Genomic DNA, 72,089 nt, shown 5'->3' with positions numbered 1-72,089 from the left:
ATTATTATTATTGTTTTTTAGCAGATGCCCTTACCCAGGGCGACTTACAGTTGTATACAAAAAATACATCAAGAATTACAGTACCATTAAGAACAAGATACAAAATACAATGATTTCAGTCCTAATAAGAGCAAATACAAAACACAGTACGATTTGATATCTGGGCAGTTCAAGAGCAGATAACAGTGTTGATAGTTACATCAGGTTTAGATACGAGTGCAAGTGAAATACAAAATACTACAGATTGGGTTAAGTGCAGGATTAAAAAGAGTAAAATAAGGAGCAAATAAGTGCATTAAAGACAGAGTGCTATATTGTCCAGAAGGGAAGAGTTGAGTTTTACAAGTGTTGTCTGCCGTAGCGGATCGCCGAGGGATTCAACTCACGCTTCATTAGAAGACCGTAACTATATTGTTGAACACATTATTGGTAGAATATTTAAGTGTTTTGTAAGTTGTAATAGTGTTACATCAGTACACATGTAATGTTAATGGAACTCCCTAGAAAAGTCCATACACCCCTAACTTGTATGAGGCTGCTTCACCACCTGCACCAGTAGGTAGCACAAACTCTAATGTCATGGCTAATGTAACTCCTAGTCACAGTATAGGCAGGGTTTTTGATGGATCATACTTGAATAAGAAAAGTTACAGTACACCAGAGCAAGGCCATGAGATCATGGATAGGTTGCTAGGTAAAGAAAAAGACCATGTGAGAATAGGGATCATAACAACCCACTAGTTGTTATTATTATTTATTTTTTAGCAGACACCCTTATCCAGGGCAACTTACAATTGTTACAAGATATCACATTATTTTTTACATACAATTACCCATTTATACAGTTGGGTTTTTACTGGAGCAATCTAGGTAAAGTACCTTGCTAAAGGGTACAGCAGCAATGTCCCCCACCGGGGATTGAACCCACGACCCTCTGGTCAAGAGTCCAGAGCCCTAACCACTACTCCACACTGCTGCCCTTTTATTGGTGAGCAATAAGGATTGGTGGTATCATTAGTTTACTAGTTTTCAAGAAAAAAAGTTTTTATTTTCAAGTTAGATTAGTACTTTTTCTAGTAAGGACAGAGAATACATTTAAACACTGATGTGGCATTTTTTGGTAACACTTTACATTTAGTGTCTCAAATTACTGTGTATTTACATAGTAAATACACCACCCACTCGATATATCGCGGGTGTTGTGGTCCAATACAAATCCGCTATATATCGAGGGTCGTGATATAGTGAGAGACCCATAGAAAAACAAATAAATACTGTACAACCACTCCCTCATTTTATCGGGGGCGTCAGGGTCCAATATAAATCCTCTACGCAACACGCTTTTTCTCATTTTTTGTATAAAAAGCAGCATACCATTTTATTTCATATTGCGGAGGGTAATTGCGTCTCATCGACTTAAGTCTCCAATTAATTTCATGAATCTTCCTCTCCTTTCTCAAATGCCCAAACCGCTGCATTGAAAGACTCCATTCACAACTAGGAGGCTTGTTGCTAGGGTGCTGACGTCACTGCCCTGTGACTTTTGCTAGTGCATTGCTTAAAAAACAGATTCAAAAATTATTTAATTTGCTTTGTGTTATTGTGCAATGCGTGCGTATATGATAACAGTACGATATTAATGCTTTGTTTTTAATTGTTCTGTGCATTTTAGTTTGTGATGTGCAGTATGAAATAAAACAAACTAATTAAAGTGAAATTGTCTATGTATCATGCAGCTAAGGCATGCACAGGTAGACTGCAAAAATGGGGAGCCAACTCCAGGACCGCAATATACCTGAATCCGCAGTATAGCGAGGGGTAACATAACGAGGAGTAGGTGTACCTGTGGACTTACACATAATTACAATGTTATTGTGCACAGTTACAATGTACTTAGGGGTAGATGTAAGGATGCGTGCAAAGTGATTTGCTCATTATTATTATTATTATTATTTATTTCTTAGCAGACGCCCTTATCCAGGGCGACTTACAATCGTAAGCAAATACATTTCAAGTGTTACAATACAAGTAATACAATAAGAGCAAGAAATAGAATAACTTTTGTTCAAGCAAAGTACAAGTGTGACAAACCACAATTCAATAATACAGCAGATAATAGTGATAGTTACATCAGGATATGATTAAATAGTGATAGTTACATCAGGATATGATTAAATACAAAGTACTACAGGTTAAACACTTGGCAGATTACAGTATTCTGAAGTACAGGATTAAATGCAGTAAAATAGGGGGCAGATAAGAGCAAAATAAAGCACATTTACATGAAGGGTGATAGTGTCCCAGGATACAAACAGAGGAGTTCTACAGGTGCTGTTTGAAGAGGTGAGTCTTAAGGAGGCGCCGGAATGTGGTCAGGGACTGGGCAGTCCTGACATCTGTAGGAAGGTCATTCCACCACTGCGGAGCAAGGGTGGAGAAGGAGCGGGCTCTGGAGGCAGGGGAGCGTAGCAGAGGTAGAGCTAGTCTTCTAGTGCAGGCGGAGCGGAGAGGTCAAGTGGGGGTGTAGGGAGAGATGAGGGTCTGGAGGTAGCTGGGTGCAGTCTGGTCAAGGCATCTGTAGGCTAGTACAAGAGTCTTGAACTGGATGCGAGCGGTGATCGGGAGCCAGTGGAGAGAGCGGAGTAGTGGAGTAGCGTGGGCGAAGCGAGGCAGAGAGAACACCAGGCGGGCAGCAGAGTTCTGGATGAGCTGGAGCGGACGGGTGGTGGACGCAGGGAGGCCAGCCAGGAGGGAGTTGCAGTAGTCTAGGCGGGAGAGTACCAGGGCCTGGACCAGGAGCTGGGTAGCATAGTTGGTGAGGAAGGGTCGGATTCTTCGGATGTTGCTCAGGAAGAATCGGCAAGTGCGTGCCAGAGTGGAGATGTGCTGGGAATAAGAGAGGCAGGGGTCCAGGGTGACTCCAAGGTTCTTAGCTGAGGAAGAGGGAGAGAGTGTGGTAGATTCCAGAGGAAAAGAGATAGAGAGATCAGAGGAGAGGGAGGAGGAGGGAAAGAAAAGGAGGTCAGATTTAGAGAGGTTGAGTTTGAGGTGATGCAAGTGCATCCAGGAGGAAATAGCAGACAGACAGGTAGAGATACGGGAGGAGATGGTGGAGTCAGAGGTGGGGAAGGAGAGGAAAATCTGAGCATCATCAGCATAGAAATGGTATGAGAAACCATAGGATGCGATGAGGGGGCCCAGGGAGCGGGTGTAGAGAGAGAACAGGAGAGGACCCAAGACTGACCCTTGGGGGGCTCCAGTTAAGAGAGGGTGAGGTGTGGAGGTTGCTCCACGCCAGGTTACCTGGTAAGTGTGGTTGGAGAGGTAGGAGGAGAACCAGGCCAGAGCAGTGCCAGAGATCCCCAGGTCAGCAAGAGATGATAGTAGAATAGAGTGATCAACAGTGTCAAAGGCAGCAGAGAGGTCGAGGAGAATTAGGACAGAGGAGAGAGAGACAGCTCGGGCACACTTAAGTGAGTTGGTGACAGACAGGAGGGCGGTTTCAATGCAGCATATGTAAATAATGACGTTCACCTGACAGGAACACGTTTGGAGAAGAAGGGCAAGACGAAGAAGACCCTGCATATTCAATCCCAGGGTCACTTTGTTTGGGATGCCATGCTAAAGTGTTATCTTCTCACTCCGCAGGTCGTCCTAGACCTAATAGCTGAATTGAGGGATGAGCTAAACCCCAGCACCAATCTATACATGTGCAGGGACTGCTATCCCTGCACATGTGAAAGTGCTGTGTTCTCTGCACTAAGCCTCTGGTTCCTTTCAGACCACAGTTAGAATGTCTGGAGGGATAGCCCAATCCACCTCTGGCAAATTTCTGGATGTCATGCTGAAAAGGGCAGGCCAATACATATAATTACCTAAGGATATTAGCACAACTTATGTTGGCTGAGGCTTTTTCAAACAACTCCATTTAATGCTGAGTGAACACAGCCAAAAGGACTCTCAGCTCCTTCTCAGAAAACTTTTATTTTCTTTTCGGTGCACCAAGAAGAATTTGCTGCCCTTCCTCTGCCTTTTTTTTTTTTTTTGGCTTGTATTTTCATGCTCCAAAATGTCATACAATGCCTACTGCTCTCTGTATTCCTAACTTTACAACTGTAAGTCGCCCTGGGTAAGGGTGTCTGCTAAGAAATAAATAATAATAACTCCGTCACCTCTGGGCTGCAAGTGTGGCCAATAAATAGACCGATGCGCTCACTGAGACCCGCATTATCATAACTGCAGATTGTTATTTGTGTGTGTTGAGTAATTTGCATTGCTCTTAAGCTTATATAGGTGCAAAATAATTGCCTGGCCGCAATGCAATTTGAATTTTGCATCCGCAATTATTTCCACTGCACCTACACTTACATCTACGCCTTAATGTGTAAATCTATTTGGACTATATAACCCTAACCCTAACTCTATAGGTTTAGAGTTAGGGTTATATAGTGGAAAAAGATGTACACATTAAGTACATTGTAACTATGCATATTAACATTGTAATTATGTGTAAGTACATGTGTATTTACTAAGTAACTGCTATATAAATACACTGTAATTAGAGATACAATGTAAATGTTTTTTTTAAAACATGAATAACCAACATTTTATAATTAAAATGCATTAAAATGGATGTCTCTGATTATTTTAAATAATAAATAATTACTGTTTGTGTTTTTGTGTCAATGGAATTGTTAATTGCGTTGATTTATCAGTGCCTCCTTGCTGCTAATTTAGGAAAGTTATTACACAGTAAAATGGCAGTTGCTAGGGATTTGCCTAATTATATTTTTAGGGTTCAAATATTAATAGAGATTTTTTTTTTTTTTTTTTACAATAATAACATCACAATACACTGTTTTAAAAATAAAGAAAAGATTCCAGTGGCTCCAAATAATCAGATCATTTACAGACACAACCCTCATGAAGTACAGCACAACAAAACTGCTGCTGACACTTAAAGATTGCATGTTATTAAAATTATTTATTTTTTGTGGGGACCCGACTGTTCTCAGTCAACATTAATGAACATTCTAGGGACACTTTCTTAAATAGGCAATGAAGGTAACAATTAAGTGCCCTGGACCGATCCAGACGGACAGGTTACAAGACTGGGTGTGAATCGACAACCATTTAGCCCTGCGAGTGTCTTACAACTGTACAAAAGAGCCAGCATAATTTGCATAAGTAGTTATAGAGCTTGTAACATCAGCTCAACTGTATATGTTAGAATCAGTCATGGTTTAAAAAAAATATAACCTGAATCTTCAGGAGAGTCTTGCTATAAAAATAAGAGCCAGGGCCAAACAGGTCACTAATACCGTGGGGCGAAAGACACTTTTGTGAGAGTTTGTTGTGGTAAGCAAACTTAAAATAAAAAGTCTGTTTCAAACCACCAATCACCGCATGTGGCAATGTGATTGTGTTTTATCTAATTTGCTGAAAGGGTCACGTATTAGGTTTGGGATTTGTAAAAAAAAGTAGTTCGCTGGAGTGTGTCAGCGGGACCTCCCTTTGTAGCAGGAGCAATGCACAGCCATTTTAACGATACCTTTTCTTTTACAGCTGGGTTTTGACAGTGTTTTTTTTTCCTTTTTGTATTTTACATTACCCTGTACTGTCATGTGGCTGTCACCATTGTTGGTACCCTGCCATGGTTTTCCTGTGTGCTGTGGCAATGTCAGCTCCACCTCTGTCCATCTTTTATTATTATTATTATTATTATTATTATTATTGTTTTTTAGCAGATGCCCTTACCCAGGGCGACTTACAGTTGTATACAAAAAATACATCAAGAATTACAGTACCATTAAGAACAAGATACAAAATACAATGATTTCAGTCCTAATAAGAGCAAATACAAAACACAGTACGATTTGATATCTGGGCAGTTCAAGAGCAGATAACAGTGTTGATAGTTACATCAGGTTTAGATACGAGTGCAAGTGAAATACAAAATACTACAGATTGGGTTAAGTGCAGGATTAAAAAGAGTAAAATAAGGAGCAAATAAGTGCATTAAAGACAGAGTGCTATATTGTCCAGAAGGGAAGAGTTGAGTTTTACAAGTGTTGTCTGCCGTAGCGGATCGCCGAGGGATTCAACTCACGCTTCATTAGAAGACCGTAACTATATTGTTGAACACATTATTGGTAGAATATTTAAGTGTTTTGTAAGTTGTAATAGTGTTACATCAGTACACATGTAATGTTAATGGAACTCCCTAGAAAAGTCCATACACCCCTAACTTGTATGAGGCTGCTTCACCACCTGCACCAGTAGGTAGCACAAACTCTAATGTCATGGCTAATGTAACTCCTAGTCACAGTATAGGCAGGGTTTTTGATGGATCATACTTGAATAAGAAAAGTTACAGTACACCAGAGCAAGGCCATGAGATCATGGATAGGTTGCTAGGTAAAGAAAAAGACCATGTGAGAATAGGGATCATAACAACCCACTAGTTGTTATTATTATTTATTTTTTAGCAGACACCCTTATCCAGGGCAACTTACAATTGTTACAAGATATCACATTATTTTTTACATACAATTACCCATTTATACAGTTGGGTTTTTACTGGAGCAATCTAGGTAAAGTACCTTGCTAAAGGGTACAGCAGCAATGTCCCCCACCGGGGATTGAACCCACGACCCTCCGGTCAAGAGTCCAGAGCCCTAACCACTACTCCACATTGCTGCCCAGGGATCCTGAAATAATTTACAGTATTCTGAAACAGCATTTTGGAGAAGCGATCTCTTCAACCACACTTGGCTGATTTTTATTCAATACTACCAAGGCAGGGTGAGAGTAGCCTAGACTAGTGGATACGCTTGAACAAAGCTGTAGATCAGGACAAAAGAGTAGAGGACCCAGGTCACGAAATAATGATGTTTGTGAAACATTGCCCAGATAGTGCACTTCATGCAGCATTCAGATGTAAGCCTATAGAAAAATGGTCAATAGGGGATGTACAAGAAATGCTGGATAGTTATCATAGGGATAAGCGTATAACCAAGAGTAACAATATGCAGACCATAGCACGAGTGAATTAGCAACCACAAAATGCCTGGTGTGAGACGCAACAGCCTATGATTAGTTCAGCCCGTCAGGACGCATTGTCCCAGCTCCTTCAACCTTTCCCCGTAGGGAATGTAATGATTCAGCTCACTCAACGAGATCACACTGTATGAGGGATAATCTTTGTTTTAAGTGCCATTTCACTGGTCACAGGAGCAGTGACACCCACAGAAACGTCATGCAAGAGGGGGGCAGCTTATGAAAAGCAGCTTCCCATCTTGAACAAGCATTTAAACTAACCGGCCTGTACCAAGCGGGGGAAGGTGCAAGCAGCGGCTTAACCCCCTCAGACCATAACACAGACCCTGAGAGTGAACACTCCTTCTACCAAGAGAAACTTCAAGGGCCCTAAAGTAATATACCAAAGAACACAAAGAGTAGCGAGCAATGAAAGCCTGTTTTATGTCCCTGTGATTGTTCAAGGATCAGTTGAATTAAAGGCCCTGATTGATAGTGGTTCGATGGCCTGTACTTTAAGTGAGTCTGCCGAATATGCGCTGTTGCAGCAAGGTTTTCTAAACCAGATGTCAAATAAACCCACTGAGACAATCCTTATATTGTGTGGGGGGAAACAAGCACAACCCAAATGTGAATATGAGCTACTCGTAGAGTTGTTCAGGTGTAAAATGTTGGTACCTGTCTTAGTAGTACATGGGCAAAGTGATGATCTTATAGTTGGGACGAATGTTATAAAACATGTACTACATCAGCTAATGGGAACTGAAAGGTATTGGGAGACCCTTTCAGAGCCTAATAATTGTGTTTCAGAGGAATCCAGCCTTTTTCTAGACATGTTAGCTACTGTAGACCGCTGGCAAGGGAACAAAGTGCCAAACAAAATTGGTACAATTAGTTAACAAAAGCGTGACTCTATCGCCTAGACAAGAGCACTTGGTTTGGGGAAAGTTGAAGGAAAATGTACCTTTATCTACTGGCAATACTGTAATGGTGGAGCCCACGACTTCACGGTCAGCGCCAAGGAATGACCTTGTTGGGCGTGTTGTGTGTCCCTTGTGGGGTGATAAATGGGTTCCCATGAAGATCATTAACCTTTTAGACCATTCCATTGTCGTTAGACATAATTCTAAACTGGCAGATGTATATCCATGCATAGCTTTGGAAGATCTGGAACAAGATGGCAATTGCTTCAATTGTAATATGACCAAAGCTGTTGCCCAGAATGTCATTCAAGCTTATTCTGTGCATAGACCTGGCTGTGGAACAGAACACAAACATTCTCAAGTTTTGGAGAAGTAGGGGTTATCGGCGGTCGATATTGAGTCATGTGAAGTGTCTGGCTATTGGAAAGCAAAATTGACTGATCTTGTTGTGAAGTATGAAACCATTTTCTCCAGAGGTAAATTGGACTGTGGGGAAGAAAAGGATTTTGTTCATGGGATAAGACTGAAGGACAAGAGGCCATTTAGACTCCCTTACAGAAGAGTCCCACCATCTCAGTTCCAAAAACTCAAACGGACCATGGATGAAATGGAAGACCATGGGGTTATTAGAAAGTCTAATAGTGAATGGGCGTCTCCATTAGTTCTTGTTTGGAAGCCGTCAGGTGAACTAAGAATCTGTACAGACTTTAGGTGGTTTAACATAAGAACTATAAAAGAGGCATACCCCCTTCCACACCAAGCAGATGCGCTTGCCTCTCTAGGTGGTAACTGCTTATTTAGCACGATGGACCTAACGTTTGGGTTTTACAATATTCCCATCCATGAGGAAGATCGTAAATACACAGCTTGTACAACACCAGTAGGCTTGTATGAATATAACCGGATCGCTCAGGCCTGTGTAATAGTCCAGCCACTTTTGCAATAATGATGATGTCAATTATTCATCTGCCTTGTGCTACCTGGATGATCTTTTAGTTTTTGGAAGAAATCAGCAAGAGGCTGTTGATCATCCTGAGCTAGTCTTTAGTCGACTCCTGAACTACAACTTAAAGCTCGCCCCAAAGAAATGCCATTTTCTCAGATGTTCCGTTAAGTTTTTAGGTCATATCGTCACAGAGGAAGGGATCAGAACTGACAATGGGAAAGTGTCTGCAATCAATGAGATCACTGCAGCAGATCTTATGGAAGACAATGGAAAGACACCATCACCTAAGAAGGTCAGGTTATTAGGCATGATGAACTATTATTCACATTTCATTCAGGGTTTCTCAAGCCTTGCTAAGTTGCTTGTTTAGCCTGACAGCCGGACAGAAAATCAAACAAAAAGGAATTAGAGGAAAAGTACAAAACAGTTCTTTTAGGAAGCTTAAACCTGAAGACTGGACTAATGCCAAAAAGCCCTCGAAAAACTAAAATTTGCAGTTTCACACACGGTAGTTCTATCCACCCGGATTTCAGCAAGCCATTTCTACTATCAACTGATGCTTTGCTGATGGGTTAGATGCTGTTTTAAGTCAGGTACCTGAATGTGAAAGTAGAGCCAGACCCAATTGCATTTGCAAGTTATGCTCTCAATAAATCTCAAGCAAGGTATCCAGCACATAGGTTAGAATTTCTCGCACTTAAATGTGTGGTGTGTGACAAATTCAGTCATTAGCTCAAGGGAAACCACTTTACTGCTCTAACAGATAACAACCCGTTGACTTACATAATGTCCAAGCCAAAGCTAGATGCTTGCGAGCAACAGTGGGTAGCAAAGCTGGCACCCTATGATTTTGCACCCTATGGTTTTGTCAAGCCTCATCCTTCTTTTGGACGGCCTTTGGCCAAGGTTACCCAATGAAAAAGATTTTGTTATCTAAACTGACATGCCTATACTCATGGTTGTAAGGTCTACTGTTATCTGTTGTAAATGCTAGACACTGTGACTGAGTCAGTTTTTTTGAAGTTTGATGGAATTCAGGAGGGGGTGAGTGTGACAGAGTTAAAATCCTTCTCTGTAAAATATACTTGAAGTATTTCTTATAATGTTTTATTTTGAATGTTTTTTTTATATATATATAGCACAGTATTTTGGATTGATTATGTCCTGCTGTAATGTGGCTGCTGATTACTGATAAATGATCTTGTGATCAATCCTCCCAGACCTGAAGGCTCAGGTTTCCTCTCTATGAAAGAGCCGGTGCGACAGGTCAAATCATCCTTACCATTCTGCCTCTGACATGCATCCAGTCATTGCTCCACCTAGTGTATTAATGACTTGAATATCCTTCTTGGAAAAAGTACATATTTTTTAACTTGTACTTTCTTTGTAATAGGATGATCTTTTGTGAATATATAGGCTTTACCATTAATCTTACAAAGCCAAACTTTTGGATGATCACACCAGAGAGGCTTAGAAATGTCAAGCAAAAAAAACAAAACAAAAATAAGTGAGATGATGTTTGTTTTTTTTAGCTATTGCACAGGGAATTAAAGTCTGTTCTGCTGTTGTTGTAGATGTATATCATAGTCTAACCCAGATTATTTCAGTGCAGGGCACTTTTATGACATAATTAACCATTACAGCCCAGAGCAGTAAGCTTTGAGCATTTAGTTCTATCTAAGATAATACAAATCCATAACTTTAAACACACAATTCGAAAAAACTTTTTCTAAAATTAATGGAAGTAATTGGTATCTGAGTGTTCTTAACATAAGAAGAGCTAATCCTATTTTAAAACTGGTCAGAAAGAAACATGCTGCTTAGTTAAGAGATGGAACACAAACCCGTATTGTCAAAGTTGCTAATCACAAGATGGCACTGACTTACTTTTATAAACTCACTTTGGCTGATCTAGCCTATGTTCTGTACATCGACCACAAGTAACTAGAACTCAAAAGCAGCTGGAAGCATCTGAAAAACACAGTATTTCAGTAATTTCAATAAGAACATTTCAGACTGATTACAAATGCCATGAACTGCAAGAGGATAGTGAAAAAAGGAAGCTGAAATTCAAAAGCTTCTTCCTTTTGACTTAAAATATAACAGATACCTGTCCCTATCAGATAATGTGTAAAACAACATTCATTGGTCCTGATCCTAAAAGTTTACCATATTTTAAACATAACAAAGTTTAATAAAATATAGTGAAAACATGTTAAAGCAGAGGTAAGCATAGTAAAGCTCATAGAGGTATGGTAAAACTTATTAATAAACATAGCAAACTATTGTAAATATATAGTATAACCATACGAAATACATTGGAAAACTGCAAAATGAATGTGCAAATTTACCATGGCAAACTATAGGGGTGTAATGATACACTAATGTCATAATACAATATTTATCATGATACGCAAGTCACGACATGATATGTATCACAATACATATTATAGTCCTGATGGTCCAGTTTGTACGAGTGTAGTAAGATAAAACAATGATGGGCGATTTTGTTGTCAGTCATATTCTAATTGAGTTAGAGAGAGCATTAATCCATACCAACTATAAACCACATTTATTCATAATTCAGGAAGCATTTGGTGGATTACAAGTAGCTTAGTAATGCTTATGCTTATCACAATACTTGCCTCTATAACAATACAATATCACACTATCACATGAAGGAAATATCACAATTCATCCATACACAATGAGTTGTTGCACCTCTACTATTTGAGCTCTCAATCAGCTGTGCCTGGTACCTCACAATTTGCCCAGTATTCAGCACAACATATGCCCTGTGGTTCCCTAATGCCTGAGTAAGATTCAGGGAAGCTTCTTCTTCAGTAGATGGCTTGTACTGTATTTTCTTGTTCATCAATTGTGAATACGAAAAGATAGCAAGGAGCCGGAAGGGTTTGAATAACTTCAAGCGCTATTGCATGAGAGGATATACTGCTTTTATCAGCATTAATTCACACACACAAACACACAATGACATAGACATCAACTTGGGTGACTTGGCGGACATATCTGTTCGGAAATCCACCCAAGTGTAATAAAGTTGAACAGGGTTTTGCTTTCAAAAGTTTTAGCAAAGTTGCTCATGAAAATGCTTGTTAAATGTAAAGTATTTTTTATTACTTTAAACAACAGAGAGGGAGGTAGAGCAACTCTTTATATTTGATTTCCTTTATTACAGTTCAATAGCAGAGTGACGGTCCATGTTTAACCTATAGATTATCACATTCTACACATTTAGAATTATAAGGCAATGCTTCAGTACATAACTAAACACTAAACATGCTGCAGTTCACATTCAAAAGTGATCATTTAAGACTGCTTTTCCTGTGAGCAGCCCAAATGGTTGTGGTGGGAAAATAATGATGAACAGATTTAATGTGGAATTCCTGGTGTGATTAGTCAGATCCCATAGGGAACAAAAATATATTTTTAATAAATAATAAGATATGTATGAATCTTATATTTTCCCAATGTCATTCTTGAATTAAATAGAATATATTAAAATATATTATTAAAATATTTTATAGATTTTTCTTACACCAAAATTGGCCCATTTTCTAGATATGAAAATATACAAATGTATATGTATGTTAAATATATTGTTAATGCTTAAAATATTCATATGAGAAAAATACATGACATATACATTTGAAATATTTAATTTAATATACTGTATGTACTTGTGTATAGCACATAATAAAAAGCAAACAATATTGTAGCCAAGCAGGGTATTTAAAATCACCTTTAAGGATTAATAAAGGATGAAACACCTTCAGCTCCTTTTAAAACACCAGAGGTGTTTAGTTGGCAGACATTGCCAACAGCAGCGACTCACTGGTCACTAACAAACGTACAAAGGCACCTCCCCATTCATGTGGACGCACACACCTCTCAGGGTGATTTTCACTGATTAATAACAAATCACAGAAATACTCCCAAATGAACAATAAACATGTGAAACAATAACTTGAACAATTATCACAAAAACAGAAATACAATATTTAGAATAATCAACAAATAATCGCAGTTTCCACACAAAAAATCCCAACCCCCAGCATCTTTTGCAAGCAACTAATTTACATGAGTCCGCTCAGGATATATATGACAAATACACATTTAATGATTTGTATAATAAATATATTGATTAATATTAAATTAAAAAAAGGTAAATACATGTTTCAATACAATTAAATATATATGTATGGTATATATTTAGTTCATGTTTTTATCAATGTTTAATCAATGTCTAAGGTCAACATCACATATTAGATTATTTGTTTCTTTAGCAGACACCTTTATCCAAGGCGACTTACAGAGACTAGGTTGTGTGAACTATGCATCAGCTGCAGAGGCACTTACAATTACGTCTCACCCGAAAGACGGAGCACAAGGAGGTTAAGTGACTTGCTCAGGGTCACACAATGAGTCAGTGGCTGAGGTGGGATTTGAACCGGGGACCTCCTGGTTACAAGCCCCTTTCTTTAACCACTGGACCACACTTAATGTATTTTTATTCAGTTACAAAATATTTACACCAATGTGTTGCTAAATATATATATTTTTAATATATTTAAACAGCATCCATAAATAATGTTTTTAAAATGTATGACAAATGTAAGGCAAAAACATAAGATATTTTACATATATGGTAGGTTTGTTGCAAATATATATTTATAACTATATATTGTAAAAATATTTTTTGTCAGTTAAATAAAATGAATTTGGAATGTATCTGGTGCATTTGGAGTGTATTTTAAATATAATTTAATCTGTGAGCCATATAAGCAAGGTTATAAATATATTATTCATATATTCAACATGTTTCCCATTCGTAAAAAAAAAATATTAAAAATATATCTTCTTTCCATATGGGATGGAAATCATGCATAAAAGTAATGACATGAGACTGGTCAATAAAATGAAGACAAATTTGTTTGTAAAGTCTACAGTGCAATGTACCAGCAATTTCTTGTCTGCTATTCCTAATGTTAACATTACATATCATCATTATATTAGAATTCATTTTGATGCATTATTGCTTGTTTGTACTGCCACTTGTTTTCATTTATGCTGCAATGACAAATGGCAAAGGTATAATAGCTGCCCACGTGCATTTCTTTATTTAAGACATTTACTGCAACCGTGAATCTCTGTCTCACACACACAGTTAATGGAGCTGTTAAAAACATGACTGTAGTTTTATGGCTTAAATTAGCATACATGTGAAATATTGCACAAGTGCTTTTATGAGACTGCAAACATTAACACCAAGAGTTGTTCAGATGCCTTCAGTTTGTGGTATGTTTTGACTTTGTTTATATGTATTTTTATTAGAGGTCTGCAAGAATACTGTGCTGTGATTTGCCCAATCACGTTGTAGTATGTAGGTAAGAATAACAGCATTTAAATTGTTGTTTTTATTTTTGTAGATGGGCAACATCAATGTCAGGCTATTTATTAGGTGAAGCAGGTGTGCTCAGTGTACTAAGGCCCTGTCCACACTACATAACCGCTCTCGAGAACCGTACTCGAAACCGTTCTAATTAATCCAGCTCAAAGCATCCACACTGAAGTACCGTTTCATATTTAGTCAGGCTTAATGCGTCCACACACCATTAGAATAGTTCAGTTACAATTCCCAGCAGCGCAACGAACCGTGGAAATTAATACGATAGTATCCCATCATGCACTGTATTTTAAAATAATGTGTTATGCCCCATATTAACAGAGGCCCATATTGCTAAAAAGAAATATAACAAGTATTGTGGAAAAAGTAAACCCGAACACACACACACACAAGTAGGGCTTGTTTTATTTTTTTTTACACACAAGTAGGGCCAGGTTTTATTTTTAATCAGGTGAAGTCCCTTTAAACAAATTGAGCTGATTCTGTTTTATAATTAAACTCAGAAAAAGCTGTTAATTACAAAACAATCTTTGTTTTTACCTTCATATCTTGCCTGAGCCTAATTCTGGTCCTCTTTATTTTATTTCAAACAGAGCTGACAAATTACGTGATTTGTTCATCCCCGATCCTACTTTTAACTCGCATTTCATTTTTGCAGTCGCCTAATTTAACGTTGTGCTTTTGTTAATTTCCCCACTAGTTTAACAGCGATGTCCTGACAGAGTTTTTGAAGCATAAAAATGATTACCTAGTGCGGAGTGTACACTGATAGCAAGTACTTCAGGCACCTGCTCTGAGTATTTTGCCAAACATACCACCAGGCATTTTGGGATATTGGAGGATACACAAAAAAAATGTAGTTTGGTATTACAGCGTCCACACTTCTGATAAACAGCACTAAATGATGTGATCTAATTAGAACCGGACTCCTGAGGTGGTCTCAAGTCCGGTTCTCGAGTACGGTATTAAATGCTGCGTAGTGTGGACGCAAACCGTATTTAGCACTTTTAAGCCGGCTTAAATGCAACTAATACGGTTTAAAGGCATAGTGTGGGCAGGGCCTAAGAATCAGACTTGTAGGACTCGAGTCCGGTACTCGGACTTGAGTCACATTTTTCGTGATTCTGACTCGGACTCGACCTTGTGTGACTCGGACTTGGACTTGAACATTTGGGCTCCCCAACTCGGAGATATTAACGAGTCATTTTTTTATTTTCTATTACACAAGTAATAGGAAACTGTGCACAATAAAAACCCACCCAACAAAACATTATCAAATCACTGGTTAGCCCTGTTGTCTTTGCAGCTAATCATAGTAAGAATAAGAAACTGGAGTTAGGTTGCAGTGTAACCCCCCACCGCCCACCGCCCACCGCCCACCGCCCACACACACACACACACACACACACAAACCTAACTGGTAAACAAACTCATCTGCAGCTATCGCAGACCGCAAGTTTTTTTTGTTTTCCTCTTTTGCATTTAGTTCTATAAGGAATAAATGAGGTCAGCATAGTAAACAAGTAAGTACATGTTTCTCTTTATTACATTAAACCGTGTTCAGAGTTTTTTAAGCACTGTAGAAATACATTTCTAAAACTGCATTCTTGAAAAATACGTAGTTTAATTCCTAAACAACTTCGCCCATTCACATATGGTACATTATGCTGTTTTTGGGCTTTTACATTTTTTAAAAAATTGAATTTATCATATTTTCCAGTCTTTTATGACGTTTTTAATGTAATTTATCACATTTTTCCACCATTAGGAAAATAGTATACAAATAGTTATCATATGCAATACATTGGGTCTTGTACTTTTTTTTTTTTACTTGTGCTTTGCGGAGGACTTCTCGTGATTTTTTTTTTTCTTTTTAGAGAAATTAATTGTCTGTTGCCAGTTTGCAAAAAAAAAAAAGTATAATTATTTTTAATGTATAATAAATGTATAATGTACCTCTTTAGACAATAGGAAAACACCCATCAGATCAAAATTGATTTCACATGTACCAAAATATTACAGCGCATAACTTGCAATCTAACATCGTACCATTTTCTGTCATTACATTTGTCAAGTTTTGGTACGCATACCACATTCTGACGATGTACACTATACTTTGCTCTGTAGTCCAGATCACGGCTTCTATCAAAGTGAAAAACAATGTTCACAAACTTGAACTTGAAGCTTATCTATAAACTTCAGGTACATTCAAACAGTATTCCAATTCCAAAAGAAAAGGAGATAGTGACAGACACGTTGAAAAAGGCATCAAATAGAATAATCTAGCTAGAAAAAAGAAATATAAAATCATTTTTTGTATTTTAATTATTTTTATTTGTGCCTTTTTCCTGAGGGATATCAGACAATGTCTGTTAGGTAAACTGTTCCCCACTATTACCACTAGTTTAATGAAAATTGATTTGAGTTTGTTTCAAGGACCCGGACTCGAGACTCGAAGTCAAGGACTCGTGACTCAGACTTGAAAGATAGTGACTCAGACTCAGACCCTGATGACTCGGACTCAAGGTTTGAGGAAGAAAATAATCCAAACTCTTTTTGAAGTTTGCTGTTCTTGTAGTCAGGAATCATCTGTAAAATCTCAAAACAGAGTTAAACAAACCACGATTAAGGGTATCGAATATAAATGATGGGAGAAGAAATAGTAGGTTTAATAGAAGTGCTCTATATTATAAGAGAGGGGTCACTTCAAGACAGGCATTCCTTTTTAAACACTGACTTGTTCTTTTTTTCTTATTGCTTTGTAACAAACAACAGAATGTAACATGATATCAAATAAATCAATTCCGTGGTAAATAATACACAAGATATCCAAATGAATCTGTTTAGAATGTTTTTACAGCTATCCATAATTATTAGACAATTCAATGATACTAATGTACTGTTCCATTTCTTTTACAAAATCAAAAATAAACAGATTTTGGGTTAAAAATGTTCTTTAATGACGGCAGAATTTAGCCATTAAAATAACCACATTTGCTAAATAAAAAGCATTGTTTTCAATGATATTACAGTTTGTGAAACTGGGTAGTATATTACGAATGTGTAATTTAAAGTTTATTCTTTATCTGCAATAAAAGACACCAAGTCTGGTTTCAATAGTCAAAAATACATTTAAAGCCCTGTTCACTCTTGCATTTTTATACCGTTATTGTTGCGGAACAGTATCGCAAAGTCTGTTCACACTGGAGTTGTTCTCAGTGTGGTACCGGTATAACTGTATCGATACGAAACCCAGACAAGAGCAAGTTTCATACCGGTACAGTTGCGATATGACTGCGAACAGTGAAGTGTGGACAGGTGGATCGGTACGACAAAGGAGTGAATGAGTCTGAGGCATGTGCACATTTACACCAATATTCTATTACCAAGATTCTCAACTCCGTCCTTTACTTCTGTCATGCTTGTTTAATTAATGTATTGTTTTTTATATTTACAGATAAGTTGCAGTAGTAAAAAATGGTAACGCTTTATATTGCGTGACATAAATTATTAAATAGATATGCAATTGCATATTAAATTAATGTTAAATTAATATTTAATAAATATGCAATAGCTGGTTTCTTGCTAAATGTTAACCAAATGTCGATTGAAAATGTAATTGCATATCACGTTGTGGCGGAGTGTCCCGCCCCTATGTATTTATTTATTATTATTTGTATATAACAGCGCAGCGTACTTCTTATTTATAATTTAAAAACCTGTGAGGATGCGGTAGCCTTATTAAATGAGGCGTCCCGCTCCAGGAACCTGCTACACTATGTAACCCTCGCTATACATTACTCGGGATCTCTATCCCCTAAACTAACCTACTTGTGAGCCCGTATTCATACGACGACTCCTGCTTCTTCATACGGCCTTGGCTGGGCATTGCCTTCAAAGGTACCGCTTGCAGTTTCAGGGTTGCGGGCGCTGTCCTCCTGAGTATACTCCGGACACTCAGTTGAGACCCGCCCACCTGTTGATTGAGGACCAGCACAGCCAATCAATCTCCCTGCCACCCTCCTGCATTCAGAAAAGTGGATTTTTCGTATCGATTACGTTATGTCATCATTAACGCAGGTTATATTTTTCGTCATGACTCCCTGGGCAATAGTAAAATAAACTTCACAAGTGTTTTTAGATTTTTAAACATAGATAAAATAAACTCAAAGCAGCTCAATCTGACACCACTCCATTGACAGTCAACAGAAGATCTTCTCCCAAGCTCTCTTTATCCAGCAACCTCATATAGTGGAGTTGAGTATCTTGGTGTAATACAGAATATCTTTGATGTAAGTGTATCGATATAAACCAGTTTAAATGTGGACAGGTATATCACAACAGTATCAGTCTTGTAAAAGTGAATTAGGACAGAAAGTGTTATGGTATCTATATATCTAAACCGAAACACCAGTATCGTTCCAATTCAGGTGTGAACAGGGTATAAGTGTCCTTAAATTGTTTTTGACATGATAACATTGAGATGCAGTGAAAAAGTGAGTGGGACATGTCCCCCGTGTAAATTACGCCTATACGTCATAGCTATACTGCTTCACTGTTAACACAACTGTCAGTCTATGAATTTCCTTATTCCCACCCTCCCCCGAGCCATTGATTTGTCAACATTCAGACTGAACTCACGCCTAGGATCCGCAGCAAACAGCTATTGGTTAGAAAGCAGAGTAAATTATCAAGTCTTCTGTTTGTTGTAACTGCAATGCTATAATAATGCAGGTGACTTTGAGACTGGATAAAGTAGGACAGTCGGGCAAAAAAAGAAAATGCTACTCAACAGGTTTGAAATTGCACATTGTTGAATTTGCTGAAATACATGGTAATCACAGTGCTGAAAAAATAGTATGTGACAGGAGACGAAACAAAGACAGACTTAAAATGGCAAAAGAAAAACAAGCTGATTAAGTAGGAAAGTGTTTATAGTCCGATGTAGAAAACAAGTACTTTGATTGGCTTTAATACATACTGTAGCTTGTTCTACATGTCAGTGTTTGTCAGTATTTGTACAGCTGGAAATTGAATGCAATTGTACTGCACCGTATGCAACACTACAGTGTTTTGTTTACTGGTTATTAGTTGATGCACTGTTGTTTTGTTTTTTTTACTTGCTTTTTTTATCGATGCAAGCAGCACTGTTGAATACTTTTCTTTTAAATTTGAATTAATACAACATATTTGTAAAAGCCAATGCAGCTGGAACTATTGTCTAAGTATGGTTTTGGAAAGAAATGTTCAGTAAAGGCAAAGAAGATACAGTGCCGTGAAAAAGTATTTGCCCCCTGTCTGATTTTCTGCATTTTTGCATATTTTTGACACTGAATGTTATCAGACAAATAACACACAAATTTGATACATATTTCATTTATTTATTAAAGAAAGTTATGCAACACACGTGAGCCCCCGTGTGAAAAATTAATCGCCCCCTTAGACTCAATAACTGGTTACGCCACCTTTAGCAGCAATAACTGCAACCAAACGCTTCCTGTAGTTATTGATTAGTCTCTCACAGCGCCGCGGAGGAATTTTGGCACACATGCAGAACTGCTTCAACTCAGTGACATTTGTGGGTTTTCGAGCATGAACTGCTTGTTTCAGGTCCTGCCACAACATCTCAATGGGGTTTAGGTCTGGACTTTGACTAGGCCATTCTAAAACTTTAAATTTCTTGTTCTTCAACCATTCTGATGTAGACTTGCTTGTGTGTTTCGGATCATTGTCTTGCTGCATGACCCAGCTGCGCTTCAGCTTCAGCTCACGGACGGATGGCCTGACATTCTCCTGTAGAATTCTCTGATACAGAGCAGAATTCATGGTTCCTTCAATGATGGCAAGGCGTCCAGGTCCTGATGCAGCAAAGCATCCCCAAACCATGACACTACCACCACCATGCTTGACCGTTGGTATGAGGCCTTACTGTGGAATGCAGTGTTTCATTTTCGCCAGTCATAACGGGGCCCATGTCGGCCACAAAGTTCCACTTTTGACTCATCTATACATAGAACATTGTTCCAGAACTCTTGAGGATCATGCAGGTGCTTTTTGGCAAACTTGAGATGAGCATTCATGTTCTTCTTAGTGAGCAATGGTTTCTGCCTTGCTACTCTGCCATGAATCCCATTTTTGCCCAGTGTCTTTCTGATGGTGGAGTCATGAACACTGACCTTAGCCAAGGCGAGAGAGGCCTGCAGATCCCTGGATGTTATCCTAGGGTTCTTTGTGACTTGCTGGATGATTTTACGCCTTGCTCGTTGAGAGATTTTGGCAGGACAGCCACTCCTGGGAAGATTCACTACTGTCCCAAACTTTCTCCATTTGGACAGTATGTCTCTGACTGTGGTTCCAGTGGAGGAGGCTGTGTGGTCCAGTGGTTAAAGGAAAAAGGCTTGTAACCAGGAGGTCTCCGGTTCAAATCCCATCTCAGCCACTGACTCATTGTGTGACCCTGAGCAAGTCACTTAACCTCCTTGTGCTCCGTCTTTCGGGTGAGACGTAGTTGTAAGTGACTCTGCAGCTGATGCATAGTTCACACACCCTAGTCTCTGTAAGTCGCCTTGGATAAAGGCACCTGCTAAATAAACAAATAATAATAATAATAGCCCCAAGCCTTAGAAATGGCTTTGTAACCCTTTCCAGACTGATAGGCATCAACAACTTTTTTCCGGAGGTCTTCAGGAATTTCTTTTGTTCGTGGTATGATTTGCCTCTAGAACCTGTGTGCTGACAACTTCACTCTGATGGTAAGGGCCAAAGTTAGTCAAATTTATATTGGGCAGGGCTGGCCCAAATCAGGCCTGGTTGTTAACCAAAGTACTCAAACAGCTGAACCTAATTATCCCTTTAATTGGGTTGAGTTAACTGGGGGGGGGGGGGGGGGGGGGGGGAATAACTTTTTCACACCTGAAGATTGCATGTTTGATTACCTTGCACACCAAACAAATGAAAGAAGCACCAAACTTTGGTATAATTTTTTCTCTCAGACTCCCTCTATATACTACTACAACCCACAAAAAAATCTGACCAAATACAATGTTAAAAATGTGCAAAAATGCAGAAATTCAGACAGGAGGCAAATACTTTTTCCCAACACTGTATCTTAGTTTGTTACAGATGTATAGATCTCCAAAAACAATTTGTTGTAGTTTGTAACATACGTTAAACATGTTATTCAAATTATTTTGAAATTCAATAAAAACATGAACCAAAAGACTATACAATGAATGATGCAATGTAGAAGCCACAGATCTATAATACAAATAATAGCAATGTGCATACTATGCTTCAAGTGAAGGGTTTATTTGGGCATCAAAGTACTTTTAAATGTGTATGCATTGTATTAAAACAAATGTAAGTACAAAAAATACTGTAGCATAGTGTGGCAGACTAAAAAGTGTGTGTGGGAATGTAAGGTTGGCAGGAATGGGGTTAGGATGGGGTTAATTCTGTCCCTGCCAACATTCACAGGTGTGCCCATTATTTAATTTGGTAATTGAGTGCTAATTGGAGAACGACCACCTGTATAAAAGCAGGGAGAAATCATTTGTGTGGGTGATGGAGTTAGGTGTGTGGAACTATGTGGTGTTGTTAACAGATGTGAAGGCGAAGGACCAGCCTCTGTTTGTGTATTTTGTTTGAATCTTTATTGTGGCCCTCGTGCCACAGTTTCTTTGTTCCTGTGTTTTGTGTTTGTTAATAAATGTGTGCAACAGCGCTTCACTGCAGCTTCTGTCTCAGAGTCTCTAATTCAGAGCTTCACTGCAGCTTCTGGCTCTGAGTCTCTAATTCAGCGCTTCACTGCAGCTTCTGTCTCTGAGTCTCTAATTCCTGCCGGTAACAGCTTAGGCATCTAAGGAATTAGTACGGTCAGTAGATACAGTATATATTATGGAAAACCTGCACCTGGTGGCACCGTGTCTGTCCCTCAACTTTTATGAATACCAAACTACTGTTATAGAGTGTACAATCTGTGTAAGATCTTGAAACATGATCCTAATGAAACCCCTGGTTGTGGGGTGGGGGGGGGTGGGGGGGTTGTTCCTTTCCTTTCCCTTCCCTCAGCCCCCCTTATCAATCGCTAGTTGTGCTAGTTGTGCGTACATTATGCATTGGGGCTTAAAGCTTTCGGGTTTTATTTTTGATGACATGACATCCCTTTAAACTTATTTTGAGATGATTCCTAATTAAACTCACAAAAAGCTGTTAATTACAAAACAATGTCACTTGTTTGTACCTTCATATCTTGATGGAGTCTTATTCTATTTCACTTAATTTTTATTTCAAACAGACGTGACAAGTTACGTAAATTGCTCATCGCTGATCTTAATTGTACTTCATTCTTGCAGTCGTCTAGTTTATTGTTGTGCTTTTGTTATTTTCACTCATTTAACAGAGTTCCGATGTGCACTGATAGCAAGTCCACCATTTAAAATCTCCTTGAGCTGTAGCAAATAAATTATCTTAAATGATCTAAGGTGGGGATCTAAGATATGACACATTAATTCATCCTTAATTTAGCAAACAGGTATTACAGCTTCCCAAGTTCCTCATAGTCCAATCCATTCTATCAATATATCTAGCTGCCTATCTATCTCTTTTATTCATTGAATTCCATTATTCATCTTTCTTTGTCCTTGCTTGCAGGGAACAGTTTTTGGCACCCCGCCATGATGAAACCTGGTCTCATCCTATTCAGTTTTGGTCCCCTGCTAAGATAGATATGTTTGGTTTTCCCTTACTTGACAGCAGCTCAGTCGTGCAGAATAACGGCTTGGTAAAATACAGGTGAAGAAACTCATGTCTTTATTTCTATAAAAGTTGCATTTGTGAAGTTTGAACTGTAATAAACTAAATCAAGCAGACAAATCTTCGGGTACATTGCAAACTAAAGAACGAACTAGCCCAAAATCTCTGCCTTCTTTAGTTTACCATCAATTTCCACTTCTATCCTGAAGAAGAAACTTTGGGGGTCTTGAAAGTTTGTGTATATATTTCTTTAAAAAAAAACATATTGTTTGGAAAACCTGCATTTTTCCACAATAGTTACCTTAGAATTCCAATGAGCATTTTAAAGTTATAGATATGTCACGAGTGACTATAATTAGTTGGGGTTGTGCACATTATGTTTTGCTTTTGTATTTATTATAATATTTTGGTTTCATCTATTATGTTTCACACTTTATTTAGTATACAGTATGTTATTATTTGTAATATAGCACAGGTGACAGAAGGAGAAAATAGTCCCATTCCCCAATTCAAAATGCAGCCAGGTGTTTTCCATTTGCACCAATTAACTATCACTGACAGTCCATTATAAGGACCGTTCAGAAACTGATAGCAAAGCTAAGTATTTATGCTTGAATTCTATTGTTGAAGTGGCACTTTCTGGATTAAAAGAGGACTGTTAATGTTATTACATCGAGGACCATGTGGAGTTTGACAAATTTTTCAGAAGTAAAGACACTTGGCAGAAATATCTAGATTGCCAGTATTAATGATGGTTTATGACAAGGTGTTGTATTGCTTCCTTTCAAGGAACCCCCCTCCATGACTGACGCCCCGGAAGAGCAAACAGGCACCAGCCAAGGGACGGAGGGCCAGCTCCCTGTACACACCTGAGACGCGAGGTCCTACTCTACCTAAGTTAAGTACCAGTAGCTGGGTCGGAAGACCAAACCACAGTAGATTGTGTCACAGAGACACGTCACGCACAGCAACAAACCCGACGAGGCCAGCCATAGTAGTCTGTAGGGTGGGCTCAGTAGCAAAGTGGCATCCCAGCTGTGGGAAAGGAGAGTTGGTTTCACTAAATTTGGGGGAGCAGGAGATTGAAGCCATTTTTGTTACTGATGATCCGACCAGGGCAAGTAATCAGGAGTTTTATTATACGTGTAATGTGATTATTGCTCTTAAGAATGTATTGTTTGTTTTACCATTCGCCAGTGTTGATTTTAACTGCATAATAAAGACAACTGTTGTTACTACTTACCTTGGTGTTCTGGTGTGGTTTGGGTTGGTGTTGTCCACCTCTGTGGATACTTCGAACCTGTGTGTCAATAAGCGAAAAATAAGAGACAAAGTAAAGTCATTATTAACATTTGTTCTGTGCTTATAGCACAGAGTTGGTGTAGTCGGTTCTACAATTATGGGGCTATCGCTCTCTTGCAAGAGACCTTAGCCTAGTCACAGCAGTTGGACAACCGTAACATTTGGCATTTTAGAGGAAACAGGACATAATCTGGCCATATTTCACATTCATATTACCAGAAAATGACTGTGAAAAGAAAATGCTTAGGATCCATACATACAAGCAGTCCAAATCTGACGGAAAATATGCAAACAACTGCAGGAATTTTAAGTAGATATATGCGTAGCATCTTATGGGCAGGATTTTCAAAAACCAGTGTTATTGTATCTCGTGGTATAGTAATGAGAGCTTTAGTAGCAAGTGATTTTCAGACGAAATGTGTTAATTAAATCAATCCGTTAATGTTTTGAAATTGAGTCAATGAGGTCAATGAGGTGGTTAATGAACGCATTTCTTGTTAAAAAGCTTAATTGTCGCAGGTCATCTACATCACTTCCTGTCTCAACAACTTGATAAGGGGAACTCGTTTTCAAAATTCATGTTAACGAGATCAAGAAAAATGAATGGAAGCATAATTCGCTGTTATGGAAACTACTAGCGTACACGGAGATCAGCAGCCAAATAGAAATAACAAATAATGGGACTATCTATTTTGTGTATAATTTCTAAACTTCATTTAAAATGGTGCATTTTGTCATGCAGAATGTACATTTATTTAGAACACTTCACATATAAAATTCTGATTTACGATTATCTGGCATTGGGGTAAAAATCGGACATTTACCCTCTTTCCGGGGGATATTTTGCCACATCTTACTATATACAACTTTTTTAATGTGCATTTTGCAATCTTTTTTTGGTTAAAAAGAAAAAAAATACCATAAGCCATCTACGTATATTGGTTGGAATGTATTTTCTTATGATGACAATTACTTTTACATGTATTTTAGTATGTACGATTGTAGGCTATAAATACGTACATTATACATGTATACCATGTATGTACACTTCATTATATATTTATTAAGCTTTTAAAATTACCATAGAACTCCCTAATCCAATACACAATTTGTTTATAATTAATTGTTTGGTGAATTCTTCTAATCATGAATTTTTTCAGTTACTCTTTGGCCTCTGTGATAAATAAACTCAACATGATTAGCCACCAAACACTTACAATATTATAAGAACATTTTATATGCATACACACCTGTGAAGGTGAAAGTGTACATAAAGTGTGGGTGGAATCTGACAACATATGTCTAGGCAAAATCCATGTCAATGATCTCGATCACATTCATAGTGCATCGCTGTGTGTCCTTGACGCCAGTTCTTCTTTCTTGTGTGGATAAGACACAGGTGTTAAAAGCAAATCTGCAATCACCTAAGGAAACTTTATTGTAATATCTAATATGACATTTTCTATACCAATATTTCCATTGTATAATTCAAATAAAATCTACAGTAGATGTCAGCTGTCATATCATGTATGTATGCAGAATTCAAATAGGCTACAGCTGCATTGATAATTTCTAGGTAGTCACTGGGTGCAAATAACAATATATTATTTTAGCAATACAACAAATGTTCTGTAAGGTTACAAATGGTTAATATAAGTGAAGAAATCTAATTCAACACCACAAGTATAGAAAAGGCTAAAATATTTTCATTACTACAAATATTGAATTATCGAGATAGTCTGTAACAAATCCTGTATCGTCGGCGTCACAGATGCGGTCTGTTAAATGTCTGTTTCAAGGTGAGTTATAAATTCTTTCGTTAATTAAAACCCTCTTTTTCCAAGTGCAAATTAACTCTTTCTGACAATTAACACAGATTTGCTTTTAAATTCCCATGCAAACAAAAGAAATAGTTGCAAGAAGCCCTGCTCGTTAAAATATTAGTATTATTTCCTAAATCAACATAACTTCCAAAATCACATTAGGACGATTATTTAATAACAAAATAGTGCCATATTTTCAAAGCCTTAACTCCAGTCTTTAACTCTTTAATTAACTTTTTGAAGGGGACAAAATCTGTTAATTTAACAAGACTACAACTAAATAATACAGCAAAAGGGATTCTGACTGCATTACACTATTGACTTTACTATTACTGAGTGAATGGTTACACATCTCTTTGGTAAAAGGGGAATAATAGTTTATTTACTTCGCCTAGCCAAGCAAAAGCATTCCCTGCCATACTCACATGGCAGGCAGAGGGAACTTTGGTCCCAGCCAACAACAGTTCTCCTTCAGTGGATGACAGGTTGAAGGTGTCACAAGAAATTATAAAGGATACATGAGAGTTGGACAAATTTCAGGTAAGGGGACCTGTGATAATATAGCCAATTCTGAAGTAAATAAAACTGATTTTAAAATTGTGCAATAGGGTCAATTGTGCCATTGATATCCAGAATATTTTACTGCTGTGCTAAATGACCAAGCAGAAAGTCGTCTGTTGAAAATAGCAGCTCTGAAGTTTGATTAGGAAGAGTACAAAGCACAGTGTTAGTAGATCTTATTAATATGAAAATGAATGTATCAATTGAAAATACCAATGTATCCATTTACCATGAGTTGGAGTTGGATACATCCAGCAAGGATGATCTCAGAGTCGAAATGTTATTATTTTTAAAACTGTTCAGTCTAGACTTGGGTGTCTTATAGTGTCATTCAAACTAGGGTAATTTACATTCTGTATAATATTGCAAAGAAAATATTGGGTAACGTGAAGTATTGTGTGTGTCAGTCTAATACGACCATGATCTTGTCAGATCATTAGTGTATGTTCAGCAAATTGAGCAGCCTGGAACTACTGCACTGCTTTAAAGCAAGCAATACAAAATAGTATTGTGACAGGGTGAAGGGGTGTAAAAGAGGTGAGGGGTGAAGGGTCAAGGGTGAAGGGTGCCCCCCAGTGAATACTCAAAGTGTTACATTATTTATAGATCTATCAGATACACATAAAAAAATACATGTACAATAACTCCACTGTGGCTACACAGAACAGATACATTATTTAATACGTGTACAGTACTTGAAACACATTCTATGATCAGAAAATTATCATCCCAACCACAGAAATTCAGGTGTGTTCCTAGAATTTAAGAGCTAAAGGGCTAAAGGGAGACTGTGGGACAAGCCAAGACTTACCTGTAAAGGACAAAGATGACAAACTAATCTCTGATGAAAGCCAGAGGAGTGAAAGATGGAAAGAACACTTCCACGGTATCTTAAATAGACCAGAGCCTGCAAGTACAGCCAGTAATCCAAGAAGCAGATGAAGATCAAGATCTTGATGTCAACCTAGAGCAGCAGTGTGGAGTAGTGGTTAGGGCTCCGGGCTCTGGACTCTTGACTGGAGGGTTGTGGGTTCAATCCCAGGTGGGGGACACTGCTGCTGTACCCTTTAGCAAGGTACTTTACCTAGATTGCTCCAGTATAAACCCAACTGTATAAATAGGTAACTGTATGTAAAAATAATGTGATATCTTGTAACAATTGTTAGTCGCCCTGGATAAGGGTGTCTGCTAAGAAAATAAATAATATTGTATGTTCACTTCTGAACGAAAGACCTGTTATAGCAAACATGACTTCTTATTTTTGGCACGATACTAGGTTCTCTGTTTGCTTGCATAACTTTCTCTTTCTGTTTTTATCTCCTAGGTTATTTCACAGTATGGTCGGGCATGTCACTGAATGCAAACCATTTCAGTCATTTGGATAAGAACGGTTGTAACAGAGCTTTAGTACCTGATATGAGTTTGTATCAATACTCATGTACGGTACTATCATATTTTTCTCCCAAAACACAATCCACTCACATCTGAAAATGCCACATTAAAATAAGTTTTAGTTTTGGTGGAATATTTACATTTATGATCTATCAGTCAGCTACCCCTTTAAGTCAAAATAAAACATTTCATGATTCAAGGCTAGTGACTCATTTCCTCCTAACTTTAAAATTCATTTGAGATGACATGCTGGAAAGTGACTGCACGTCTTCCTTTTCAATTATAATCTTGTTATTAGAAAACAAAACAGCAAATTGTCATTCCAGTAATGGCTTTTTCTAAAGAATGCAGGAAATGCAGGAAATGGCAAAGTCAGCAATTTATAATAGACTTATGAGATGTGATTTTTGACAGAGTTATACATTTTACATATTAAAACTTTCTTTGTGCACTCAGAAGTCAATTGTATAGATGCAAGTGTAAATAATTAGTTATATTGTGGTTTAAGCCTTGCTTCTTTAGAAGACACAATGATACATGTAGTACTTTCCATTTAGTTACAAAGTATGGCACTCTAGGTTAGGGCAGCAGTGTGGAGTAGTGGTTAGGGCTCTGGACTCTTGACCGGAGGGTTGTGGGTTCAATCCCCAGGGGACACTGCTGTTGTACCCTTGAGCAAGGTACTTTACCTAGATTGCTCCAGTAAAAACCCAACTGTAAAAATGGGTAATTGTATGTAAAATAATGTGATATCTGTATAATGTGAAATAATGTATAATGTGATATCTTGTAACAATTGTAAGTCGCCCTGGATAAGGGCGTCTGCTAAGAAATAAATAATAATAATAATAATATCAATTTAATGGCATGTTGCTGAATTAAACAATGTCGATATTAATCGCTCTGCTGTAGACATGTAAGCACAGCTACAGTTAACAGTATTCATAAGGGACAGTACTCATAAGCAAAGGATTGATCTGATATAAATAATTCATTAAACCAAGTTGGAATTTAATAGACAATAAGTTACTCATTGGAACTGGACACCTTTTCCCAGCAATTTCTAATCATAAACTAAGACTGATCCCCACATATATAAATCAGTGTTTTAATTTATTAGACTCGAGGAACTAATCCTCTGTCACAAGATGCAAACACGCATGCACATTTTGTGTTGGAATATGGTTTTACAGTTTCTGACTAAAATATTGGAATAGATTGGTTTGATGCCTTTGCTTCTCTCTGATTCAATTTACTAATAATATACTGGGTGACTAATGCATGGCACTTGCAGTTGTTGTTGAGGATAAAAACATTCATTGCAATGGAAAAATGCTACTGGTATTTCTAATCCAGATCAAATAATGTTGAAAGGCATAATGTATCATCCGAATAGCCCCTCCAATGTCGCAGCACATCCTAACTCCATGCTGTCCTTGCTTAATGACCAGGTCTGTCCTTGCTTAGCTTTTTTTAGAGCTTAATTTTAAATGTTATAGCTACACTGTTTATGTAATAGAGTTATTTTGCATTGTGGCAGGGCTGAGGCCTGCCCCTGTAAATATAAATATTATATATATATATATATATATATATATATATATAGAGAGAGAGAGAGAGAGAGAGAGAGAGAGAGAGAGAGAGAGAGAGAGAGAGAGAGAGGTATATTTGGTAGGGTTTCTAAATAGAATATGTTTTTGTTTTGATTGTAAATAAAATGTGTTACATTTTGTAAAAGTGTGTGCTGGATAGCAGGGCTAGGAGGTTAGACCGCTCTGTCTGCCTAATTGAAACTTATTGTGCAACAGCTGGCCAGGTGTGAATTGACTAATTAATTAACTCTGGCTACATGCCTTTAAAAATGATCTGGAAAGCCATTCCTCTGTTCTTGGTTTGTGCTGTGTTTTGTTCTGTTCTCTGTGTACCAGCGTGAGGATTCATGACTGCAGTCAGCACTCGCATATCCGACCCTATACAATTTTGACTTCAGTGACAGTTAAATGAGTGTGAGGCATATTTGATTATTTCATTTTGGCCCATTTCAACCCTTGTGCGTTTTTTCAGAGAACACAAAAAATACATTTTATACACGTATTGGGTACTGACTAATCAAAATAGTGATAGTTTTACCCACCCGTGTGGAGCAGCGAGACTTTTTGGGAGAAAGAGCTGAGCTGGAAACCCATTACACTGTTATTACATTGTTGTCAGAAGTGGAGGCGAGGCAGGTACCACGGCACGCACTTGGGAGCTGGCAGGGGAAAGTGTAGAAATGCAAAACTAGACTTGCATAGGCAAAACTAGTCCCGAAATTCAGTGAAAACTGTTGAAAAAATGGGCTTCGCCCAGTCGTCTTTTTCAAGGTCTGGGCCAATCTAGATTTGCCCGATTGGACGCAGGTGAGTGCCGAAAAAAAGACTCTCCACACCACCGGGTTTCGCCCTTAACATATAGATATATACACACTGGTACAAAGTATGGAAACAACTAATGATTTAAAACTAGACGAGACGTGGGGATTGTATTGTCCATTTTACCTCACTCAGACCTCTTAATTACTTAATACCCTGGTCTCTGAATAGATAATCATCTTCTCTTTAAAAATATGCTAAATATGTTAATGAGCATGACATCTCACAAGTAGAATGTTAGCCCAAAATGTTTACCTTTCTCTAGGAAAGCAGTACAACTAATGATTACAATATGACAGAGTGGTTTGGATTATAGGTCAGTTACTGGAATAAAACACAATGTATTAAATAGGGTTCAGTGAAAACATCAAATATTGAAAAAAAAATAAAACTGTCAAATACCCTATACAGGTTTGCCATGTAAAAAACAAGAATTTCTGAGATGAATTTATCTTTAAGTTACATTTGGGCACTCTTCAAATTATTATGCAATGCCCAGTATAAGATTGGTGATCTCATTTTGAATGTTCTTGTTTCTGAGTTGTCAAGAAGCCTGTTAATTATGCCCAGGGCATCTGAAAGAATGCTAGAACGAGACGTCAAGGCAGCCTTTGTAATTCTTAATGATTCATGACAGGGTGCGATTTTTATTTGTTGCCCAGTTCACTGAGCACATTTCCCTTTGATTTACATGATACACTGAAACTTTTTCATGAAACAAGAAACATCACATTGTTTTAGAAATCACACTGTACTGTCTAATCTACTTGGAAAAGTGAAAGAATGTCTCCAACCTTACTTAAAAGCCACCTTGATACAAAGGCTACCTCACAATTAAGGCCAGATTTATCTGGTCTGATTCCCCCAACCTTCCATTTAAGTTCACCCCACTAATAAGTCTACATTTAGTTGGTCCTTTGACTGGCAGTAATGGATAGGTTTCACTGTATAATCTCTGTTATATAGTTTTTTTCACTCCGTCCATATTTAGTGACCTACAGTCAAAATCTATGGATCTGCTGGCAGCTCAAAGAGCAACACTCCTCTCATACTGGATGTTTGGTAACACTTTACATTTACATTTTACAAGTGTCTCTAATTACTATGTATGTACTGTGTTATTATGCACATTTTTTGCATGATATAACCCTAATCCTAACCCTAACTCTAAATCTAACCCTAACCCCTCTAACCCTAACCCTTTTCTGATACAATTGTGTAATTACATATATCATGCAAACAGATTTACATGTTACTGTGCATAATAACATTGTAACTATGTGTAAGCACACAGGCATTTACTGTGTAACTACTATGTAAATAAACAGTTATTAGAGACACTTAATGTAAAGCGTTACCGGATGTTCAAGGTGTTATTTCTTACTGACATATTTCTTAAAACCACTGGGGGCAGAGTGCGAGAGGGTGACAGGCTCATGGTTATACTCTGGTTTACCAAATGCACTTACAAATAAATATGAACTCTACAGAGGTGCTTTAAACTTTTGAGTTTTAAAAACTTGCAAATATGTGAGAGATAGAACAGAATATGATATGCAAAGTGAACCTAAACCAAATTTAATTCATTTGGTAAAACAACTGTGATATTTTATACCCATAACAAGTTGCACTTAAAATGCTTTATGAAATATAAAAATGTCTAAAAAGCAGATAGATACTGTGATAGTGGTAATGCTCTAGTAGGTTAGTTGTTGGTGGTCCAGGATATAAAAACATGTTTTAAGCACTGTCTACTGGGAGATGTGATGCATAATGTAGGCTCTTGTTAAAAACATCCAAGCAAAATAAATCACAAGGTACACCCTAAGTTAGAATAAGGTCAAATGCCCCATTATGAGAATGAGGGACTCAAAACGAGAGGACACAAACAGTATTTTTCATATTTAGCCCTTGATTTGAAGTTTGAAACAGTTAGAAGATAATTTAACAAACTGCTAAACTTTTCAGCACAGTAAAGACCTGGCACCTGTACATGCTGCATTGAAACATGCTGAAGTATGTATCCTGCTTCCCATCTGAATAGATTTGGGAACTTGTGGTGATTTCGATTCAGTATGTAATATGAAGTATGCAGGTTGAACACAGCATGAAGTCTAAAGGTTATACATGAAACGCCTGCAAAAATAAATACTTGCCTATTTCATGTAATTTGTCTGGCAATTCATCCTGTCAAAAAACAACTCATTTGTTACTTAAATGCATTTCTAGTCTTTTCTTCTCCTAGTTTGGATTAGGGGAGTGAGTCTGTTAGGTGGCCTTGGGTCCATCCAGGCTATCTTCCTGGTCCTTTAGACATGACCACTGATGTTGTGTAGCAGCATCTTCTTACATTTTATTTACTGAACAACATTTTCTGTAACCTTCTGTGTGATTCTGGGGGCATGAGGGAGAGCTCCTCTCCCCTATTCCATCCTACCAATAATATCTGCTAAACCCCAATTTAAACCTCAAGTCATGCACTTGCTCCTATCTTGCGTCTTTTTTTTGTTTGTTTGTGTATGTCAGACCTGCAGACTCAAGGCTACAGAATAGTTATACAAAATGACTACTCACCAGTAGCAACTGTCTTCCCCCTTGGAAACAGAATTCTCAGATGACAACTGCATTCCTCTTCATTCTTCAATCATTAATCCAAATAAAAAATGTTTAAAGAAACCTGTCCGCCCTACTGCTCCTTCTTCACCTGTCAACGTCGCTGACCCATTCACACTGGACACCGCTGAACCCGCCACTTCAACAGCTGCTGATCCCTCCGTTCCTGCTCCTGCTGCCACACTCACCTAGGTCTCTGATGCAACCCAGCCTCCACGCTGCTCTAAACAGTTTTACGCCCAGGATGCTTCTCCAGCTTGTTTTTTTCTGAAAGACTGGCCCACCGATAAGCTTCTGAAAGCTCTTTTTAAAAAACGGAATTTCGATTCCAGCAAGGAGTGATCAAAATTCTCTATTTTCTTTGTACTGCCAATCGATGTCAGCAGGCCTGTCTTTCCTCCCCGCATGGCAGCTCAGAGAACCAGGATCTTCAGCGGCCGCTCCGCCACCTGCTGTAAGCAATCCAGAGCCTGCCCAAGCTACTCCCCTTTTACTGCCTGCTATTGTACCAGGAGTTCTCGGCTCCTCTTGACATCTTCGACCTGCGTCTACAAATATCCAACAATATCAAGCAACTCATTCAGCCTCTCAAGTCTGCCGTTTCTTCAGTCTTCGACTGGCTGAACACTTTTGAAACCAGGATTTCTCGATTGGAACCATCAGCTCTCCCCTTCCATGCATCTGCCGTGACAGCCATGTCTGTCACCCCCACAGCGCCCGCCCCTGAAGTCCATCTGCCAATCTTCACACTTGCTTCAGCTGCTACGCCTGGCCCCTCCTTTGCTTCCCTGATTCATCGACACACACTCTCTCCCCAGCTCAGACGCAATATTATAAAAGGTAAAGGCATTAACTTAGCTTCAATTCTCATAGTAACATTAGAATTTATACATCATTGAACCATTGACTGTGGTGATCTGTCTGTTACCCTCAAATCCAGGAATCCTTGGTTCCTAAAAAAAAATCTAACTGGGCGAATTTGTAATAGCTTTTTTGGTATTTAGAGAAGTTTACCCCCACCGCCATGCTCAATATTGTTGACTTGTCTGTCAGATATGGAGGAACCATTTTTGTTTATCAATTTCACAAAGCATTTTCATCCAAAGCAGCATCCCGCCTAGCACTTGATAACACTCTCATAGACTGGTTTCAACCTGATCCTGATCTCTTCAACAGATTTGTTAGTGGCTTTAGAGCAAACTCCTGTAGTATATGCACTTCCACCACCCACTCTTCATCTCTCTGCCCCAAAGCCGCTGCCTCCTCATTGTCTTCACATTTCCCATTGCCAGCTTGCAACACACCTCCCCGCTTCAAGAACCGCCTCTCCGCAGTATTCCATATCCACTTATTAGCCACTCCAGGTATTTCACCTATCAAGGATATACATGGACGCCCTATTAAATACTCAGGTGGCATACACATATGCATTAATTTATATTCTGCATTTTGCACCACCAAACAATGCCAGTTCCTGCACACGCTCACTACCTTTCCATCTGCCTGCTTTCCTCAAAATGACAATCATCTCTCCTCATTGCTTCTACTCCTATCAACATCCCATCTTGTCTCAGGCTCTTCAAATCACCCCGATCGCAAATTCATTTCTTACCTTACCTGCAGACTTTCCAGTGGATTCTAATCCTCCCACCTCCCATCTACCCATTACTACTGATATTCTCTTTCACCTAATCACAATCCTCCACCGGGGTTTTCTTTCCTTTCAACGATCTAGCCACAGGATCTCTTTGTCTTTCTGCCTTTTTCAGTTTTCTCCGCTGTTCCTAATTTGCTGTCTCCTCTCCCTCCAGTTTTCCCTCTCTTGGCCATCGCTTCTGTGATCTCACTCTAGTCCCGAACTCTCACTATCTCCTCTCCCTATGCTTTTTCAAAATGGACCAGCTCTGCCAAGGTCAATTCGTGCAGCTCTGTAAGCTCAATTAATCTCTGTCCCACTATCTTTCCCGTAGCAACCCCTCCAACCCTTCTGATCCCCTGTTCATCAAAGCCAGCAGTACTATTTAATAAAAAACTTTTTCTGCTCATCGTTCCACTCTCATTTCTAAAGCTGGTCTGCCCCCCTCCCAGTTCTATAACTCCCACTCATTCTGTATTGGCTCAGCAACCTCAGCATCAAAAAAATAACCTCAACCATCTTTTAATAAAAAAAAATTGTCCGCTGGTCTTCTACAGCAGTAGGGTGTTACATCCACTCTTCACTCCAAGATATATCTTATGCCCAACATAGTACAGCTAGTATGCCCGGGGTGGGGAGTCATCTCTCTGACGGGACCAGAGGTTTCCTCCCAAAGAGGTTTTTTCCTCCCCCCAAAAATATATATATATATATATATATATATACCCCGTTGCACATCTACACCCCCGGGACTATGTTTATACTGAGTGTGGTTCCTTAATTTGGTATACTTTTTGAGATACAGGTGTATAAAAAAGCATCTGAGTCATTTAAAAAAAAAAAAGAAAAACAGTTCCCCTTGGGGGAAGTATCTGTTGCTTCCCAGCCTCGAAGGCCGATCAGTTCGGCCTCACCTTCGTGAGGGTGGCTCTCAGTGAGCCAAGGGGAATTACCTTACTCATCTCTAAGTCACAAAGCACTTCTCTCCTATTATCAATTACTCCACGCAGCCCTCACCCCTGTCCCATGAAATAGAAGATTGGAGCCGGATACTGGATGTAAAAGTTTGTATCAGATGGAAATAACGTCAGCTTAAGATTAGTTATACAGTCTAATTATTATTTATTAACCATGTATTATATAAAAAATTATAATACATTGTATAAAATACAAGCCGATTTTAAGACAAGCTTTGAATTGACAACAGAACTGGCAGAAGGCACAGGTGTTGTTGGCATCCATCAACAGTCCAAAGCACCTTTGACCATTGTTCCATAGTTGAATTTCTGTGTTAATATTTCTTTTTTTTTTACATTTCTTTCTAGAATTAATTTAAATCCATTGATGAGTAAAGGGAATTAGAATTACAGAGATGCCAAGGGTTGACTTTCCTTAAGAGTGAGATTTACAACCCCAAAGAGTGAGACTCAAGGTCAAAGAGTGAGATTTTCCAGGTGTATTGCATTTATGTCTATAAAATCATGAAAAAATGTCAGTGGGGGCCCCACTTAGTGAATTAAAGAGCATCTGTATTTAGATCTTTCATTGTGTAGATCAATTGAATACATTCGAAAGTCTGTAAGCTAAACTAAGAAAGCATACCTCAAGCAGTTGATCCCACTGTAAAATAATCTATCATCAGTAATGGCATTGTGTGGGTTAGTTCCTTAGTGGCAAGTTAGACCTTGATCAGACTGAGCATACTGGTCAGAGATAAGCTATCTTCCTTTACTTTAAAATTTATAGTGGTTATCCCTCGGGTCCACGCATGAAATTAACTGACTAAAAATAGTGCTGAAAAGTTCAGAAAAACAAAACAAAACACAAAAACAAACCTAACCCCTTTTCGGGTCCTAAACTCACTGAGCCTGACCTTCAGGCGCAGTCAAACAAACTCCCTGTATAAAGGGGACAGACTATCCCTATTTTCCCCAAAATTGTACACACATATTTTTCTTTTTCCAGTTTACTTCCAATATTTATTTTTAGCAGCAACTGCTCTTACACCCTCCTTCACTCTTCTAACAAACTGAAATGCAGTTCAAGTCAATTATTATTGCAAATATATGGGCATTTTTATTTAAATTTCCTACAGTATTGCCAGTAACACTTAATTGTGTACACACAATGTTGTTTAATTACAATATAATGTTATTATTGTGTAATTAAACACATAGTTTAACCCTCCAAGGTAAAAGGGCCATATGTGTCCCACAAATAAAATTATGCTAACTTTCTTATTTTTGCAATGCATGAAACAGGGTTTAAAATTCACTGACAGGCTGGATCTGGTCATCCAAATGGTCAGTTTCCTCATGATACTTGAGTCACTCAAATGTATTTTAAGAAAAAATTGTTTGAACAACTGCTTAATTCCTTGTGTACCTTAAGGAGTTAAAGTTCACTGTGTTGTCTAGTTCTATTTTGTGACTTGATTTACTGTTCTGTGCTCCACAAATATGTAAGTTATTGTAAATGAGGGTTAACAATTGTCTATAATCCAGACAGAACCAGCAGGATATTTGATTAAAATAGAAACTGACTAGCCTATTTAAAATAGTTGCCAGGGGTAATTTCAGGCGTGTGTACTTTCTGTGTGGATGTATGACATGGTTTGTTCAAATGAGTCTGTACATTTAATTCTGCTACTGTGAAAAGTATTGGTGTTTTAATGCTATTGGTTTTACATCATGTGTTGTCTACTGAGCATAACTTTCTTTGTTTTCTTTCAATACATATATATTAAATTTTACATGTTAAATATTATTGTATTGTGCAAGCTAACATTATAACACTTTAATGTTGCATTAATTGGTGAGTAGGGTGCTGAAAATAACAGCTTCTGTGAACATGGTTACATTAAAGTTGTTTAACAATATGCATTAAACACGACTTCTGATTTTAGGCCCTGTCCACTTTCAATGTGACCAGTCCACTGCTGATTGTCCCATCCATCCCTTGGTTGGATGTGCCGATTTCCAAATACAAATCACTTTTTTTATTTGTGTTATGCAAATAGAACTGCATTGTCAGGCGTGTATATTGTATAGAAAAGATGTGACTTACCTGTACAATATGTATTTTGTTGACATTGTGGAGCATTGCTATCAAAACCTACTGGATCTGCCATGTTTGAACTCTGAAGCTGTGAGAGGGTTTTCACCAGAGAATACATACAAACTGTAGGAGTGTATACACCTTTAAAAATGCCTTTGAGTTACATTTAATTATTTTTCGTCTTTCATGCTCGTATCCCCGTATTGAACATATTGCCTCAAAGGAAAATTTGTGTTCTCAAACGTCTGCCTGACAGTAAAGCAAATAAATAAATCTGTTTTGTTTTGCTTTGTTGTTTTTCTCCTCTGACTTTCAAACTGAATATAATAGATGTTGTACTGCCTGAAATCCATGAAGCTACATCTTTGACCTGCACATAAATACCTTTTATATCCCCAAAGCACTACAGAGCCCTGATATTTTACAGTAAATAGAAAAATTACTGATCCGGAACGTTTAAAATTGGCCTGGACGTTGTGCATAATACTGCTAATATCTTCACGAATACAGCATAGGAGTCGGTGAGCTTAACAACAGACTCAGTATGAGACGAAACTCTAATAATTGAAAAAAGTGATCCCTGATAAATATGTGACTGAAGTAGAAATTTCATAATTGAAATAGTGGAATATGTAACACTGAGTAGAGTCAAAGTGATGTAATGTAAAACTTGGCCTGAATTGTAAACATACTGAACATTCAGAAAAGGAAAAGAGGACTTCACAATATATTTTCACTTTCTGAACCGCTGCTTGATACATTTTGAGTTTCATGATGAAATTCACTGAATAAAAACATTACTGAAGTGTCAGCAAAAAGGGAAGCATACAGTATTCAACCCACAGCCTGGCTTTTGCAATTTCTGCTTAAATCCATCTACAACTGGTCTGAGGTGCATTTCAATAACTTGTGGCTTACTTGGATTGTTAGATCCTTGGGGAAGATCCTCTGCGCACACACACACACACGAAAAGAACCTGGGGACCACCAATAGGCCATGAAACACTGTATAGTCAAACTCATTCCTATTTTGGGGTAAACAAACCACCATTGCCCACTAGTCCTGTGGCTATGTTGTGACGAGTTAGCCCTATCCATAGGGGTGAAAGGTGACTTATTTCTTAGAAAGCATATCCTAGTTTCATAGGCAGGCTATCACATTTTAAGAAATGGTAAATTCAGAGATAGGGGAGTGCTTTAAAAATGATTATCCCCACTGAGGATGAAATTCCCTGCGACGAGGATATAAAGTAGTTCATGCGGACATACGCCCTTATCTACACATGTAACACTTCAAATTTCTCCATATATCTGGAGAACCACTTATCCAACTGTCGTGAAAAATGTTTTAAACATTTAGGATCAATTATTGAGATTTCAGATATCAGGTTGTGGAGATACATAGGGGTGTTCATCTGTCTGTACATGGTCACACACTTGGTTGCGATGCCTGCTCAGTACTGATTACACACTCGAGTTGTTTGCTGATTATACCTCATTATCATCAAGTTCATTTAGTTGTTTGTTGCGACATCCATATTGAGCACCGCTGTTATTTTTTGTTGTTTTTGTAAGAATCTGAGGTAGTGGGCAGCAGTGTGGAGTAGTGGTTAGGGCTCTGGACTCTTGACCGGAGGGTTGTGGGTTCAATCCCCAGTGGGGGACACTGCTGTTGTACCCTTGAGCAAGGTACTTTACCTAGATTGCTCCAGTAAAAACCCAACTGTATAAATGGGTAATTGTATGTAAAATAATGTGATATCTGTATAATGTGAAATAATGTATAATGTGATATCTTGTAACAATTGTAAGTCGCCCTGGATAAGGGCGTCTGCTAAGAAATAAATAATAATAATAATAATAATAATAATAGTTTAATTTCACATATTTTCAGCCGCTGCAAACTATTCTTCAAACCTCTAATTTCTCTCAATCTACATAAATGGTTTATAGATAGGGTACAATTGGTTAGTGTCAATTTGGAGATTTGTAAAATGAATTCCTCTTTGAAATTACCAGCTATACTGTAATCCGGCAGCAGGCAATGCTGGATTTGCAGTGATCCATTAGGAACCGCAAGTGCTGTACCACATAATCCAAGCACTGATGCAATGTGAAGAATAAGTATGTCATGATTAAATTTTGACATTGCCCGATGGGAATAGCTTCACATAATATCACATACTCTTTCAAAGTACATTTGTGACGGCACAAAATTAAGTCAGACACTTGCTTCTCCACTGCGTCTATGCTGTTTTCATTTTAAATACATTTTGTTGTTTTTATGTTGTGGCATTTTAATATGTAGTTATTTTAATATGTAGTAGGGGGGCGGAGTCACGGTTGCTAGGGGGGTTCGGGGGCATGCCCCCCGGGAAGAAATTTTTTAGGAGACAGCTGTTAAATGGTAACTTCTGGTGGCTTGAAATGAATGCTGGACATGAATCGAGGACAATCTGATTGACATGAAGTTGGCTGGTATACACTCAAAACACTATGATAAAGTGTCCCTCCTGGAAGCTGGTTTGACATCCCTGCTATAGAATTACTAATAACCTGAATTATAACCTATGCCAGCCTTACTGTAAGCTACCAATACCCCTGGCGCTACAAGCATGAGCACATGCACGCTTACGTGCTCTGCCTGCCTCTCCTGTGTCTGTGCTGCTGCTCGTACCTGGGTGCATTGCTTCATTCACCTGATAAAATAATAAATTGATGCATGCCATATAGAGAGAAAATATATGGCTATGCTAACTTTATTTGCTGAGTATTACTATACAGCATTAGCCTACTATTATATCACAATGTGCCTCAAACAATAATATATCTCAAAACTGAGTCTAACACTTTCACTGTTATAATCACTAAGCCATTACAGACCTCACCTGCGACCCTGTTGGTCCACCTGTCTCTGTACTGCTTTTACCAGGTTGCACTGCTTCACTTGCCTGATAAAATGATAAATTGATGCATGCTGTTTAGAGAGAAAGTATGACTCTGCTAACTTCATTAGTAAATTATTTTTACATTTGCTATGAGAATCATTATCAATTGTGTTTATTACTTTAATAACATCTTCCTACTTACACTTTGACTTTTTGTAAAAAAAACTTCCTTATGTCCATCTTTCTTTTTTTGGCTGCTATTATGCTTTAGTCACCTAAAGCCAAATTGAAGTGATTAGCTAACGTTAGTTGGTTGACGATATCAAAACATGCTCACGCACACTCACACTCACACTCTCTCTCTCTCACACACACACACACACACACATAATGATTTAGCTGTGAAACAAGCTAGCTAGCCACCAAGGACATGGGGTTAGCAGCTAGCAATGGGTCGCTAACGTAATAAACCTACTTACCTACCCATTAGGTAGGTAGGTAGGTTTATTCACTCAAACTATGTTGCTGACGACCTGACAATACCTTCAGCCCCGGCACCTGGCTTTCATTCAGTCAGTGGCTCACACTCATATCAGACTGACCGGCAAGCGGCAACATCAGATGAGCGTCTTTCCAGAGTCCAGCCTAAGCCAGAGGTTCTCAACCTTTTTTTACTCACGCCCCACTGAAATTTATTTGTATATCTGTCGAAACTCCCCCCGCCCCCGTTTAATTTGACTTTTTAATATATATTTTTTATTACTGCCTACATAATATAGTGCATTTATTTAGCCGCTTGGATAGTCACACTGTCCATTCAATCAAATACATATGTTCGTGTTCGCTTTTTACACACATGATACAAAAATATCAAGCAAGGAGTAAGTTAGTTACAAAGGGAGGAAGGAGGAGGATAGAAATAATGTGACAACGCATTAACCAACAAACACAAACTAAATATCGAATTAAACTGATTATATTTATTCTTATTTTTTAAAATAAATGTGAAAATTGTCGCACAATATACACCATTTAAGAATGGCTAGATTTTTTTTTATTTTAAACCCGGAGATTTACCTTTCAAATTAGCGGGGTTTTTTTTGTTTGTTTTTTGGAGGAGGGAGGAGTAACGAGGGGAGCTTGAGAGAGTTAACCCTTTGTGGAGCGGATAAAATGACTTGACAAAAGACGTTTCAGATTTATTGGTAGGGACAATTCAACGGTCCCTTGACATTGGTAGGGACATGTGCCTACCATCCCTAGCTAAATCTACGCCGGTGAAAGATAGGAAGTATTTTTGCTAAAGATGGCACTGTTCAGTACAAGGATTACATTTGATTTTGGCACCTGATTAATTGTCTGAGTTGTTGTCCCCCTATCAGCCTCAGCGTGTGCTGAAGTCAACTGATAGTGGCCTTCTCACTGTTTCAAGGGTTAGGCTCAGAAGGAAAGGAGAGGTTTCTTTCTGTGTTCGGGCTCCACAACTGTGTTCACACACAGTGGCTATTTTTAAATTAAATCTTAAGATCTATTTGTATAATTTAGCCTACTGAATTTTTTATATATATATATATATATATATATATATATATATATATATATATATATATATATATATATATATATATAGTAACAAACCAGTAGAGTACTCCTGTGTAAGACTCTACTCTTGCTTCCACCGACTGGCACAGACACAAGGAACGTTCAGGTAAGTAATTTTTATTTACAATATTTACACAAATTATCACTTTCTTTATGTTGCGTAAAGCCCTGTACGGGTCACTAACTGGCTCACTTCTTCGTCCCTCACTAACTATTTCAGAAATGCCGAGTCCAGCAGGCCGAGGCCTTTGCGAGTCCTTTCCCTGTGGAGTATTCCTACCACACAGGTAAGTATGGAACCGGCGCCCTCTGCTGGAGTCTCTTGGCCAGACAGGTAAGAATCACGCAGCCTCCCTCTGCTGGAGTCTGGCTTCAACACAGGTAAGAAGAAAGGAACGCCCTCTGCTGGAATATCTCTGTCACACAGGTGAGTGTACGGAAGACTCCCTCTGCTGGAATCTCTCTGCAACACAGGTCAGGATAACGCAGACTCCCTCTGCTGGAATCTTGTTGTAACGCAGGTAAGAACACCAAGACACCCTCTGCTGGAATGTCTCTGTAACACAGGTGAGTGTCAGAAAGACTCCCTCTGCTGGAGTCTCTCTGCAACACAGGTAAGGATAACGCAGACTCCCTCTGCTGGAACTGGCTGTAACACAGATAAGAACAGAGAGACTCCCCCCCACTGTTGGAGTATCCCTGAACACAGGTGATTTGTAAGGAAAACGTGGACACCCTCTGCTGTAGTATCGTTGCAACACTGGGAAGGATCCACATGTATGGAATGGAATTGTATCCAGGTTGTGGGGGTGTACCCCTGCAACCAATGTCCCAGTGCTTCACAGAAACACGGGTGTCAGGCACGAGTTCAAGCACAATATCCTTATTTGTCCACGCCACCTGTGGAAACTGTTGTTCTTGTCTGCACAATAAAACCACGTCCAAAACCCCAGACTGTTGCCTTAGTTCTTGCTGTTACAGCTCGCTAGTTTTGCTGCGCATGCATGCGCGCTTCCCTCTGAGTCCCGAAATAAAAATATATCCACATACAAACGGCAGTTGTGACGGTTCCCAATCGTCACGGAAACTGCGGGATTGTTTTAAGTTCGTTACCGATAGACCGCGTCTCTTGTCCAGTATTTCATAAAAATAAAATAAACCTTAACAAAACAAAAGACTACCTCACCAAGAGGATAAACGCCCACGGTAAAAACAAAATACAGCTTTTGCCCAAAACGAAATCAAACGTTCACTTTACCTTCCCATAACACGTAATGCACTTTCAGTTCTCTGAGCCCTGTTCAGCAGTACACACCGGTGGTGCTCCCCACGATCACCCCCGTTGTCCCGCTCCACTTCCCTTTATACCCAGAAACCCCGCCTTCCCTATTAATGCTAGGGTTCCTGGGTTGTATAGTTTTTCAACTGGCGTCGCCATTTCTTAAAGGCGACGCCGCCCTTTCTACAATATATATATAAGAACATAAGAAAGTTTACAAACAAGAGGAGGCCATTCAGCCCATCTTGCTCGTTTGGTTGTTAGTAGCTTATTCATCCCAGAATCTCATCAAGCAGCTTCTTGAAGGATTCCAGGGTGTCATCTTCAACAACATTACTGGGGAGTTGGTTCCAGACCCTCACAATTCTCTGTGTAAAAAAGTGCCTCCTATTTTCTCTTCTGAATGCCCCTTTATCTAATCTCCATTTGTGACCCCTGGTCCTTGTTTCTTTTTCCAGGTCAAAAAAGTCCCCTGGGTCGACATTGTCTATACCTTTTAGGATTTTGAATGTTTGAATCAGATCACCGCGTAGTCTTCTTTGTTCAAGATTGAATAGATTCAATTCTTTTAGCCTGTCTGCATACAACATGCCTTTTAAACCCGGGATAATTCTGGTTGCTCTTCTTTGCACTCTTTCTAGAGCAGCAATATCCTTTTTGTAACAAGGTGACCAGAACTGAACACAATATTCTAGATGAGGTCTTACTACTACTTCCCTTGATTTAAATTCAACACTTCTCACAATATATTCGACCATCTTGTTGGCCTTTTTTTATAGCTTACCCACATTGTCTAGATGAAGACATTTCTGAGTCAACACAATCTCCCTTTCCTAAAACCATGCTGACTGTCTCCCAGGATATTGTTACCATTGTCTCCCAGGATATTGTTGCCATTGGTAATTTTCCATTTTGGATCTTATTATAGTTTCCATAAGTTTACATATAATAGAAGTCAGGCTTATTGGTCTGTAGTTACCTGGTTCGGTTTTGTCTCCCTTTTTGTGGATCGGTATTACGTTTGCAATTTTCCAGTCTGTCGGTACAACCCCTGGAAGTGGACTGTTGCATGGTCTTGGTTAGCGGTTTGTAAATAATTTCTTTAATTTCTTTGAGTACTATTGGGAGGATCTCATCCGGCCCAGGGGATGTTTATTTTAAGAGCTTCTAGTCCCTTTAACACTTCTGCCTCTGTTATGCTAAAGTTATTTAAAACTGGATAGGAACAGATCGACATGTCGGGTATGTTGTCCATGTCCTCCTTTGTAAAAACCTGTGAAAAGTAATCATTTAATACATTTGCTATTTATTTTCTTCGTCTATGATTTTGCCATTTGTGTCTCTTAGACATTTAACCTCCTCTTTGAATGTTCTCTTGCTGTTATAATATTGGAAAAACATTTTGGAATTGGTTTTAGCCCCCTTAGCGATGTTGATTTCTATCTCTCTTTTGGCCTTTCTAACTTCCTTTTTGACTTGTGTTTGCAGTTCCAAGTACTCTTTCGGTGTACTTTGTTTTGGTCCCTTTTAAACACTCTGTAAAGTGCCTTTTTCCCTGGATATTTTTTAATTGATCTATTAAACCATTTTGGCCATTTTGTTTTAGATTTAGATTAGTCTACTTTTGGGATATAATATTTTTTGCGCCTCTAGTACTACATTTTTAAAAAACAGCCATCCTTTTTCTGTGGATGTTTTCTCTATTTTTCTCCAATCTACTTCTGTTAGTCTCTGTTTCATACCTTCATAATCAGCTTTTTCTAAAATTGTAAACCTTAGCTTTAGTCATTACTTTTGGGGTTTTAAAAATCACTTCAAATGAGACCATGTTGTGGTCTGAGTTTGCCAATGGCTCTCTGACCTCTGTTTTAGTTATTCTGTCTTCGTTATTTGAAAAGACTAAATCAAGGCATGCCTCCCCTCTAGTCGGTGCCTTGACAAATTGCATTAGGAAGCAGTCATTTGTCATTTCCACCATTTCAATTTCGTCCATCATGCTCCCCACTGGGTTTTCCCATTTTATATGGGGGAAGTTGAAATCCCCCATTAGTATGGCTACTCCTTTTCTACACGCATTTCTAATGTCATTGTATAACAGATTCTTTTGCTTGGCGTCTGAATTTGGTGGTCTATAGCATGCTCCTATTAGTATGCCCTTTGAATTTTTGTCCATTATTCTGACTCATATTGATTCGGCGTTGTTTTCTTTGTCCAGATTTAAGACCTGGGCTTCAAGACTATTTCTTATGTATAGCGCAACCCCACCGCCTCTTCTGTCCTGCCTGTCTTTCCTATACAGTGTGTACCCACTAATATGCTATTCGTATAATATTATTATAATAATATATATTATTTTACCTATCTTTATATCACATTGTCTTTTATTTTCTTATTCTTTTACAATACGTTTTGTAATCACTGCTTTTTGTAAGTCTGTGTGAAGCGCCTTGAACCTATTGGTATGAAAGGCGCTCAACAAATAAAGTTTATTATTATTATTATTATTATTATTATTATTATTATTATTATTATTATTATTATTATATTAGATATTTCATGTGTGTTGTTATTTGTATTTAAGTTTATATTTTGTATGATAATTCGCTGATGGTAAAAAAATTTACTTTTGTCAGGTAAGCATTTCAATATTTAGGAACATTTGTTGTATATACAGTGCCTTGCGAAAGTATTCGGCCCCCTTGAACTTTGCGACCTTTTGCCACATTTCAGGCTTCAAACATAAAGATATGAAACTGTAATTTTTTGTGAAGAATCAACAACAAGTGGGACACAATCATGAAGTGGAACGAAATTTATTGGATATTTCAAACTTTTTTAACAAATAAAAAACTGAAAAATTGGGCGTGCAAAATTATTCAGCCCCTTTACTTTCAGTGCAGCAAACTCTCTCCAGAAGTTCAGTGAGGATCTCTGAATGATCCAATGTTGACCTAAATGACTAATGATGATAAATAGAATCCACCTGTGTGTAATCAAGTCTCCGTTTAAATGCACCTGCACTGTGATAGTCTCAGAGGTCAGTTTAAAGCGCAGAGAGCATCATGAAGAACAAGGAACACACCAGGCAGGTCCGAGATACTGTTGTGGAGAAGTTTAAAGCCGGATTTGGATACAAAAAGATTTCCCAAGCTTTAAACATCCCAAGGAGCACTGTGCAAGCGATAATATTGAAATGGAAGGAGTATCAGACCACTGCAAATCTACCAAGACCTGGCCGTCCCTCTAAACTTTCAGCTCATACAAGGAGAAGACTGATCAGAGATGCAGCCAAGAGGCCCATGATCACTCTGGATGAACTGCAGAGATCTACAGCTGAGGTGGGAGACTCTGTCCATAGGACAACAATCAGTCGTATATTGCACAAATCTGGCCTTTATGGAAGAGTGGCAAGAAGAAAGCCATTTCTTAAAGATATCCATAAAAAGTGTCGTTTACAGTTTGCCACAAGCCACCTGGGAGACACACCAAACATGTGGAAGAAGGTGCTCTGGTCAGATGAAACCAAAATCAAACTTTTTGGCAACAATGCAAAACGTTATGTTTGGCGTAAAAGCAACACAGCTCATCACCCTGAACACACCATCCCCACTGTCAAACATGGTGGTGGCAGCATCATGGTTTGGGCCTGCTTTTCTTCAGCAGGGACAGGGAAGATGGTTAAAATTGATGGGAAGATGGATGGAGCCAAATACAGGACCATTCTGGAAGAAAACCTGATGGAGTCTGCAAAAGACCTGAGACTGGGACGGAGATTTGTCTTCCAACAAGACAATGATCCAAAACATAAAGCAAAATCTACAATGGAATCGTTCACAAATAAACATATCCAGGTGTTAGAATGGCCAAGTCAAAGTCCAGACCTGAATCCAATCGAGAATCTGTGGAAAGAACTGAAAACTGCTGTTCACAAATGCTCTCCATCCAACCTCACTGAGCTCGAGCTGTTTTGCAAGGAGGAATGGGCAAAAATTTCAGTCTCTCGATGTGCAAAACTGATAGAGACATACCCCAAGCGACTTACAGCTGTAATCGCAGCAAAAGGTGGCGCTACAAAGTATTAACTTAAGGGGGCTGAATAATTTTGCACGCCCAATTTTTCAGTTTTTTATTTGTTAAAAAAGTTTGAAATATCCAATAAATTTCGTTCCACTTCATGATTGTGTCCCACTTGTTGATTCTTCACAAAAAATTACAGTTTCATATCTTTATGTTTGAAGCCTGAAATGTGGCAAAAGGTCGCAAAGTTCAAGGGGGCCGAATACTTTCGCAAGGCACTGTACCTAAAGAAAATGGTTGATTTTGAACATGACAATGCAGTTTTTTCTGCATTAATAAATATTATGGTTAATCATGAAATATCTTGAAATGCCTTGTTTTAGACCATGAAATGCTGTGAAAATTTTTACCGTGAAAAAATACAGCCTTAATCTTATATGATTTTGTTTAATTTGATTTGAAGCTTAATAGCATTATTCCAAATGAAAATGTTTCTGTTAAATGGTCTTCAATGTTGGTACTGCCCCTTTAAATACAGACAACTATTTACAAAATATAAGCGTTAAGTAGGTGAATGAGTGTAGGATCCGTGCTGCCCACAGGTACTTGCTCTGTGATCGTCTGAAGCAAATGTGTGCCTACTCAGGCTGCAGGAGATAAAGAAACAAACGTTTGTTTTGTTAATCAGGACATACGTGGCTGTGCTTCCCCGGTCCCAGGAACACTGCCTTGACCGGTGGAGAGGCTGCCCCTTTTGTGCCCCTGGATTCGGCAATTATCCCATGGGATTGAAATCATGTGTACCTCGTTCCCCTCCCCCAGTCTCTTCACAGGCCAACACCTGCGGAATATTAACCCCGTAGTTGCCAGAGCCTGCTAGATGGACAGGTTCCTCCTGTTCCCTCTGCTGGTGGAAGGTGGAACTTTTCAGTGCAGGGATTCCATCTACCTTGTCACAGTTACATATAATGGCTTTGATAACATTTTGAAAACGAATATCCGAACGAATATATAAATCTTGAACGAATATCCTAACATCAGGCAGCTGAAATTGAAATGGTAGAAATGATAAATGATTGTTTCCTAACGCAATGTGTCAAGGCACCAACTAGAGTGGTGGGAGGGGGGGGGGGGCATGCCTTGATTTAGTCTTTTCAAAATAATGAAGACAGAATAACCATAACAGAGGTCAGAGAACCACTGACAAACTCAGATTACAACATGGTATATCTCCAGTCCTTCTAGTGTTAAAACTCAAAAAGTAACGACTAAAGCTAAGGTTTACAACTTTAAAAAGGCAAAGTATGAAGTAATGAAACAGAGACTAACAGAAGTAGATTGGAGTAAAATACAGAAAACACCCACAGAGAAAGGATAGCTATTTTTTCCAAAATGTAGTACTAGAGGCACAAAACAAATACGTCCCATAAGTAGACAAATCTAAATCTAAAACAAAATGGCCAAAATGGTTTAATAGATCAATTAAAAAAAAAAATTCAGAAAAAAGGCACTTTACAGAGCATTTAAAAGGGACCAACAACAAAGTACACAGAAAGAGTACTTGGAACTGCAAGCGCAAGTCAAAAAGGAAGTTAGAAAGGTCAAGAGAGAGATAGAAAAGAACACTGCCAAGGAGGTTAAAAGCAATTCCAAAAAGGTTGTCCAATATTATAACAGCAAAAGAACATTCAAGGAGGAAGTAAAATGTCTAAGAACATTTAGCAACATCATAGATGAAGAGAAAAAAATAACAAATATATTAAATTATTTTTCTTTTACAAAGGAGGATACAGACAAAATGCCTCACATGTCGACCTGTTCCTATCCAGTTTTAATTAACTTTAGCATAACAGAGGCAGAAGTGTTAAAGGGACTAGGATCTCTTAAAATAAACAAATCTCCTGGGCCGTATGAGATCCTCCCAATTGTACTAAAAAAAATTAAAGAAGTTATTCACAAACCGCTAACTAAGATCATGCAACAGTCTCTTGAGACAGGTGCTGTACCAACAGACTGGAGAATTGCAAACATAATGCCAATCCACAGAAAGGGAGACACAACCGAACCAGGTAACTACAGATCAATAAGCCTGACTTCTATTATATGTAAACTTATGGAAACTATAATAAGATCCAAAATGGAAAATGACCTACATGATAACAGTATCCTGGGGGACAGTCAGCATGGTTTTAGGAATGGGAGATCATGTCTAACTAACCACCTTGATTTTTTTGAGGATGCAACATCGACAATGGATAATTGCAAAACATATGATGCAGTACAGATTTAAGGAAATGCATGCACATGGATTAGGGATGGAGCGAGGTAACCAGTGGCGTACCACAGGGGTCAGTATTAGGTCCTCTGCTCTTCCTAATCTACATTAATGACTTAGATTCTGGTATAGTAAGCAAACTTGTTAAATTTGCAGACGACACAAAAATAGTTGGAGTGGCAACATTGTTGCAGCAAAGGTCATTCAAAATGATCTAGACAGCATTCAGAACTGGGCAGGCACATGGCAAATCACATTTAATAGAGAAAGGTGTAAGGTACTCCATGCAGGCAATACAAATGTGCATTATAAATACCATATGGGAGATACTGAAATTGAAGAAGGAATCTATGAAAAAGACCTAGGAGTTTATGTTAACTCAGAAATGTTTTCATCTAGACAATGTGGGGAAACTATAAAAAAGGCCAGCAAGATGCTTGGATATATTGTGAAAAGGGAAGTAATGTTAAAACTTTACAATGAATTAGTAAGACCTCATCTAGAATATAATCAGTCTTGAACAAAGAAAACTACGCGGTGGTCTGATTCAAGCATTCACAATTCTAAAGGTATTCCAAAGGTATTGCTAGTGTCAACCCAGGGGACTTTTTCGACCTGAAAAAAGAAACAAGGACCAGGGGTCACAAATGGAGATTAGATAAAGGGGCATTCAGAACAGAAAATAGGAGGCACTTTTTTTACACAGAGAATTGTGGGAGTCTGGAACCAACTCCCCAGTAATGTTGTTGAAGCTGACACACTGGGATCCTTCAAGAATCTGCTTGATGAGATTCTGGGATCAATAAGCTACTAACAACCAAAAGAGCAAGACAGACCAAATGGCCTCCTCTCATTTGTAACCATTCTTATGTTCTTACATGAAAATTCCATATTTTTCCCAACACTAAAAAGAAATTGCAAAATATAAATAGATATGAATCTTTTTTTATTATTATGTAGCACTCACCAAAAGATAAAGACAAAGAATATTAGTGACTGCTACTGCTGCTTCCTGATACCTGGGACCTTTCCTTTAACCAGCCCATCAACATCTGGAGCAAATGACTGGGCTGAGGATATCTTGAGTATCGAGTTAAGTTGAGAATTACATTTTGATTTGTTGATATTTATGACGGAGAAAGCTTGCCGCTTCTCAGGGCACACTATTTCAGCAGCATTTGTTCAAAAACTCTCCATCAGAAAATGGTTTTGAAGAAACACCTATTTTGAGAGCAATCACATAGCTCGCCTTAATAGCAGCATCGCTTATGTTACAAGCATTAGTAAACATAATTTGCTGCTTTTTCAAGGACTGTGCTGATTCAGGGGATTTATCTTCATGTAACTTTCCTGTATATTTATTGCCATGGTTTGCTTCATAGTGTCTTTTAATGTTGTATTATTTCACAACAGACACATGTTGTTTACAAATTAAGCACATTGGCTTTCCATTCATGCCCTCGAAGAAATATGAAAGTCCCCATTTCTCTTGAAACACACGGCACTCTTGATCCACCGTGCTCTTCACGGGTAAAGACATGATGACACTTATCACTACAGAACCTTTTTCTGGTGTCACTGGTGTCATCTACTCGAATTAGATGATGCACCGCCGTCTCACCCACGTGGTCGGCGATTGACAGCAATCACAGCAACATGACAATTTGTGTTGCTCATGTGAAGGAACTCGCTGGAGGCATGTTTGCACACGTGTTCTAAGAGGTGACGGTGAGTAAAATAATTAATATGTGCTATTTAGGGAAATGTAAATATGCTATGTATGATATGTTTTGTTAAATACAATCATTTTGAGGTTTTGGGTTTGTCATTGTATTTTTATAACTGTCAAGTGTCCTGCACCAAGCATCAGGCTATCAGATCAGACCCACCAAACTAAACAAGTTTGACACCCCTGCTATAGGGTATATAGCATATATCATTTACCTAATTTCCAAAATGTATTCCTATCTTACCATCCAGTAAGATACAGTGTCTTACATTCAAAGACTCTGAGCTTTGTTGAAATAAATGTCTTCTCAGTCTTGCTTCTGTATTCAGATGAATGTCTCCACCTAGTGTTAATTTGTCATAGAGCACCAAGATTGTCAGAATAACAGGAGGTTGGCACCCTGAAAATGAATCCTGTTTTCAGTGCTCCATGCTAATGGAAAACGATGGGGACACCACTTTCTAAAATATTTTCTTTGTCTTTGTGCATTACAGCATGATAAAATAATCCATGAACCAACGTGGAATAGCAGGTCCAACACATAAATATGACGTGATTGCAAAGCTTTGTACACGATTACTCAATCTGAAGGGGTCTATTCCATTGATTTAAATGTTTGAGAGTCTAAATACCACAGCTGTTTAAATAATTAAAGTAGGTCCCTCCCTGGCATATTGCCTTCTTTTTTTCTTGATTTTCAAGCCTTGATAAACAAAGGGACCCATTGAAGCTAAGTGAATTTATATCTGCCACTGTTTAGACTAATTCAATTGACCCTGTTATATGTGACATTACACAGCTGCTACCTGAATTTAATATGTAAATGATAAACAATGCTAAGTGGAGAATCATTCAAAATAACATTACCGAATAGCACTGATACAGTAATTTAAAATATATACCTGTATCAGTGGCAGCTGGTGGGCAAAAGACAATGGGGAGACAGAAATGATTGCAGTATTACCACTTTGCTGTGTAACCTGTTTAATAATGTCTTAAATGTAAAAATGTACTGCATATGTAATATGACAGATGTTAAATTAAGTTCAAGTATACATTTTTAATTGATAAGCCCTTTATTGTTATATCAGTAGGCACACCATATACAGGGTGTGTCCCATGAATGTTGAGCACATTTATTTTTCCAATAACTTAAAAATAACTAATGAATGTTAATCACCATTTTATGATGTGTTGAATGTAATATCTTACTTATGTATAAAGTTATATAACAATAATTCACCTGCTCCCTGCATCATCTAATGTATTTCTTGCTAGTTTTATACAATTAAAATGATATTTGCACTTGCCATTGCACCTGTTATCTTCAGCATAGTGATTCATCATACAAAAAATGTGGTTTGCACCCGAGATTCTTGTCATGTACTGCAATTAAAGGTTTGTCTTGGAACGAATACCTTTTTGAATTAAGGCAGACATGTCAAGTTCAGTAGAGAACAGAGTTTAAACGGTTTTGAGAGCCATACAGACACTATATTAATCTGCACATCTAATCGACGATCAGTTCGACATTGGGCACTGTAAAGGCTATATACAATGGATAACATAGACATTATGGTGCTGTTATGAATCTCCTCCTGACTGCTGATGAGTTATTAATACTCTGTACTGGAGAGCTTGTTGAGATGCCAAGCCATTAGAGTGCTACAACTCTTCAGTTTTCTGTGATTGAAAATTCGATCACCTTCAACTGTGTTATTGGTGATTTCAGTTTATACTGCTTGATCAATGTTAATGTCCTCCTCTTCAGATTTCAACTTTTACTTGAGGTCACCCATGTTTAATATTTGAAATTTATGAAAATGGGTTTCCTGAGCCAACAGACTGTTAGAACAGTAAAGTTACTTACATGACCTAAAGTCTTTAAGGACACTGTGGCCAACAAAAACTGGCAATAAACAAGGAGGATGATACTAAATCATCTGCCACCATTTATCGCTAATTGCTATTTTATTACAAACTCATTGCACTTAATTATGGTATAATGTCATTCACCAAAACTCCAGTGGAAAAATATGACTGTCTTATAATACCACCAATATATGGAAATGCTAATATATCTAGTTACCTCACACAACTCACGCAGCAGTGTGGAGTAGTGGTTAGGGCTCTGGACTCTTGACCGGAGTGTTGTGGGTTCAATCCCTGGTGGGGGCACTGCTGCTGTACCCTTGAGCAAGGTACTTTACCTAGATTGCTCCAGTAAAAACCCAACGGTATAAATGGGTAATTGTATGTAAAAATAATGTGATATCTTGTAACAATTGTAAGTCGCCCTGGATAAGGGCGTCTGCTAAGAAATAAATAATAATAATAACTGCCCTGTTTGGCATTGAAAAAAAAATAATATACTGTACAGTATCTGAAGACTCCAACAATATTAGGCAAACAAAAAGACAGTGCTTCCTTGTTATTTTACTATCTGATTTAACAGATCTGTGAAAAATTAAAACCAGTGAAGGGCCCTTACATAGCATGGTGAAGCACATGTGAAATGTGCTGTCTGTCAACTTGGCCTAACCGTGAATTAACTACATTCATGAATTGTACAATTCTGAAGCAATAGTGAGCACTCTATAAATAATTACCATGAGATTACGGAAAATTATGTTAATTTCTTTTTTTTTTCCTGTAATCAACTCCAGTGTGCTCACATTTCCTCGGGCTACTGTTTTGAACCTATGCCCTACCAGCACGGTTTTTTGATCATTTCTATGTTTATTTATACATGTATTTCTGCACCATATGGATCTATCTTTCCAATAATTCAAATTGCTTAAGCTATTAGTTATTACCGCTGTACGTAGATGTGTGTGTGTGTGGCTACTTCAAGAACATCCTAAATAAGGCAAGTTGCTATGCTTTTAAAAGGATATGTGAATTATTTTACATATTGTCCCTGAAGACAATTTCCGTCATTTCTATGATTTCTTCACAACACTTGGATGCCTCATAAACTAGTTTTGAAATTGGAGTCGTATAAATCCAAAAATTAGACAGCCTGCTAAATCCAGAATATTAAATTTACAGAAAATGTTCTTCTATTTCCCTAATACAGTACAACTGTTAATAAGCCAAAGCGGTCAAACTTTATTTTAAGGGCTGTTTTATTAGTTCATTAACTGTTAACAAACATTGTTAATTTTTAGCTAAGGGTTAGGGTTAGGATTGGGGTTAGTTAATAAAAACCTGATTTAATTTGCTAAACATTACTACAGTAACAATTTGAACCAATTTCAAGGTATTGATCATCCATAGGGCTCTGGTGTTTGATTGATCATCCATAGGGCTCTGGTATTTGCAGTTTTAGCTGGCCTATTATATACTATCAACTAACAGTTAACAGAAAATAAATAATGTACATTAACATGTTTTTTTAGCTGTTTGTTAACAGTTAATAAACAAAAAAGGCCCTTAAAATAAAGCGTGACCACCAAAGCTTTCATATTCAAGTAATTTAAAGTACATTGTAAATTCAGCAAAACAAGATACAAAAGAAAATAGCCCCGTAGTTTACACTTACAGTATTGATTTTGTTGTCCTGTTGCAATTACAGTACCAGTTTCAAATTAGTAGAAGGGCAGCCATACATTCACAATTCAGTAACACTTCTTCAGGCTGGTGAGCTTGATTTGGCATCCTTTGTTGGACGGTGTTTGATACTTTTGCTCAAGGCAGTACCCTATTTGCCATTCTGTTCTAATCCAGATGGATTTTTAAGTACGTGGAATACCTTGGAATGGGATGTGATTGAAGGTCAGGCAGTACCAGCAGCTATCATTAAATTGCAATATGCTACAGAAAACAGTGTCTAAAATTTAAATACAGCACTACAGCAAGTTTATCCTCTTTCGTTGTATCATATTTTCTGAAAGATTCATAATGTTCGTTTTACGAACTTGGACTTATTCATAATACTTTTTGCAGTTTTTCAAAATTGATTTTGAAACACTTTGATGGTTGGGTTTTCAAAGTTTAAATGGAAGCTATCAAAAATCTAATTTAAAAAGCAGGCAGAAAGGCTTGCTTTGTAAACAAAATTCTATTTCACTGTTACAAGTTAAAATATTTCCATCAAGACTATTCTCTTCATAAATAATACAGTAGTCTCTGCGTATAGGAACACTTCCTAAGGGAACACCCCTGTGGGGAAACTGATTTTTTCCCCATTGTAAATGCTGCGGCTGAAAGAACAGGAACTTCACTTAAAAGAACACCTTCTTGGCACCGATAACTATTTGTTCACAGATACAATACTGTTTTATAACCTGATAACTCATTTTCATCAAATTTAAATTAAAATGGTATTTTCAAAAGCGACTTGTCATCGCGAGTGTGTCTTGAGGCACACTGATTGGTTTATTTAGTCTTCCCAGAACCACCGTCATATCATTGAATTGTTTTGGAAATTGTTCAAGCTCCTGAAAAAAACTTGAATCAGACACAAGTCGCCAAGCAATTTGGTGTTTCACCATTCTGTTAAATAATGTGCATATCTTGTATGTTGCTGTTGCATTTTTCAATGTATGTAGGGGTGCTGTGTTAATTTAGTTTGACAGTTAGTTTATTAACGATAGTTTGTCTGTTACTTTATTAATCATAGTTTATTAACATACATGTGCCTATTGCTTTTCTTTTACTTACTCAGTTAATTTCATAAGTTGGTGCATGTGCGTCATGACAAGTAATACATATTTATTGATTCATATTGTCTGGTGGCTAACTCTGTCTAGAGAACACTTCGGCTGTAAGAACACTTTGTTTGCTTCCGAATGAGTGTTCTCTTAGCCGGAGAGTACTGTATAGGGAGGATTTCAGGTGTTTGTTTCTACATTTAGATTTTGTAAAACAAACAAAAAAAAAACATAATGTGTTCATCAAGTACGTGTTACTCACTGCAGAAAATAAACTAGATGAATAAAACCATGTGAAACAAACATTCACTTGCAATAGAATCTATGGGTAAAAACTGGTAGTGAATGAACACAAAACTACCTGAACAACATTCTGAATATTTATGTCTAATAAAGTAATCAGGAAATGTGGCCAATTTAGGCAATACAGTCTTACAGAGTATTTGAAAATCCTCCCACATGCAAGCAAAACAGAAACGAAATAATGATGTAGCTACTTCCCAATCCCACTGCTCTTGAGATATGCTTTTCAATGTTCTGTGATGTTACAAGCATTCTAACAGCTCTGCAGCATTGCTATTATGCTGTAGTGTAGTGGATGTGGAGTACTGTGAAAGAAAGCAAATACACAATAACTGTAAATTGCTTTGTATCTGGAAAATGAATTGTTTGAGAATACAGTTTTTCTTTACCCCAGTAACATACACAGACTGCTGATAACATTACTGGCATTCAAATGTAGCTTTTTCTTCTTCGCCTCACATTGCTAAATGTGGAATAAATACTTAATAGACAAGTTAATGCACCATTAATGAAGCACCCTGAGACTGAACTATTATCTAGGAGGCGATGCTGTGAGGATATTATTGCTGATATACTTAAAATATATAAATAGAATTATTTATTATACATGATTAGAAATTGGTTTTAGGCAATGAGTTGCATGGCACTCAGTGATTTACAATTCCAAAATGAAATTGTGTGCTACTATAGTCTGATACATCTTATTCTTTACTATGTATAACTCAATAAAGGGAGAAAGACAGTTATATTGTTTTCCACCAAGTAAAATAAAATCTGTCTGCTTATTTTTTTTAGTACAGAAACGGTAGATACAACTAAATAAAAGTGGCTATTGATATTTAACATAGCCGGCAGAATATTGGTGAAGAAACAGAATAGACTTCTTTTGAAAACAAAAGGGTCTTTATTATTACAGTAATAAACAGCAAATGTACTTATCTTATCCTTCACATATCAAATGGGTCAAGAACCGCTATGTTGTGTCAAACACTGTCTAAACGAATAACCATTTTTGTCGTAAACTGCACGATAAGTATATATTTTTTAAGATGAGTCCCCACAATATGAACACGGCACTGTATTGTTTGTTTGTAATAACAATCTGCCTCTTCCGCCTTTGTGGTTTGGGGAGGGGAAAACTCATCATCCCTTCAGTGGTCGTTATGACGTCCCCGATCACGTATTGTAATGTAGATGTTATGTGCGCGCATTCCGACCTAAGCCGGCTTAGGTCCGAGATGGCAGTGTAAACGCAGCATTAAGGCATGTAAGAGGTATATCTGTATATTAAAAATGAATCTGAGATTTCCTTTAACCTAAAAATACTTAAATACAGTATTCTTTTATGTAGTTGACCTTTTTCTGATGAAAGACAATCTCTGTTCCAGTCACACAATACAGTAACCCCAACAGGTATAGCAACCAGTCTTCAGTTTGAGTGACAGGTTGTAGAAATCAAACAACTGGATGCAGACTGATTACTCTGAATAAACTTTATGAACACATTGTGAACAAGTTACTGAACAAACAGCACGATCAGCTCTAACAGGTGTAGTCTATTAGAGATTTTTAATTACAAAGTTATCTAATTTTTTTTTTTTTTACTTTCGTGAATAAATGTTGGCACCATAACTTAAATACTTTCACAGAAATGCACAAACGTTCACTCTACTTTTAATTTTAAAAAAAATAAAAGGTACCGGTACTTTTGTTCTTTTACACTTTTTTTTTTTAAAGAGGTAGATAAAAACAAACAGTTCACAAACCAAGTTCCCTTTTGTGTAGGAGGTACCTGAAGTAAAGAACAGTTTCCATGGTAAAGCTCTAGGGAATGCTCACTTGATCACATGTGTACCTGTACAGACAGTACAGCATAAATTCAAGCAAAAAGAAAGTCTGCTACATTAAAAAAAAAAAGAAAGGTATGCTTGTCAGTGCTATAGACCATGCTTGGCAATATCTGAAATGTAGCAAGCAATTTGTTTGAAGTGTAATGCCTGTAAACTGTAAAGGCTCGCTTTTGTGTTCCAACATTATTTACTGTGAAATACTGTAAATGCACCGGCCACTCTACAAAGTTTGCTGGATTGTTTTTTTTTTTTTAAGCGATTTACCATAAAACATTTCTACTTATACATGTATATACAACTGCCATTAAAAAACAATGCTAGTTATTTCACGTTTCTGCCATTTCAGATCGGTATTATTATGAAATATGAAAATGGAATGCTGTTGTATGGCTTTTTTACCTTCTTAAAGCACTACAACTGCATTTCTGTGTTCATTCTGTGGTTGCAACTGAGCTGCATTTTTCAGGTATCAGTCGCAATTTTAGATAGGGCCTGAATTATTTTTAATATAAACTCAAGAAATGTGTTTTAGTGAGAACACTAAAAATAGCACCGAGGAAGCTTCACCCCCTGCTCCCCTTCCGTAAAAAGCTTCTGCCGCACCTGATATTTAAGGCCATTCCATTTCTTATTCAAATTGAATGAATGAAATGATCAAATATTAATTGAACAAACATGTACAATTAATATAATTAATACACTGGAGTGGCTAAGGAACAAAAAGGTAAATGTCCTTGAGTGGCCCAGTCAGAGCCCCGACCAAATTATTAATATATATATATATAATTCAGTAACAAAAACTTTGTTAAAATAACGTTAAGGTTAGAGTTCAAAATCACAAGTCAGGAAATGGGACGTTAAGGCCTATTATGCCTACGTGTCACATCAGATATGATGTCATACATGACATCAGTAATGACATCAGCAATGTCATGAATGTTGGCATATCACAGGAAAAATGCTCTACCAAGACTGCCCAGAAGAACATTACACTAGGAAACAATTTGTCTGTGCTGGACAGTAGCTACCATGCTTCGTATGAAAACCTACCAACGTAGACAAAATCATAGACAGAAAGAGACACTTTAATTGTGCTCACTGTCACTCGGGTCACTCTTTGCACTATTGTCTATAGACGTGATATAGGTGTTGCATAATTACTGCTGTTACTTCCAATGCAAAACTAGGCGCACTTGCCACTATGCAAATACTGAACTGCAATATGGCATTGCCACACTTATCCAAGACCTCTGGTTTCCAAAATGCATTTCAATATGTATCTCACTCAGTAAAAGGATAGATTTTTTTTTCTAGAACAGTGCCATGGAGAATGAGGACCAAACTCTGCTGTTATCATATTATCATATGAGATCCTAAGAACTGCTGGCGGCACAATATTCTGCAGACCAACAAACACACCCAGGTAATGTCCTTCTGGGCAGTCTTGGTGGAGCATTTGTCATGTGATTGGGCATAGCTGATGTCATTACTGATGTCATGTATGACATCATATCTGATGTGACACATAGAACATAAGAACATAAGAAAGTTTACAAACGAGAGGAGGCCATTTAGCCCATCTTGCTCATTTGGTTGTTAGTAGCTTATTGATCCCAGAATCTCATCAAGCAGCTTCTTGAAGGAACCCAGGATGTCAGCTTCAACAACATTATTGGGGAGTTGGTTCCAGACCCTCACAATTCTCTGTGTAAAAAAGTGCCTCCTATTTTCTGTTCTGAATGCCCCTTTATCTAATCTCCATTTATGACCCCTGGTCCTTTTTTCTTTTTTCAAGTCAAAGAAGTCCCCCGGGTTGACATTGTCTATACCTTTTAGGATTTTGAATGTTTGAATCAGATCGCCGCATAGTCTTCTTTGTTCAAGACTGAATAGATTCAATTCTTTTAGCCTGTCTGCATACGACATACCTTTTAAACCTAGAGCAGCAATATACCTAGAGCAGCAATATCCTTTTTGTAATGAGGTGACCAGAACTGAACACAATATTCTAGGTGAGGTCTTACTAATGCATTGTAGAGTTTTAACATTACTTCCCTTGATTTAAATTCAACACTTCTCACAATATATCCAAGCATCTTGTTAGCCTTTTTTATAGCTTCCCCACATTGTCTAGATGAAGACATTTCTGAGTCAACATAAACTCCTAGGTCTTTTTCATAGTTCCCTTCTTCAATTTCACTATCTCCCATATGATATTTATAATGCACATTTGTATTGCCCGCATGCAATACTTTACACTTTGCTCTATTAAATTTCATTTGCCATGTGTCTGCCCAATTTTGAATGCTGTCTAGATCATTTTGAATGACCTTTGCTGCTTCAACAGTGTCTGCCACTCCTTCTATTTTTGTGTCGTCTGCAAATTTAACGAGTTTGCTTACTATATCAGAGTTTAAATCATTAATGTAGATTAGGAATAGCAGAGGACCTAATACTGATCCCTGTGGTACACCACTGGTTACCTCACTCCATTTTGAGGTTTCTCCTCTAATCAGTACTTTCTGTTTTCTACATGTTAACCACTCCCTAATCCATGTGCATGCATGCATAGGCATAATAGGGGTGAGTTAAGGTTGCGTGCCTCAACGTCCCATTTCCTGACTTTTGTGATTTTGAACTGCAACCTTAACTTTATTTTAACAAAGTTTTTGTTACTGAATTTCCATATTTTTTTTTTTTAGTTTTCTTTTTGCCTGAATCTACTATAGTATCAGTTTCTAAAGTCCTACACACGTGGAAGGAAATATGTTGTACAGCAACCCATGAAGTGGAGACCACACAGAAAAAGGCAAACAGCCTGGTATAATGCAGGTGAAACTGTTCTGAGAGATCTAAGTAAAACACTGCATCCCAACACATGTTTTTGTTTTTCACCCAGGGTCAGGGACATAAAAATTGTGAGATCAGCTACTGAAATGTATCAACTGGCTTATTACAGTCTTTATGAAAAAATCTGTCTCTATGCACATGACTTTATTATACACTACAGCAATCCAGTAATGAGACCAGCTTCGTTTTTGTATGCTAAATTTTCTAACTGCAAAAACATGCTAGTTATCATCTATTAGTGAAACATATATAATACTCCATACAGCATACCGTGTATACAGTATGATGAACATGAGACATAAATGTAGCATATAGTATAAACATTACAATTATTATTATTTATTTCTTAGCAGACGCCCTTATCCAGGGCGACTTATAATTGTTACAAGATTTTTACATACAATTACATTATTTTTTACATACAATTACCCATTTATACCGTTGGGTTTTTACTGGAGCAATCTAGATAAAGTACCTTGCTCAAGGGTACAGCAGCAGCGTCCCCCACCTGGGACTGAACCAACGACCCTCCGGTCAGGAGTCCAGAGCCCTAACCACTACTCCACACTGCTGCAATTGAGGGCAAATGTTAAAGGGCACATAAGGACCTTTTTATTTTATTTTGTTACATGTTCCCATGTGTTACTACAACTGTTTATGTAAGGTGTGTGTATTGTTTTAAAAAAAAAAATGTTTTTTTTTTGTTTTGTTTTTACATTTTGACCACTTTTTTAAACTTTTAAATTGCATTCCTTGCCTCAAGATGGCCTCCCATGTACCTGCATGGACCTTTCAGAACTACATTTCCCATCATCCTCCTGCTCACTGGTAAATCCATCTCAGTTACATATGCGAGCTGGAGGATGATGGGAAATGTAGTTCTGAGAAACAATACACACACACCTTACTTAAACAGTTATAGCAACACATGGGAACATATAACACAATAAAATAAAAAGGTCCTTATGTACCCTTTCAACTTATTTTTGCATTTGAACGCGAAGGACCGCTATTAAAATATGGATCCATTAAAAAAATAAAAAATAAATAATTTTTATCCTGATTTTATGAAGAATTAGTTTGTGTTGCTAAGCGTTTACCTCAGTGTTCCATGAGTAATGCGGTTTTCTCAGAAAACATCCGTGGTCGTTCAGGTTCTTTCAGTTTAATCCAAGTGGACCCTGTAATCTACTTCCAGTTGAGGCATAAATAGCAACTTCATACAGCACCGTATTTAATTTAAATATTCTATTGACATGCAGCTGTTCGTACCCTGTTTTGTGAAGGGTTTGTTATCAGCAACTTTTTTTTTTTGTTTGTTTGTTTTTTTAATTCTGTACATTCCATGTTATTTACACTAGAGCATCAAAGTGCATAGCTATTTGTTTTACGTTAGAAAAAAACAAAACTTATTTCTTTGGAAGATCTTCTGGCCTTTGTGGTTATATGGGTGAGTGTTTTTGATTTTTGTAAGCCTAATGTAATATAAATATTCATTTAGGCCTATTTGAAATGTTTTGCCATTATTTATAGCTGCTCTGGCGCACAGTCTCTCAAGTGTACATGTAGGTTTTAAATACTCGTTCACATTCTACCACTGACTGACTTGGTTTTTATTATTTATTTACTTACTCTGTACAGTACAATATGATGCTTTATTATGCTTGTGAAAAACTTGAAATGTTAGCTGAGATCAGCCATTTGGTGTGCATTCTGGGAGCTGTAGTTCAAACTGGAGAGCGTTCCTAAGTGATTGTATTGTTACAGGTCCAGTCAGAACTACACAAAAACGGTTACCAAATCGTACAACTGCGCATGCGTAGCATTCATTTTTAAAAGTCCTTTTTTATATTAAAATACACATTTTTACCCCCCACACACACAAAAGGCACTAAAGACTACTTAGATGCAGTAACTTGCCAAATTTCAGTACTAACTGTCAAGCAGTTTTTTACCTACAGGTGAATAAAAAAAAAACGCTCTCCTGGCACCAAAAAAACTACAGGACAGAATAACACAAAACTTGTAGAAAATATTCAGCCTACCAATCAGACCTGAAATCCAAAATGGCAGGCAGATTCATTGAACTTAACCACACTTTTGGAGCTGCACAACATAGGGGCTATAATGGAAAGAACATTGCAACCTTAACTACCGTCCTGCCATAACATTATGTCTAGATAAGGTTTGAACGAAGGTCCTGTTTAAAGTCGATTTTACAACCAGCTCAAAAGGGGGGTAAAACCCCACCAATATGCATGAAAATGTTTGTGTGGTCGGATTGGCAGGCTCAACAAACCGTGTGAACGGGTTAGCATTTGGTTGAATACTTTTTGACTTACAGAGTGGCGTAAAAAACAGCTCTTTTTTTCAGAAATTATTAAGATGCTTTTATATACACCTGTATCTCAAAAAGTATAGCACATTAAGAAACCACGCTCGGCATACACATAGTCCTGGGGTGTGGATATGCAACGGGGTATTGATATATTTTGGGGGGTCCTGGTTTTACAGAAATTTAACCCCATCACTGCTTGCTGACGTCGTTGCTAGGTAGAGTGACTTGCGACTGTTCCACTGCACTGAATAGGGAGACATGGAATATATAGTTCAGCACACACAGGTCACATCTGTATTTCTGTCTGGATTAAAATTGGTAATCAGTGGTAATATTTTTTATGTCTCTGCCTTCAACACTGGGGAAACTAATAATCTTTTTTTTTTTTTTTAAATTCAGTATATATGATTTTCATTTTCCCCCTCTCACTTTTGTTGTTATGGTACGGTCAGGAGTCGAATGATACCAACAAATCTATGTTGCTGTCGGTATTAAAACTATTAACTTCTCTGTGCTTTTAAATAATAAAACGTGAAAGTGACCTTGTGTATGGTGTTAGTTATTATACAATTAAATGTTAACCTATATGTGGGGTTCAGGGGGCAGAGCTAGGCACCAACAACCTATCATCTGCTGTCATCAATTAAATCTACCTTATTTAAACATTAGTTTCCTCTACCTCGCTGTCTTGTGTTTTTTCGTTTTGGCTTAAACCTAAGCGATTTTCAAGACCCATCAACTTTTGTATACCTCAATAATGGAGTACTTACAGCAGTTGTCATCGGATTCAGAGGATTCCCAGGATTTTCTGTCATTAACAGATCATTCTCCTTCAGCTTCAATCCAGGGTCCATCCAGTCTCCATTTTTTCTCCCCTTCTGGTATTTCAGTTACATCTGATCAGGCTCCTGATCAGGCTCTCGACCAGGTTCCAGTTCAAATGCTGCCTACCGTTCCTGCCACCCAAACATCGAATCTGCGGCGATCCAAGCGTCTTCGGCCTCAGGACGCCCCTCCGGATCGATTGTTTTGGAAGGACTGGCCCATGAATAAATTGATAAAAACCCTCCTTAAAAACGGTAATGCGATTCCGGCAGGGAGTGATAGAGAGTCTCTTTTCATTCTCTATTGCAATTCAGTCTCAGCAGAACCAGTCTTTCCTCCGAAAAAACATAATCAGCTGCGCCCAGCCATTCAGCGTCCTAAAACAGACAGCAGGCAGTCTATTCCGGATCTAACCACCCCCACAACTAGCACCGCTAACCAGCAGCCAGCCATTGAAATCCAACATTCGCAAATATTTAACGAGATAAAATCATTTATGCAGCCTTTTTCCGATACTCTATCTTCGGTCAGTTCTCAACTGTTGGATCTAGATAAAAGGGTGTCTATTATTCAGCGACTCAAGATCCACAATCAGTGCAGTCTCTCATCGAAAAAGAAATTAAAAAAGGATTTATAGTCGGTCCATTTTTAGCTCCTCCTTTTCCAGTATATAGAATTAATCCTATCGGCATTGCCACGAGGAAAATGTCAGGAAAAAAGCGTCTCATTATTGATTTATCAGTACCACGGGGGTCAAGCACCAGCAGCATTAATTCATGAATTCCCCAAGATCAATTTTCCCTGCATTACATCACTATTACAGATGCAATACATTCAATTAAATTAGCAGGTCGTGGTTCCTGGTTAGCAAAAGCAGATATATCAGACGCATTTAAAATAATGCCAATCCATCCTTCTCTCCATCACCTGTTTGGTATATGCTGGGAAGGGAAGTTTTATTTTGCCACCCAATTGACTTTCGGCTGCCGCAGCAGCCCGAAGATATTTGATACCCTGTCGGAAGCATTATGCTGGATTCTTCTTAATGTCTATCATGTCCCATTCTTGCTCCACTTGCTGGATGATTTTTTAGTAATTTCTCCTCCTTCAGATGCACCAGCAGAAGCAATTTCCAATCTTAAAAGCTTATTTTCTGAAGTTGGCGTTCCGCTTTCAGAAGAGAAATCAATCGGTCCCCTTCATTCTTTGGAATTCCTTGGAATCATTCTAGATACAGAAAAGTTTGAAGCCAGCCTGCCTGAGTCTAAACTTAACCATATTCGTTTGCTCATTCAGTATTTTCAGATCAGTAAAACAATTAAAATACGGGCACTGCTTTCATTGCTGGGTTACTTTAACTTCGCAATACGTATCATTCCACAGGGGAGGACGTTTATATCTCGACTGCTAGCGCTGGCATCAACAGCAAAAAATCTGAACTCCTATATAAATATCTCTTCAGAAGCTAGGAAAGACATTAAAATGTGGTCTGCGCTTATTCAGCACTGGAACGGTCTCTCTATGTTTTATGATGATTTCATTTCAGCTCCACACGATATGGCTTTATTTACTGATGCCTCATCTCTGGGATTCGGAGGTCTATTTAACAATCAATGGTTTTGCAGTACATGGCCTGAGGAAATCGAGAACATATCTCCTCATCTAAATCCACAGCTCTGCTAGAGATATACCCAATAGTAGCAGCTGCCCAGCTATGGGGTCATCTCTGGTCTAAGAAATCAATACTATTTTACTGTGATAATTCAACTACAGTGTATATTATAAATAAAGGACGTTCCTCTTCCCCTCTTATCATGCAACTGCTGTGGCGGCTAGTATGGATTTCAGTCAAAATTTCCTAATACAAGCTCGCCACCTACCGGGCATTTTTAATAATGCAGCTGATGCTCTTTCTCGTTTACAGATTTCCAAATTCCACAGTTTGCTGCCTACAGCTCTGCAATATCCAGCAGCAACGCCACAGTTCAATCAGCTGATTTTCAACTAAATCCAACTATTAATAAACTTCTTATTTCAGCTCAAGATTACATGGCATCAGCACTTGACCCATCTACCAGATTCTCGTATTCTACAGGTTGGGCATGTTATGTGACTTTCTGTTTACAAAGCAGGATTAATCCTACTCCATTCAACCAGGACTGGATCATGGCGTTCATAGTGCATGCAAAGGACTCTCTACATCTGGCACCAGCTACAATCAGACTATATTTGTCAGGAATTCAGCATCAATTTCGCTTGATGTCCATCATTTCCCCAACTCTATTATCAATTCCAGCGGTTCGTCTCCTTTTACGCAGAATTTCCAAGTGCTCTCCGGCTCCTTCTTCTGCTCGCCTGCCTATTTCTATAGACATTCTCAGTAACTTGATTTCAATTCTCCGCCATGGCTGTTTTTCTCCATTTGATGATTTAACTATGGAAGTCATATGTCTATCTGCATTTTTGGGGTTTTTGAGATGTTCTGAATATACAGTTCCTTCTATTGCCAGCTTTCCTACCCTCAGTATCCGCTGCAGTGACCTCAAGCTCATCCCAGATTCTCATTTCATCTTATTTCTTCGCATTTCAAAAACAGATCAACTGCGGCAAGGACAATGTATTAAGCTTTCTAAGATCAACTCTCCTCTGTGTCCCTTCACTTCCATGTTGAAGTACATTGCAGAACGCAAGGCCATTTCATCCTCCGACCCTTTGTTTATCAATTCAAGCCGGTCCATTGTATCAAGGCATTGGTTTTCAACACAACTTTCCACCGTGGTGTCCAGAGCAGGTCTTCCTTCGCAATTCTACACTCCTCATTCATTTAGAATAGGGGCAGCTACTTCAGCTGCAAAAGCCAACATTAACCAGCATTTAATTAAAAATATGGGGCGCTGGACTTCATCAGCAGTTGAAACTTATATTCGTTCTTCATCATCTGAAATATCCTCCGCACATCAGTCCATTGCTAGTATGTCCGGAGTGGGGACGACCTTTCTGCCTGGGCCACTAAAGATTTACCCCCTAAGAAATTAAATTAAAAGAAAGGGTTTTTTTTCTTTCCACTGTGCAGAGGGTCTTCATATAATCATTAGGGTACAGTCTACGAACCCCTTTGTCACGTTAAGTGTTTGTTTTCTTTCGTCTAAATGTTTTCTCTTTTCTTCTTTCTTATGCATTGGCGGTTCTCTCTTTTTCTTCTTCACGTTGCGTCAGCGGGGAGCCGGGGGTCCATCTTTTGGGGGGTTAGTGATTCCACTTTCTCCAACCCTTTGTTATGTTAAGCTCTGCTTCATTTACTTCATAGAGGAGGGTTCTCCATGAGTCAGAGGGGACCCCCGGCCAAACCCTTCCATCTGCATGTATGTTTCTTTTTGGGATTCTTCTTTCAGGTCTGATGCCTCTATGTGAGGGTCCACAAGCGGTGGCATCCCTCGTGTTTGTCGGGTCTCCTCAAAGACAGTGGCCCCTCTCCTGTTTGTCGGGAGTCCTCAGCGACAGAACCCCCCTTCTATTATGTTGGGCTTCGAAGAGGCGGAACACCACGCATTATACAGACGTGCTCAAATTTGTTGGTACCCCTCCACAAAAAATGAAGAATGCACAATTTTCTCTGAAATAACTTGAAACTGACAAAAGTAATTGGCATCCACCATTGTTTATTCCATATTTAATAGAAATCAGACTTTAATAGAAAATAAACTATATCATATAAATTTACTTTATATGATATTGCACTTCTAACATCGTGTGCATGTGTTATTTGTGTATATTATTTATTATATTTCTCACACTTGACATCCCTTATGACATCATCAATGATATCGGCAATTACAGCACATGACAAATTCTCCTGGCCATATGGACATAACACTGGGAAATCATAGTCCTTGTGATTGGTAACATGTTCAGTAACTGCATTAGCATTCCCACAATGTTTGCTGTCAAGCTAATTATTTCACCAGTGTTCTAACTAAAAGAAAGAATACAGTAGTAATTAATTAGGGACCTTCCATGTATTACTGGAACTAATGTCAAACAAGTCATATTTCTCCAAACGCTATCAGCAATATTCATACAAACAATATTTTCTGTATCTGGAATCTGCAAAATTGGCTTTCTTCTATGAACTGCACTGTTTCACGTGGCAAAATTAGTTACTTTATTTTCTGCAGTATGTGTATGTTTGCACTGTGATTAACCATTCTTCTTTGAAACTTTACAGTTGACTATGAATGCTTGCTAACATACTGTTATGCTGGAAGCCAATTATGACATTAAAATGTTTAGGTACAATTGCAGATTTCTGCAGTTCACCATTGTGAAAAATTAATGGTACTCAATGAAGTACATAAACAAGAGGTGGATTGTAATGCGTGGATGGTATGCTTACAAGAGACATAAAACACTGCTTTGTGTACCACAGCATACATGTATCAACAGTATACCATAGAGTGCTCACTGTAATGGAAAGTGTTAACATACATGTAGGGTTTGACATATTGCATGTCCCATTCGTTTTCAGGTACTCCTTTCCAAAAATCTAATACTCATCTCTACATGCCTCAACATTACAAGTCATTCTGTTGTTTGTTAAAGCACACATTGACAGCAAACATTACAAGGACTATGATTTCCCAGTGTTATGTGTGTATGGCCAGGGGATAATTTGTCATGTGCTTAGTGATGTCATAGCCGATGCCATTGATGATGTCACATGGGATGTCAAGTGTGACAGGAAACATACACATAAGGGATCAGAGTTAAGGTTGCGTGGCTACCTTAACTTGCAATTTCCTAATTTCCTGGACTTTTGCAACTAAATCTTAATTTTACTTTAACAAAGTTTTTGCCATTGAATATATATAGAGATAGATAGATAGACAGACAGATAGATAGATAGATAGATAGATAGATAGATAGATAGATAGATAGATAGATAGATAGATGCTTTGTCTGCTCATCCACAATTATTTTTCTAAAGGACTTTTTTTTTGTTTTATTCCACAAGCTGTATTATAAACATTACACATTTCTTCTCACCTTATCTTTGCCTGGACCTCTATTCATTAATTTGCTCTGAAACAACAAATTATAGATTAGCTTACACTGTCCTCACTACGATGTAGTGTGACACATCCACAAAAACTTGGCCCCAGGCCTACATAATGTCCCTTTTCCACAGTATAAACTTTGAGTTAATGCAGCAGGTGATGCAGTTATCCTTTTTTGTTTTCTGTTAACTGATACAGTATAGGAAATTCAATGGACAGCAGCATCTCCTTGCTCACTTCTCAGTGGTGAGGATCTCTGAATCAAATGCCTTGAAATTTAGTGCACTGGAGTGTTTAAAAGCATGGATATGCTTGAAAATAATCTTCTACCTCAACCATCCATACCGATTGAAAGAGCTCTAACAATATCTAATCTCACTTTGCGCTTAGTGTAGATAACAAGGCATTCAGTATTTACACAAGCATAATAATAATCCTATGCAACTGAGGCAGCCTGCTTGGTTTCTGATTGCAATTTTAGATATGCCCTAGCTTGAATATTAACCCTCACAAAATTACTTATTGGTTTTTGGTAATTTAAATTATAAGAGATAACCAGTCTGTGGTTGTTTCATTATATTGTGTGGTGCATATTATAGAAAACAGACTATAAAACACTGTTTAAACACCATATTAAAATGACCTATTTGAAAATGAGAATAAACAGATAGTAGCAAGGACAGTCATGTTGGTAGGCTGCTCCAAGGCATCAGTCCTTTGAGTATTAGCAAAGGCAAAACAAAGAGAAACAGAGGCAACTGTGGCCACAAACAATTATTGACGACCAGAAATATGCAGTATATATAACTGTAGTGCTAATAGCTACATTTTGTCATATGCTACTGAGTTGGAATATAAATGTTGTTTTTTTTGTATGTGTTACAGTACATTTAATCACTGATTAATAACGTTTTATCTAATAATAGTCAAAGGGTGGACATTTCCAACTGCTTTCCAATTACTTCTTTTTCAAAAGTGATGAAAACATTTCAGCATCTTATTTGTTTGGCCTTGGTTGACCTTCCAGGCTTAGAACTGCACCAAAACTGCCTTTTTTCCTAATTTCATGTGGATTTAAAATATAGAATTAGGGAATCTATAAAGTAAATAGGATTTAGCTGGTCATTATAACAGTGAGGGTTACAATGCAAGTTAATACTGCTGTGTGTCTCCTGTGGTTTGTTTGTTTAAAATTGTGACCGTTCACTACTGTTGCACCACTTCAAAATGTAATTTCATGGTTTCCCAATTCTATGAAATGGGAATTTAAAAACATCTGAGCCAAGTCAAGTTCTAAATGACAACCTAGCTGGGACATTTCACACAGGTTTTGATTTAATCCAAGATGGCAGGCCTAAGAGATGCTAAGCAGACATCTCTGATAAAATATATATATATAGTAAATATGGACTAGAGAGGAGGGCTATAGTGGAACATTATTGACCCGAGGGAAGGCTATTGTTACCGACAAGCGGCTATAATGCCCGAAGCCGCTACACTGATGTTAGAAGCAGGGTGAATGGCACACACCTGCTAACCCCATGCTGGGATGAAGAAGCAGAAGCCCAGAGGCTGAAGATTGAATGCCAGATGCACACGCTGAAAGAAAAGGTTGTGCATCGGGCTGAAGAGCTCCAGGGGATGCGGCGGAGAAGCAGTGGAGTGGCGGTGAGACTCACTCTGCACCCTGCGCCCCTGAAAACCTGTACTGGCAAGCTTTTAGCAGAAAAAAGATGGCAGCCGAGCGGGCAACCTCAGGAGAGGCGCAAGGAAAATGGCAGCCAGATGGGCTGCCTTGGGAGAAGCGGCAAGTATGGTGTCGACATTGTTAGGGATGGCATCAAGTGGCTCCAGGATGACTGGATCTGCTGGAACCCCACATGGCAGACTGGAGAGACCTCCTTGGTGGCCTTGAGAACCAGGGTTGGTGGTATGCTGCCCCTTCAAAGAGGAAGAGGAGGTACTGCCTGCTCCAAAGAGAAAGAAAGGGAGGAGCGGCCAGCTCCAGAGCCAAACAGGGAGTGCCCCGCGCCACCGCCAGCTTTGCCTCCGTCGGATTTCCCAGCAGCACTGCCTGCATTGCCACCACTGCTGTAGTGCTCCGCACCGTGGACAGCATGGCCACTGCCAGACTGCCCTGCGCTGCTACCAGCATCGCCACTGCTGGTGTACCTGCTGCTCCTACCTCCTCCGCCACAGGGAGAGGAGCAGGAGCTGCCTCTGCCTCCACTACCAGGGGAGAGGAGCAAGAGCTGCCTCTGCCTCCACTGCCAGAGAGGAGCAGGAGCTGCCTCTGCCTCCACTGCCAGAGAGGAGCAGAGGCTGCCTCTGCCTCCACCGCCAGGGGAGAGGAGCAGAAGTTGCCTCTGTTTCCACCGCCAGAGGCAGAGGAGCAGGAGCTGTCGGATGCCAAGCCTGCACCGCATGGAGATGCCAAGCCCACACTGCCCAGGGTTGCCTATCATGTCATGCCGAATTTTATGTGAACCTTTCCGCAGGTTACAACGGCGAGACCCCAGAGGGCTGCAATAGGAGGATGC

This window comes from Acipenser ruthenus, chromosome 2 (genome assembly GCF_902713425.1).
Source record: "Acipenser ruthenus chromosome 2, fAciRut3.2 maternal haplotype, whole genome shotgun sequence".
NCBI classification, from domain to species: domain Eukaryota; kingdom Metazoa; phylum Chordata; class Actinopteri; order Acipenseriformes; family Acipenseridae; genus Acipenser; species Acipenser ruthenus.
Note: the sequence above shows the minus strand (reverse complement) of the source record.